Source organism: Pantherophis guttatus, chromosome 18 (genome assembly GCF_059756535.1).
Source record: "Pantherophis guttatus breed Tessera chromosome 18, ASM5975653v1, whole genome shotgun sequence".
Taxonomy (NCBI): Eukaryota; Metazoa; Chordata; class Lepidosauria; order Squamata; family Colubridae; genus Pantherophis; species Pantherophis guttatus.
Window position 1 is genome coordinate 14,185,670 of NC_142080.1, and position 52,217 is coordinate 14,237,886.

Below are 52,217 nucleotides of genomic sequence, written 5' to 3' on the forward strand. Positions count from 1 at the left end.
TTTCCACAATCTCCCTGCCAGGTCTTGTTTCTGCGACGTTCCTTCGTGGTCCTTCGCGATGTAAGAATTATCTTCACGCTTCCTCGCTTTCCCCAAAGACCAGCTGGAAGGCAGGTGCCCAGAGGGTCATGGGTTGCCCCTTCCCCACTTTGGAAGAGCTTTATAGCTGGCTTTAGAAAGTTCAAAGCATCCTTAAGGATCCATTTCACCCTGGGCCCCCCTCTTTTTGAACTATTACCATCTGGCAGACGGTACAGGACAATAAAAACAAGGACAAGTAGGCTGAAAAACAGCTTCTATCCCAGAGCAGTAACTATACAATTCTACGTACAGTGCAATATGAATACAATACGAGGGTTTTTTAATTCAATTGCATACAATGTGAAGGAGGTGTGTTTTTGTTTTATTTTTATAGGGTTTTTAAAAAGTATAATATACAGTGAGGATGGCACTTAATTTCATTCTATGAGGTGCCATGACAATAATGGAAACTATGAAACTATGAAACTATTATTGCTTGGTCTCGGAGATCCTCCTGATGCCTTTGGAGGGGAGTTGACTACTAACAAGACCCGGCTTGATCAGATGGCCACACTGCCGAAAGATTTCTTGCATTGAGTCAGCTGCAGCCTGAGCCACTGAGGCTTCGGAATCGCCTTGCAGATCCTGGAGACCTGAAACGAATCCAGAAAACAAAGGATTTCCGGGATCAACCGTGAGAACCAGCCCTGATCAGCGACAGAGCTTCTGGAGAAAAACTCCTTGTTTCAAGCGAGGGAACTTTGAAACTCACCCAGGAAAACTTCTTTCATTTGTTTGGAAGTCATCACTTCCGGTTGCATGTATTGCGCGCAGCAGCCTGGGCACGTAAAAAGAAAACGTTGGTGGGGTTAACAGAGATGGCTAAATCGACTGATTCAGGAAAAAAACGCGCCATTCATTGGTTTCCACTTGGAAGAGTCGCTTTGGGACTTTACGGGATGGTTCCAGGGATTGGGTCTGTCTAATAATAAGAAGGACGAGGGGTAGCCGTTCTTCCTCTGTTTTTGTCTCCAGGCCTCACTGGAGGCTTTCAAGAAGAGATTAACGAAGAGATTGGACAGCCACTGGTCTGAAATGGAATCGGGTCTCCTGCTTTAGCAGGGGGTTGGACTAGAAGACCTCTAAGGTCCCTTCCAACTCTATTACTTTATGTTCTAGGACTGTGCAAACAACCATCATCTTGGAAAAAAATCTAAGCAGCCTTGAATCCAGTTAATACTAGAATGGGAGGCCAGCTGGAAATATTTCCAGAGAAAAAGCCACGGCTGTGGGTTTGCCTATACAAGAGAGAGGGATACAGGCCAGGTAGTCCTCAACTTCTAACAGTTCATTTAGTGACCATTCAAAGTTACAATGGCACTGAAAAAAGGAACTTACGACTGCTTTTCACACTTAGAAGCGTTGCCACATCAAGATCAAAATCCGGATGCTTGGCAAACCGACTCGTATTTATGACGCTTACAGTGTCTTGGGGGTCAAAGATCACTTTTTGCGATCTTCGGATGAGCCAAATCCGGGAGGAAGCCAGATTCACTTAACAACCATGTGACTAACTTAACAACGGCAGCGATACCCTTAAGAAAGAGGGCAGGAACTGCCTGAGAAACTGTTGCGCGATCGTAGCCGTTCCGGAGAAGCCACACGGTATAAGAGCAGCTTCCAGTCTGATTAAGCGACATGGCTTAATTCTGCATAGATTCTTTTGGTGACAAGGCCGCCCGCCTGTCTTGGGTTTTCCTGCCCTCCTTCCAGAGTTGGCATTGGTGATTACCAATTAAGAGGGCAGCTGCCTCGCGATGGGAAGAGTTCCGGCTCCTCAGGAATCCCAGCATCTGATCCAACATCGCAGGAAGGTTTTGCTTGCATTTATTCATCTGGGGAAAACAAGGCAACAAAGAAGCCAATGAACTATAGAGCTTTTTTTTTTTTTTTTTAACCAAGGGGCCGCTTTCTTGGTCAAAGCCAGCTGGGTGACTTTGGGAGTTCTAGTCCCTCCTTAGTCACGATGGCCAGCTGGGTGACTTTGGTGCAGTCCCTCTCTCTCAGGGCAACCCACCTCACAGGGTTGTTGTGAAGAAAAGAAGAAGTATTAGGGATGCCCACCGTCTTGAACTATTTATCAAAATAAGAAAGGCAGGACAAAATAAAGAAATAAACGGTTAGTTTACTCTAATCTGGAAGAAAACAGGCCAGCTTGGCTCCTACTTACAACCACGTAGCAGATGTTGGAGTACATGCTATGAAGACTGGTATACATTTCATAGTCAAACAAGTTGCTGGGAAAGCCCCCCCAGTTCATAAAGGACACGCAGGAGTCGAGGGTCTTCCTGGAGACCTGGCCGAGGGAGGAAAGAGGGAGATCCTGTCACCTAGTTGGGTCAGGAAAGGTCTTCAAGGAAACAACCAAGTTCAGGGAGCACCAAGGACCCCACAACTTCAGGATTGTCTACAATGTCTTTGCATTCTCCAGAGTGTCCACGTGGTACAACCACGTTGCTCTGAGTGAAGATGGGGGTACAGAGTGGTCTCTGTGAAGGTAGCATGATCAGAGCAGGAGCTCAGCTTAGCCAGCCCTTCAACTCACCTCTTTTGTCCGATCATTTGACAGTTGTATGAGGAGGGGAATAAGGCTGTTCAGGATGTTTTCGGCCATATTACTGTTCCGTAACTCCTTCAGTCCTTTCAGGAGCATGCCAAAAATGGTGATGGAGGTATTCCTCAGTTCGATGTCGTCCTACGAAGGAAGAGAGACAGGTTAGTCCCTCCAATAGCAGAATAGCCATGCAGAAGTTTCTTGAAGTTTGCAGGAGAACACACAAGTTCAGAGCACACCTATTCCCAGTTCAATGTCCATGGAGATGGTCAATCATCCAGGTCATGGTTGCCCCAAAGATGGGGACCCCAACTCCAGTATGCTGGCTGGAGAGTTCTGGGAGTTGAAGTCCTCACCTCTTAAAGTTGCCAAGGTTGAGAAATCCTGATCTAGACCAGAGTTGTTCAATCTTAGCAGCTCCTTCTGGTCTTTCTCCCATCTTTATGGGAGAAAGAGAGAGATAGAGGGAGAGGGCGAATAAAAGGGAGTGTAGGAGGGAGGGAGGGAAGGAGGGAGGAAGGAGGGAGAGAGAGAGAGAGAGAAAGAGAGAGAGAGAGAGGGAGGAAGGGAGTGAGGAGGGAGCGAAAGAGAGGGAGAGAGTGAGTGAGGGAAGAGGGGGAGAGAGGGACGGAGGGAGGGAGGGAGAGAGAGGTGGAAAACCAGTTTGCTATGATTTGGTTGACTTACATCATGAAAATGTTTCAGAAGGAGCGGAATGAGGTTGACTGCCTTCACCGCATGGGTTTTGATATCGAGGTTCCTGAGGAGGAAATGCAGGGTCCTTATAGCTTCTTTTGCCACCGTCTTCTGTTCGTGACAAGCACAGTTTAGCACTGGCATCAAGAGGGGTTCCAAGATGTTCTTCTGGAGGAAGCAGGGAAAGAAACGAGCAATTAAATGGTCACTGGAGTTCTCTGAGTCTCACAGCGATCATGCCAAATGCAAGAGAAGGCCACAGAGCATAGAAGAAGAGGGTTGAAAAGGAACTTGGAGGTCTTCTAGTCCAACCCCCTGCTCAAGCAGGAGACCCTAGACTCTGCTGGACAAATGGTTATCTAAACTCTTCTTGAAAAGCTCCAGTGATGGAGCACCCATAACTTCTGGAGGGAAGTCGTTCCAAGGATGAATTGTTCTCAGGGTCAGGAAATTTCTCCTTTGTTCCAGGTTGTTTCTCTCCTTCATTAGTTCCCATCCGCTGCTTCTCGTTCTGCTTTCAGGGGCTTTGGAGAATAGGTTGACCCCCTCTTCTTTGGGGCAGCCCTTCAAATACTGGAAGACTGCTCTCAGGTCTCCCCTGGTCCTTAACAGAATACCAGAGATGGAAGGGACCTTGGAGGGCTTCTAGTCCAACCCCTGCTCAAGCCAGAACCCCTATACCATTTCAGACAAATGTCCTCCAAGAGGATCTGGCCTCTACTTGCACCTTCAGATCTTCCAGGGTTGCAGCCATCTTTGTAGAAGAGACACCCCTCTAGCTGTCCTCTTTCTGCTGGTTGCCTTCTTCTTCTCCTTCTTCTCTCCTTCCCAGCCTTGTAGACTTCCCAGAGAGCGAGGTCACACCTGCTACTACCTTGGAAGCCACTCCCTTCCTGCCCCCCATCTCTTACCTCAAACGGGTGTTGGATGAGGTTCCCCAGTCCTCTAACGCTGAAAGTCTGTATCAGCGGATATGGCTGGGTCATCCATTCCTTCAGCACCTGGAGGATGTCTTGGATGACAAAGAATTGGCAAATTTCTGGGTGAAACAGCAGCTGAAGAAGAAGAGTGGAGATATGGAGCGTTAGCCAAGCCAAGGAAGAGAACTTCCCTGAGAGCCTCGACTAAAGATGCCACTTTCAGCCATTACGGGGAGAGAAAAAGAAAATAAACACAGTCCTCGGTTAGTGACCGCTGAAAGTCACAACGGCATTGACAAAAGAGATACGTCCATTTTTCAGAATTATGACCATGGTAGCATCCTCATGGTCATGTGATCAAAATTTGGGTACTTGCCGGTCCATATTTGAGTTGAAGATGTGGCCCTTTCGTCAACTTAACTGATCCGTTATGGGTGTACATTGTTATAATTTTAAATTGTTTTAATTGGGTTGTTGATTTTAATTTATTGTGATTTGTATTGGATATTGTTTTTGTAAGCCGCCCTCAGTCCCTCGGGAGAATGGCGGCATATAAATATATATATATATGACGGTCGCAGTGTTTCGAGCTTACGTCATCCCTTTTGTGACTGTCTGATAGGTAGTGTAAATGATAGTTGCAAGAATACAAAAAATAATGCAAAAGGTAAAAGGAATTTGGGGTCATTGAGTCTTCCTTCCTCCCTTTCTCCCATCCTCCCTCCCTCAATCTCCTTCCTTCCTTCCTTCCTTCCTTCCTTCCTTCCTTCCTTCCTTCCTCCCTCCCTCCCTCCCTCCCTCCCTCCCTCCCTCCCTCCCTCCCACAACTTCTGGAGGCAAGCCATTCCACTGATTAACAGAATACCAGGAGACCTTGGAGGTCTTCTAGCCCAACCCCCTGGTGAAGCAGGAGACCTCTACCATGTCAGACAAATGGCTGTCTAGTTTCTTCTTCAAGACCTCCAGTGATGGAGAACCCACAACTTCTAGTTTCTAACCATAAAGTTCTGTTGAACCCTGGGCAACTTTCCTTGAGCTCCAGAAGGTTGGGGTGCATCTCAAGGTCTCCTCACCTCCGAAAAGAAAACCATCCCAATGGTTTTGTGTCTTAAATCGGGGTGGCGCACGTAGGTCTCAGCCTGTCGGAGCATGACCTTCAGCTCATGTTTCGAGTAGTTGAACAAGATCCTAAGAGAATAAATATGGAGAGGTCAGACAAGATCTGCTGGTTAGGGAGAAGAAAATCACCAAGCTAGAGAAATCATGAGCTGAATGATCGATAAATGAATTACTCAATGAATTACTCCATTTAGAGAATTTCTCACCCTCCCTCTCTCTCTCACCCTCCCTCTCTCTCTCTCACCCTCCCTCTCTCTTTCTCCCTCTCCCTCTCCCCTCCCTCTCCTCCCCTCTAATCTTTCCTCTCTCTCACTTTTGCCTTCAGTGTGTCTCTCTCCCTCTTTCTCTCCCTCTTTCTCTCCCTCTCCCCTCTCCCCTCTCCCTCTCCCCTTCCCTCTCTCTCCCCTTCCCCCTATCTCTCTGCCTCCTCTTCTTCCTCCTCTCCCTCTGCCTCCCCTCCCTCTCTCACCCACTGCCCCTCGTAGCCAAGCTCTTTTGACTTTTAATTTCTTACCGGACCAGGTGGAAAATGCCTTCAAACACACTTTCAGGACTCATCAGCATCGCCCAACATTGAACCATATCTAAGTCCTTGAACTCCTCCTGATAGCCGGTGCGCAAGATGAGGTGTTTGACGGCTTTGACTGCGTTGCTAAATGAAACAAAGGCAGAAGACTTGGTGCCAATCATTCAGCTGATCCCCCTGCACTTCCGACCGTTACAGTATCCCTATGGTCATGTGGTCAGAATTCAGACTCTCGGCAACTGACCCATATTTATGACGGTCGCAGTGTCTCAGAGTCACGCGATCCCCTTTTGGGACCTTCTGACAAGCAAAGTCAACGGGGAAGCCAGATTCACTTAACGACCATGGGACTTAACCAGTGCAATGATTCACTTAACCACTCTGGCAAGAAAGGTTGCAAAATGGGACAAAGTTCACTTAACGACTGTTTCCTGAGCTTTGCAGAAATGGAGAAAGGATCCAGATTGGGCCCAGGAGATTCCTTACCCCAGATGGTAGGTCTGTTCTGACCCGCTCTTGCCTGCTCCCAGCAGAAAATAGATGTGCGTCACGAGCGCCAGGAGCAGGCTGGAGAACTTATGCTGGACAATGGTTGCTGCCTCAGGAAGCGAGAGGAGGAAGGAGAGCGCATTGGTGGCCTAGAAACAGGAGGAGAGGAGAGTCAGCTCGGGCTCATCAGGTTACTTAGATTCCTCATCATCATCTATTTCTTCTTTTAACGACACCCTAATCCCTTGCGGGGTGGAGTCTGGGCAACTGAATGGAGCTGAGGCTTTCCTGGCTGGATGCCCTTCTTGTCGCCAATGCAGAGTTTTGTTCGGCAGATACATTCTCATTGTGCCCAGAGAAAGAAAAAAATCCTCATGTCCATGAAAGCTGAGCCAGGAATGTCCATGTCTGAGACACGGAGCAAAAGGTTGCTAGAAGTGGGACTTCTGAAACTCCCATTCTACACCCCCTCCAGACTTTGAGAGGCCAGTGGGGTGTAGATACAGGACAAAAGGGAGACAACGAGTAGCACAAGTGAGACAGAACTGGGGACAAAGAGATCGGTAACCTCACGTTTCTCTGTTTGTCTTCATTCCTAAGTGGGCTCTTGACTCTCCACCTCTTAGGGGTCCTTGGAGGGGCCCTGGGTGCTGTCTGAGCATGTGTTTTTTGGTTGCAGATGTTTCATGACCCAGCTAGGTAACCTCATCAGTGCTGGAAGAGTTAGGCTTAGAGGTAGGGTTAGACTGGTTGGGTCGGGAAACATCTGCAAGAAAACCACCAAGCTCAGTAAGCACCAAGGAACCCACAGTTCAAACCTGGACTACAAATCTATTGGTCTTAATTAATTAAATTTCTCCACCGGCCATCTGAGCAATCTGACACTGGGAAGTTTACAACAACGTAATAAAACAATATAACACATAATAAAAATACAGATTAAGAATATTTAAAATAAGATATGACACAAAGTACTCCATTGGGTGTTTGCCTTTGTTGGTTCCTATCATGTATTTTCTTAAATCAAACTCTTTTTTAGTTATTTCTGTAAGAAATAACGTAAGAAATGAATAAAGGAATCAATTGAATTATGAATGATTGGATGAGTAAAGGAATGAATAAATGAAGGAATGTATGAATAAACGAATAAATCAATGAACGGATACATGAATGAATGGATTAATGAATAGATGAACCGATGGATGGATGGGTGGATAGATGATAGAGCTGGCTGGCTGGCTGGCTGGCTGGATGAATGGGTGGATGAATGGATGGATGGATGAATATCAAAGCTGTTCTGGTGAGGAAGCCCACAGATGCCTCTACTTTCAATGGGGCACTTTGGGGGGAAGGGGGGCTTACGTCAAATTTTGCTCCGATTTCAGCCCCCACCAGTTTGCCCTCTGCCTCCCTCCAGCCAGGGCGTGCCTGCTCCTGATGAGGAGACCCCCGAGGGTGACTCTTCTGCTCAGCCCCTTCCCCCTTTCCTCAGGCCTGGCCCACCTGCAGATCTCAGGAAAGGAGAGCCACCGGTTGAGGGCTTACCGCAATGGGCATGATGGATTTGCTTGTTCTCCTCCCAATAGCTTCGGTGCTGGGATCGTGGTCATCAAGCCTTTTGAGGAGGGGCTTCATGATCTTCAGGTTAGCATAGGGGTCTGCAGCCAGCGCCCTCCACAGTTCCCTGGCACTTCTGTGCAGGTGGAAAAATGGATTGGGGAAAAAAATCAGATTCTTTCCCCATTTTCAAAGAGACGGCCATTCCAGATAGATTAACCCCCCCAACGGAAGAAAGGGTTAGAGAACCGATGGCCAAATGAACTGCTTTAAGGCATGGAAAAAAATATAGCTACAGGTAGTTCTCGACTTGCAACCGTTTGTCTAGTAGCCATTCAAAGGAGGGCCTCTGCGCCACCGGAAGTGCCAGAGAACCCAGAACTGGTCAAGGGGGGGGAGGTTTCTAGGAGCAGTGTGTCTACAGAATTAACCCAAAGGTGCTTTTCACAGAAGGACCGAGTTGGAAGGGACCTTGGAGCAGTGGTGAAATTCAAAAATGTTCCCAACCGGTTCTGTGGGCGTTGGTTGGTGGGCATGTGACCGGGTGGCCGTTTCTTGGTGGTCATATCACCAGGCGGCCGTGGCTTGGTGGTTATGTGTCCGGGTGGGCGTGGCTGCACAACTGATTCACACACAGTGCAGAACCTCACTGAATCACAGAGAGCTCAAAAGCAAACGATCACACTTTACACAAAAGTAACACAAAAGCTACACAACTGACTCACATACAATGCAGAAGCAGCTGGACTTTACACAAAATGGCCCCTGCAACAAACAGGAACCTCACAGACAATCAGGCACAGCTGATTTTCTCACAGCTGACTGGTAGTAAAAAAATGCTGAAATTAGAAATTACAAAAAGGTTCCGACATTGCCCGGCACAGCTGATTGTCGTACATTTTAAAGCGTTTTTTCTTACTACCGGTTCGGGCGAACCAGACCAAACCAGAGGATTTCACCCCTGCCTTGGAGGTCTTGTACTCCAAACCGCTTCTCAGGCAGGAAATCTTATCCCATTTCAGACAAATGGCTGTCCAATCTCTTCTTGAAAACCTCCAGTGATGGTGCACCCACAACTTCTGGAGGCAAGTTGTTCCACTGGTTAATTGTTTGCACTGCTAGGAAAGTTCTGCACATTGTAGGTTGCTTCTCTCTTTGATTCGTCTCCATCCTTTGCTTCTTGTCCTGCCCTCAGGTGGTTTGGAAAATAGGTTGACCCCCTCCTCTTTGTGGCAGCCCCTCAGATATCAGAACACTGCTATCCTGTCCCCCCTCAATCCTTCCTTTCATCGAACTAGAGAGACCCAATTCCTGCAACTCTTCTTCATATGTTTTAGGCTCCGGTTCACTAATCATCTTCGTTGCTCTTCTCTGCACTCTTTCAGAGTCTCTGCATTGTTTCTACAGTGTGGCGACCAAGAAAGTTAAAAAACCAAGGAGGTCCAGCTGCCTTTTGGAAAAGCACCTTTGGGACAATCATGACCTGGATGGTGGAGACAACCAGCCTAGGAAGCTCTCAGAATTCAGATCGACTGCACAGCCAACCAGCGACTGCACTGGCCCTCAACCAACCCAATGCAACCTCCCCCCCAATCAGCACATGACCTGCCCACCCCAAGCTACAGATATTCACCCCTATCGCAAATGGTTGAGAATCTCTGTAGAGTACAAGAAAACAGGAGGCACATCTCCTTGAGGTTCTTCTTACCCATCGCACGCCACCGAGCACTCGAGGAGAATATCCACGACTTTGTTCACCCGTTTGGACGCCAGGTGACACACTGCCTTTAGCGTTTGTTGTTTGGTGGCAGGGTCCAAGATCTTCGGGAGACGTCGGTAGATCTCCTTGAGGATCATGGGCAGCTATGGCAAAAGAGAAATCCAAGGGATGACCAACTTTCTCAACAGCCCTAAGATTACCTGGTGGTCTCCATCCAACCCTAGCCTTCTTAAATCCAGCCGAAGTGTTGTCACCAAGTCAACAAGGTCTCACCCATTCTCATCTTTCTTTTCTACAAAATCTCCTCTATCCCTTTTGCTCCAAACCCTGCCATTTTCTTACCTCCTCCATGTCCATCCCACATTCTTCCAAGAACGAATTGAGCAGGAGTCCCGCAGTGTGTGAAATGTTTTTGTCCAGGTGTGTCAGAGCTGCCAGGGCTTTTAAGATCAGGTCGTTTATTTGAGACGGGCTCAGATGCTCGCCAAAGGCCTATCGGAAAGAAGAAAAGGAGACCATGAAGAGATGCATCAGGGTTTTGACAAGCCAGAGACTTTGACCCGTATCTGGGGACAGCACCCCATGTAGAGAGGCAGGCCGTATTCCATGACATCCACCACGTGATATTAGGATGTGGGTGAAAGAAGCCAACATGGCAGCCGAGATCGCCTGCTCCTAGACATTGTGGGGGATGGATATCCACCCTCCGGCCTTTGGAGCCTGCCGTCCCCACTGTGATATTGACTTTTTTGAGTATCTCCAGGTCAAGAGGAGGAGAAAAAGGAAGGTCAATAAGAAGCCAGGCAAAATGCTGAACGAAAACGTACCGTAGCCATTTTGGAGACGTTATTATAAAATATTGTTGGGCCCGAAAAGGAGAAGTCTTCCCTCAGCCAAGTGACGACCTTCCCCTTCTTGTTTCTAGGTTTCTCATCCATTTCTTTGGCTTTGGAGGGAGGAAAACAAGAGAAGGTCAGATTTTGGCATTCGGAACTTCTGAACATCCTTCGTCTGACGGCCGGTTTAGTCGTTCCAACAGAAGAGAAGATCTGTAGCTCAGGGCTGACCTGAGGGGTCCCTGGTGCTCTCTGGGCTCGGTGGTTTTCTCGTTACCTAGTTGGGTCATGAAACCTTCACAAGAAAACAACAAAGCTCAGAGACACCAGTCCTCCTCCTCCCCCCTCGCTCCCTCTTTCTCTGCCCCCCCTTTCTCTTATCTCACTGATCAGGAACGAAACAGGTACAATGACCTCTTTAGTGGTCCAATTACAGGCAGTCCTCGACTTACGGCCACAATTGAGTCCTAAGCAAGACAGTTATGAAGCGAGTTTTGCCTCAGGTTGCGATTTTTTTTCTTGCCAACCTGGTTAAGTGAATTGCCGCAGCAGTTAAGTTAGCAACCCGGTTGTTAAGTGAATCCGTCTTCCCCATTGACTTTGTTTGGCAGAAGGTCACAAAAGGGATCACATGACCCTGGGACACTGCGACCGTCATAAATCGGAGTCAGTGGCCAAGTGTCCAGATTTTGATCCCGTGAGCATGGGGATGCTGCAACGGTCGTAAGTGTGAAAGACAATCACAAGTCACTTTTTTTCAGTGCCGGTTAAACTTTGAATGGTCACTAAATGAATTGTTGTAAGTCAAGGACTACCTGTAACCCCTTTTCTAGGTTAACACAATAGATGGGACTGTAAATGGAGAGGAAATATAGGGCTACATAAGAGACAAATTACATAAATGAAGGAATGAAGGAATGAACCAACAAACGAATGAACAAACGAATGAATGAATCTAACCGGATTTAACCCAGACTACCTTGGTCTGATGTGCAAATGAAGCATTAGGTTGTGAATTGATTGTGTGCTGCCTGGGGAATTCTGGGCATTGAAATCCACATGGCTTAAAGTTGCCACTGGGTTAAGCTTTTAACTAGCCAAATTTAACCGATCCTTTTCTTTAGGTAAACCATTGATATAAGTGCCTGTCTTTCAACCGATTGTGGACGGCTCCCAATTAAAAATTAGAAAACACGTAAAATGGGGTTGAAACTATAAAATTAACAAATAATGTATTGCAATTATAAACCCTCTTTAGCTCTTTCCTTAACAATGCCCACTCAACCCGTAACTTGGTTAATCTGTTTTCTGGCTTCCTGCAATACATGCAGCCATCCAATGACTAAAAGTTGGCTTTGCAAAACACGCTAAGACCCAATCCATGTGCCAAGACTCACAAGCCCAGGCTGGCTGATGGCAGATGCCTAGCCTAACTCTGTGGTCGGCAAACTGCGGCTCGCGAGCCACATGCGGCTCTTTGGCCCCTTGAGTGTGGCTCTTCCACAAAATACCACCTGCGGGCGCGCACGCACAGTGCGATTGGAACTTCGTGGCCCATGCGCAGAAGTCGGTTTTCGGCCTGGGCGAGTCTATTCTGAAGAAGTGGCGTTAGAAGAAGTGGGGGTGTCTTGCGGGCGAGAGACGGGAGACGGGAGACGCGGCGCAGGTGGGCCATGGGATACGCAGCGTGGGAGAGGCGCACGCGATTCATGCACGAGTTGAGTGAACCAGTCAGTCAGCAATCTCCTTGTGCAGTGGTTAGTGCTAGTCGCATCCGCCAATCACGCGGGGGTGACAAAAGTAACTACTCGGAGCATAAAGTTACCTGTATTTTTCCAACCAGCTGCAAATCCTACAGGTATTTTTGTCATCAATTTAAGAATTGTAATTATTTTGTGTTGGTGGCTTTATTATTATAAAATGAAACATTTTTTTAGGTGCCCTGTTTGACATGGCTACAAAGAAGAAGCAAAGAAAAACGGAAGACGAAAACCATGAATTTAAAGTTGAATGGACCGAGACTTTCGCGTTTGTTCAAAACTTAAATGGCCTTCCGACCTGTCTCATTTGTCAGGAAAAATTGGTGCATAACAAGAAATCAAATTTGGAGAGACACTTTAAAACTAAACACGTGCCATTTAGTAGTAAATATCCTGTCGGTGATGCAAGGAAGAAAGCAGTTGAGGAACTTCAGAAGAGTCAAGAAAAATCAAGTTCTGTATTTGATTACTGGATTCAATCTTCCAACAATGTTAATATTGCAAGTTTTGTGGTTAGTCAAAAGATTGCTAAGAGAGGAAAACCATATACAGACGGCGAATACATAAAAAGTTGTTTTATAAATGCATCCGAAGAGCTATTTCGGGATTTTAAGAACAAAGCCGATATTCTAAAAAAAATTAAAGAGTTACCATTGTCTGCTAAAACAGTGAAAGACAGAACAGTCAAAATGTCTTCTTTTTTTTTTTTCTTTTTTTTTTTCCTTATTCGGGTCTACATAGTTATGCGAACAATCATTTTCAAGCATGAACCTTATCAAGAGTAAATTGAGAAGTTGTCTTATTGATGAGAACCTGGAATCATGCCTAAAATTAAAAACAATATACAAACCTGACTTACTCAAACTTTCCAAGGAGATGCAAGGCTATTGTTCACATTAGTGTTTGTCAGTCATTGTCATGATTTAATTTTATGGATATTGTAAGGTCAATTGTAAGGAATTTAATTTTATCAATAAATAATATCAAAACAACACTTTTAAATATGAGGGAAGCTTTTCTCAACAGGTTTCAGGAATTCAGAAACAGCAAAGCGACGTTAGCCTTTGTTAAAAAGCCTCTTAATGCTACTGTAACAGAATTAAATGTTTCTCCCTTTAATATTGACATTGGCAACTTTGAAATGCAATTGCTGGATTTCAAAAACAAAGAATTGTGGAGCTCGAAATTTGAACGTCTTTGTGCTGATACAGAAATATTGGAGAAAAATAAATGTGAACTTAGTTCACAGCACAAGTGGTCTGCTTTGAAAGACCCAGAGAAGGAAGATATGATGATTTTTAACACCCGGAATAGTATTCCTGACTCATATCATCAACTGAAAAAAATAGCGTTTGCTGTTTTTTCCTTATTCGGGTCTACATAGTTATGCGAACAATCATTTTCAAGCATGAACCTTATCAAGAGTAAATTGAGAAGTTGTCTTATTGATGAGAACCTGGAATCGTGCCTAAAATTAAAAACAACATACAAACCTGACTTACTCAAACTTTCCAAGGAGATGCAAGGCCATTGTTCACATTAGTGTTTGTCAGTCATTGTCATGATTTAATTTTATGGATATTGTAAGGTCAATTGTAAGGAATTTAATTTTATCAATAAATAATATCGTTGTTAAGTATGAGATCAAGTTTTATTCAACGTACCTATAGTTTAACTAAGACTTAAAACTTTAAGTAAAGTTTATTAAGTTAATTTTAGGGAATGTTGTGGAGTGAAAGAAGATGTAGTGTCGAGGAGATGGTTTGGACATATAAAGAGGATGAACGAAAGGAGATAGACGAAAGAAGTATACAGGACGAGTGTGGATGGGAGAGATGGAAGGGGTCGACCTCAGCGAACGTACCTCCATCAGATTGAGGACGTTCTTAGCAAAGGCCAGTTTAGGAGTACCCTAATTAAGTTAATAACAATGTACCTACCTATCTAGTTTAAGTTTAACCGATTTGGCTCTCCAAAGAAATTTCAATCGTTGTACTGTTGATATTTGGCTCTGTTGACTAATGAGTTTGCCGACCACTGGCCTAACGGATCCACTTAACGTGAGAAACTCAGTCTTCAAATGACCCCTGGCCCTGAGAGGTGCCAATACCAACGGCCAATTCCAGGCATCTCTGCCCAGGCAAACGACCGGGGTCTTGGTCACGCCACAAGCTGTGCCACCCAGTGCTCTCCTGGGCAGTGCGCATCCCTGGGCTCCTGGCAGCCCTTGGAGTCCAACTTTCTCACCCATTTTGCTCATGATGAGGTGGTGGAGGTGGTAGGCGGCCTCTGCGGACGTCTGGCCAACTTCTTTGCTGGTGTCGCCAACGTGCAGGCCCAGCAAAGCCACCAGCTGTCCCAGCAAAGAAAAGTCACCTGTGGGCTAATGAAAGGAAGCAAAAAGGAGGGGAAAGATGAGAAGGGGGGCTCATGAAGGTTTCAGCCAACTGAAATCAGAGCATAGGAACCATAGCACCACAGAATCCTAGAATCCTACCTTTTAGAATTCTAGAATCACAGAATCTTAGAAACATAAAATCTTAGAATTTTAGAATTATCCAATATTTGAATCTTAGAAGACTAGAATCATAGTCATAGATTCATAAAATCAGTGAATCCTAGAATCTTTGAATAATAGAATCTTAGAATCATAGAATCTTTGAATTTCTAAATCATACAATCTTTGAATCTCTGAATCTCAGAATCTCTGAATCTTTGAATCCCAGAATCATAGAACCTTAGAATCCCAGAACCTCAATTGCTGGAAGGGACTGTGGAGGTTTTCTCCTCCAACCCCTTCATCAAGCGGGACTCCTTATATCCTCCTGGTCACATCCCAAAGATGCTTTTTCCAAAAGGCAGCAGGACTTTCTTCTTTTTCTTCCTTTCTTTGAAAACATCTCACTGCGCATCCCAAACGGTGACTTACGTCGAAATTGACGTTTTCAGAAACGAACTTCAGGAGGTGTCCGATGCTCTTGATGGCCCTCTCTCTCTCGTGTCTCTTGGGAGATTCAATCCAGGGATTAATGTGCTGCCAGGAAAAACAAAGGAGGAGGAGGAAAGGAAGAATTTGTGATTCACAGTTGGAAGAGCCACAGAAGTTGCCAGGACTGGGGAGAAAATCTAAGGAGCTCAACAAATTTGGTCAATTGAGGTCTATTTTAGACTGAAAACTAGAGTAGCAATTGAAGATTTCTGGAATACAACTAGTCTTACAAGAGTTCATTTAGAGCCGTGGTGGCACAGTGGTTAGAACGCAGTATTGCAGGCTAATTCTGCCAACTGCCAGAAGTTCAGCAGTTCCATCCTGATCGGCTCCAGGTTGACTCAGCTTTCCGTCCTTACCAGGTCGGTCAAATGAGGACCCAGATAGGAGAAGAACCTGGGTCCTCATTTAGAGAGGGCTGTAAACCACGGTGAAGCGGTATGTAAGTCTAAGTGCTATTAGTATTTAGTCACTGTTCAAAGTTACAATGGCACTGAAAAAGGGACTTACGACCATTCTTCACACTTATGACCATTGCAGCATCCCTATGGTCACATGATCAAAATTTGAACACTTGGCCAATGACTCATCTTTATTACGGTTGCAGCATCCCAGCTCGGTCCCTAAATGAATGGCTGTATGTCGAGGACTTCCTGTATAAGTAGTCCTTGACTTACGACCAGAATTTGGGGTGCTTACCAAGGTGGATGTTAGGCGACTTGTGACTGGCTTTATGACCTTTTTTTGCCAGGGTTGAACGAATCCCTTTGGTCCTTAAGTGAATAATGCAGTCATTAGCCGAATCTCGCTTTCCCCGTAGACTTTGGCTTGTCGGAAGCCAGTTGGGCAGTTCGCCAATGGTGGTCAGGTGACACCCCCCCCCAGGATGCTGCAACCATCACAAATACAGGTAGTCCTCGACTTATGACCACAATGAGTCCAAAATTTCTGTTGCTAAAATGAATCCCATCGGCATCGACATAATCTGCATCGGTCAATTGCAGAAGGCAGCTTTACTCGGAACAGCTGCGAGGCTCTATGACAGGGGTGTCAAACTCGATTTCATGGAGGGCCGAATCAAGGTTGTGTTTGACCTCGAGGGGGGCGTGGCCGAGGTGGGAGTGGCCAGCTCAACGTCTCTCGTGTCAGGGGCACCTGTGGACTTCCCTGAGACCCTCCCTCACTCTTATTATCATCTCCTCCCTCCCTCCCTCCCTTCCTCCTTGCCGTGGGACAAGAGAGACACGAATATCGGAGAAATAGTGGAATAGAATCATTAGTGAAAAGATGCCAGAGGAGGACAAAACAAATGTAAATGACAAAAATGAACATCATTTTTTAACTATTGAAATGAGTTAAATTGAATGGTTGAATTGTCCCATGGGACGAGTTGTCCACCCAACAGCCACATTTGCCTATCCCGGGTCCTTGGGAGGGGCTCGACAGCTGGACAGAATCGCCAAATCCAGCCTAAACATCTGGCTGACCAACCCTGAGAAAGAATCACTCTTTACCGTCAAGACATCCTGCAGGGAATCCAAATTGGGAGCCTCGGACAGCAAGGCGGTGAGCATGGTGTTGCAGGTGGTCACCATCTGGTCATAAAAATCCTAGAAGGAGAAAAAGAATATCTAAAGGAAGAAGTGGTGTAAAGGAAGAAAGAGGAAGAAATCCAGGGCTGGGGAACTTATGGCCCTTTTAGGACGACTGGTGGACTGCAACGCCCAACAATCCTGAGCCAGCCACGGACTTCTGGGAGTTGAAGTCCACCCTTCTGCAATCAACGGAGTGGCCCGTCTTGCAGGGCTGGTTTTTCTTCCAGAGTTGGAGGAAATGCTTTCTCGGCTGAACACGAGGAACAAAAGGACATTGGGCTCGATGGATGGATCCAGAGTTTTGGAGGAGATTTTGAATCATGCTTATTTCCAGGTGGATCTCAGATGGCTTGGCTCCATCTGGACTGCTCACCTGAGTTTGAGCTGGTTGTCCTGGGCCGTTCACGTTCAGTTTTGTCACCAGGTAAGCCGGCAAGGAAAACACCTTCTGGATGCTTTTTCTCACCACTTTAGACCTCATCTCGGAGTTCAAGGGGGGCTTCATACGGCTGATGAAAGACGAGAAAAGAGGAGGAGGGTGAGAAGATCATAGACTCATTAGGCTAAAAGGGACCTCGGAGGTCTTCTACTCCAACCCTTGCTTGATGGTCCTTAAACCATCCCAGTCATATGGTTGTCCCCTCTTTTCTTGAAAACCTCGAGGGATGGAGCACCCCCAACTTCTGGAGGCAAACTGTTCCACTGATGGATTGTTCTCAGTGTCAGGAAATTTCTCCTGGATCTCTCTTTGATAAGCTTCCATACATCGCTTCTCATCATGCTCTCAGCTACTTTGGAGGGGAAGTTGACCCCCTCCTCTCTCTGAGAGCCCCTCAAATATCAGAACTCCCCTCATCATCCTGGTTGCTCTTCCCTGCACTCTTTCTAGAGTCTCAACATCTTTTTTATATTGTGGTGACCAAAACAGGATGCAGGATTTCTCTCTCTCTCCCTCCCTCCTTCCTCTGTCTCTCTCTCTCTCTCTCTGTCTCTCTCTCTCTCTCTCTGTCTCTTGGCAGGTACATACCTCATGCAGGTGATGGTGATGATCGCTTGATGGAGATTTTCGATGGACAAGGGTCTCGCGGGCTCATCTTCAATGACTTCCTGAAAAGAGAAGGAAACCCATCTAAGAAAGAACCTGAGATATGGCCACCCTCCAGCTGGCCCTCTTCCCAGCCCTACGCTTTTTCTGGTTGACACAGGAAGTCCCCAGCTTACAACTGGTCACTTAGCCACCATTTAAAGTTTTGAGGGATCTCTTCAGGACTACTTATGACCCAGATGCCAAGTTCCGAGAGGCGCCCCTTCCTCAGCGATCCTGTGACCCCATTTCGGTCACTTGGCCACCAGCTTGCATTGATGGCAGTTTGCAGTGTCCCGTGACCATGATTTAAGTCAGGGGTGGGTAACTGTGGCCTCTTGATGACCTATATAAAATTGGGAAGCCAGATTCCCTTAACAGCCGTGCGATTAACTGAACGAAAATGATTCGGCTAACAACGGTGGCAAGACAGGTCGTACAATGGGCAGAATTCCCTTAACAAATGTCCCACTTAGCAACAAAACCTTTCAGGCTCCATTGATTGGCATTCAATTCGGTTCAAATTCACTTCCAAAAAGAAAGACGCCCAGGAGCACCTGCCTCCCCCCCTCTCCCCACTTACAACGATGTTTGTGACCAGTTCCTGTTTCTGGGGCAAATCGAGGTCTTGCCTCCTGCTGTTGGCAACAGCTTTGGTGATCATGATGATGGACCTCATGAAGGCTTTCTTCAGCCCTTCGTCCTGGAAAACCCCAGTGGGAATGAAAAGAAACCAGAAGGAAGAGGATGTATTTATTTACTGAAACCTTTACGTAGCCGATTGTCTTTGGTTGAACTCTGGGGGCCCCCAATCAAAACATCACTGGACACTCTGGGTTCTAGTCCCACTATAGGATGAAAGGCAGCTGAGAGACTTTGGGCCAATCACCAGGAGATGGTGAGTTCTAGTTCCTCCTTAGGGAAAAAGGCCAACTGTCTTTGGGCCAATCACCAGGAGACTGTGAGTTCAAGTCCCGCCCTAGGCACGAGAGCCAGCTAGGTGAGTTGGGGCCAGTCTCAATCCAAAACACGTCACAGAGTTGTTGTGTGGAAAGGAAGAAAGAGTGTAATGCAGGAGCGCTGCCTTGAGGATAATAAATGCAACAAGACCATAGATTCTCCTCCTCCTCCTCCTCCTCCTCCTCCTCCTCCTCCTCCTCCTCCTCCTCCTCCTCCTCCTCCTCCTCCTCCTCTCCCACAACATGCTAGTTGGGTCATGAAATGTCTTTAAGAAATCAAACAAGCTAAGGACTCCGGATTATAATTGTTCTTGTGATTAAACTCAGCATTAAGAGAAGTAGAGGGTGGAAACCTGCCTACCTTTTTCATGCTGGAATACTGATAGAGTATTTCTGAGACAATGTTGTCCAGGAAAGGCATCATGTCCTCTACTTGCGCTCCCAGGACTGCCTGGCCATAGCAGAGTATTAATGTGGTCCGAATCCATCTCTCGGAGAGAGTCTGTGAGTCCTGTCAGTCCAAAGACGAGGGGGTCAAACTCTTTCCCAAAGCACCAGAAGACAAGACAAGAAGCAATGGATGGAAACTGATGGAGCTTCTTAGTCATCCAGGTCACGGTTGCCCCAAAGGGGCTTTTTCAAAGGCAACTGGACTTTGTTTTTCCTTGAAGAGGTTTCGCTTCTCATCCCAGAAGCTTCTTCAGGTCTGACTTGGGTCAAAAGAGAAGAAGCTTTTTGGATGAGAAGCGAAATGTCTTCAGGAAAAAACCAAGCCCAAGCCTTTGGAAAAAGCACCTTTGGGTCTACTCGAGGTGTTTGTTGGGGCAGCTCCTAATCTTCTCTAGCCTTATAAAATAGTTCTCCAGGAGATGGAGATGGAGAATTTCAGCACCACCTACATCTACGAGATCTATGACCAATCTGAGGAGACCAGACAGCCTGGAGCCTAAGTCCTTCTAAGCACATTGGACTTTCCTTCCCAGAATCCCCCCAGCCTCCTTCTGTACTGAGTTTCAGACCTTGCAACCCCATCCCTGGTCTTACCTCAATGGGGGCTTCTACTGCAAACGGTCCTTTTGTCTGCCTGAACTGGCCAGCCTCCTCCAGGGCCACCAGAATCTCAGGCAGGTGGCAAAAGGATGCCATTCGAATGGATTCCGAGATTCCCTAGGCAAAGCAATGTTTGTGAATTAGGACATTTATTGATTTATAGGTTCGATTTATATGCCGCCCTTCTCCGGAGACTCAGGGCGGCTTACAATGCGTTAAGCAATAGCCTTCATACTTTTGTATAGACCTGCTTAGTAGGTCTTTCCCCCCCCCCAAAGCGGTGTTCTTTTTTATACAAAGTCAGCTTATTGCCCCCACAATCAGGGTCCTCATTTTACCTACCTCGGAAGGATGGAAGGTTGAGTCAACCTTGAGCCTGGTGAGATTTGAACTCACAGTAATTGCCGGCAGCTGGCAGCTAAGTGCTACTTAACAGCATTTTAGTCCGCTGCACCACCAAGGCTCTTATTTGCACCTAACCCTTTGTCTTTACCTTCCGCTTTCTCCTCCCCTTCTCCACCTCCTGCTCCTCCTCCTCTCTGCAAACCCCAGGCCCTTCTAGCACTGATGAAATTACCTAGCTGGGTAATGAAATGTCTGCAACAAAACAACCAAGCACAGAGAGCACCAAGGACCCCACAGTCCTCCTCCTCCTCCTCCTCTCTGTAACCCCCATTCTCTTCTAGCACTGATGATGTTACCTAGCTGGGTCATGAAACATCTACAGGAAAACAACCAAGTTAAGAGAGCACCAAGGACCCCACAATTCTCCTCCTCCTCCTCCTCCTCCCTTCACCTCTATTCTGCAAAACCTGTTCTCTTCTGGCACTGATGAGGTGACCTAGTTGGGTCACTAAACGTCTGCAAGAAAACATCCAAGCTCAGAGAGCCCCAAGGACCCCACAAAGATGGAGGTCTCAGCCCCCGCAGGCATCCCACTGCCACTCACCTCTCGGTCTGTTTCTTCCTGGAGTGAAAAACTTAGAAGGCTTTGGAGCTGTTCCGTCACCAGGTCCTTCTGTGTTGAGTTTCGCAGTTTAACGCCATAATATTTGTAGAGGCTAATCTGAAGGTGGGAAAAAGAGTCCGTGAGTCCTAGGGAGCTCCACCAAACGGCCAGGAAAAGGAAATATAGGAGAAATTAGGATCAGAAAAGGACTCCGTGTGGTCAAGCACACGGAAACTGGTCCTGGGTGACCTGATTGGGGAGATGGGCAGCATACGAATCTAATAAGTCAATAATTGCCATTTTGACTTTCTTCTTCTTCTTGAAAAGCTACTTTAACCCCCCTCCCCCATCCCCATAGGTGCCCTTTGCTGATTCTCTGTTTGGCCGTCCTGAGATCCTTTATGGTTTCTGTGGAGATCTGGCAGCTTCATCTTTTTACATGCATTAGCTCTCCGTGGTGGATTGGGACAACTTGCCATGGCCCTCTTGGCTTGGCCAACTAACCATGGCCAACTAGCCATGGCCTACTTGCCGTGGCCAACTCACCAGGGAACAAGAGTTACACTAATAGCAGGGTTCCAATACCTCAAGGGTTGCCAAAAAGAGGAGGGGGTCAGCCTATTCTCCAAAGCACCCGAAGGCAAGACAAGAAACAATGGATGGAAACTCATCAAGGAGAGAACCAATCTAGAACCAAGGAGAAACTTCCAAACAGTGAGAACAATTAACCAGTGGAACAGTTTGCCTCCAGAAGTTGTGGGTGTTGCATCACTGGAAGCTTTTAAGAAGAGATTGGACAACCGTTTGCCTGAAATGGGAAAGGGTTTCCTCCTTCAGTAGGGGGTTGGACTAGAAGACCTCCAAGGCCCTCTTCCAAGTCTGTAGTTCTATTATTCATTGTCTGTCTAATATCGAGGAAATGGTGGAACAGAAGCGTCAAAGAAAGGAGGCCTCAAAGGAGGGACAAATGAAACATAAACGACAAATGTTAAAATGATTTTTAACATTATTGGAGAGAACGGAATGGTTGAATTAACCCGCGGTGAGTCTGCTGTGGCTCGTGGGCAGCCACGGTGAGTTGGCCATGGCAAGCTGTCCTCTTCTGATGTTGCATCTAAGATAACTGCGGCCCTAAAAGTGTAAAACCTCCGCATATTTACCTTGTCTTTAGACAAGACCTGGGACGTGCTTTGCTTCTGGTCGATGGGCGGCAATGCGCTTGTTTTCCTCCTGGGCAGTTTGTGGTCTGAAGGAATCTGCTTTGCCAACAACAACAAGAACAACAAAAAAGAAGTTGTGAGAAAGTGAAGGAGCAGAGGAAGGAACAGCTTTCTGTGTGTTTCCAAGGGGAGGATTGGTTTCCCTTCTGCGTCCGGATGCATATTATAAGTAATTTGACTTTTCTAGCTGGGACAGACACGAAGCACGTAACAAGGAACATCCGGATTGTATCAGCTGGAGCAGAGGCAGCTTTTGAGATGAACGGTTGGAAAATCTCTGCCACAAATTGTGAGAACTTGATTTATCACCATTTATTGTTGTGGCCCTCCAGCAGCCGAATCAGAGGAGGAGGAGGAGGAGGAGGAGGAGGAGGAGGAGGAGGAGGAGGAGGAGGAGGAGGAGGAGGCGGCGTGGGAGTCAGGGCCAGCATCAAGGCAACCTGAGAGCTCCGAGGGGGAAGAGGGAATGGGGCTGGCAGAGAGAGAGACAGAGGAGGAGCCTGGGCCATCCGTCAGCCCTCAGATGGTGAGTCAACAGACCGCAGGTCTGGAGGTGGATGAGGAAGAGGAGGAACATCTGGGTCCAGTGCCTGACGCGCGGATACACAGAAGGCAGAGGAGAGGAGAGCAGTGGAAATCTATGGGCCGGTCCTTGGGACAGACGAGCCACCACTGCTAGCGAAGCCCCTCCCTAGCTCTGGGGATAAAAGGCAGGGGGCGGAGATGAATAGATGTGGCAGACAACGATTCTTCTCCCTGCCGGATGGACTTGTTAGCCTGTGGTGGGAGAGAAACTTTTTGTCGGGGCTGCTGGCTCTCCTCATAAAGGAATCTTTGAGTTCACTTCAGAGGGTTTGTCGTGTTTGGGTCAGAACATTTATTTACTGACTGTTCGAAGTTATAAAGGATAGTTTACAACTGAAAAAAATGGACTGTTTCTCACACTCAGGACCATTTCGCATTTCCGTGGCATGCAGAGAGCTTCCGGTCCCTGTTGTTGCTGCCCAGCATTCAGTGCCAGACAGTGCAACAGGGCGGATGGTTGTCTTGTAGGTCTCAGATTTAAGATGGGTGGCCATTCGTCTGTCCAGTAACACACTGGTGAGTTCTCGCCAACGTATCCAGGCTGCATTCTCCTTTGCTCTCCCCTCGCCATTGATGTCACCATTGACATTGGAGGTGGGATCCCAGATACCAAAAAATGTCCACCTGCTTTAGGTTTTCTCCATTGATTTGAAGCATTCCAGGGGTGGTGACAGTCCCTAAGTATCCTGTCTTGATGTTGAGGTGGAGTCCAAAATGGTTGAGGCAATCATTCCATGGTCGTTCCATGATCCTTCCAGCAAGGACCCCCTAGTTCAGCAAATTCTCCATAACTACATTTGTCTACTTTTGGGATAAATGATCTCCACCGAGGCAGCCCTGGCTTCTGGACCCTCTCCACGATGGACCTCAGGGCCCACCGCGACACAAACCCAGCTGCTTACCTGGAAAGGACGAAGATGGTCCAAGATGGTCTCTAATATTTCTCTCTCGTCCATGAGATCCAAGATTTGTTTGACGGGTCTGCCTTTTAATGGCTTCCTGCTCTCCCATAAATTTTTGAAAGACTCGTCAGAGAGTTCTGAGAAGAAGAGACAGACAGAGATTGATGGGCAATTCGACAGGACAAGCCTTCTCAAAGCAGAGAGAGACAAGGAGTGCGTAGTGGATCACCAGGCTGAGCCTGAGGGAGGGGTCAAACGTGTCATAAGTCTCGAGGCCCTGATCTTCCTGTCCTTAGACAACCATCTTATATATGGAATTGGAATTTTTTATTGCTTTGAAATTTCATGATGTTGTAATCTTATAATTTAGATCTAGCCTTTGAAAAAGGCTAAGAGGGAGGGGTCTTTCCTCACCTCTGAGGGTAAGATGTTCCCTAATACAGTGGCAGCAGTAGAGAAGACCCTCTTCCTAGGCCCCACAGTCGAAACTCTTTGACTGATGGAGTCTGCACCATAACGTCCCTACCTGATGAAGGACGATTGCAGGATTTGGATTTGGGTAGTTAGGAAAAGGAAGGAAGGGTGTACTAGTGACATGAGAGCAGTCTTCCAGTATTTGAGGGGCTGGCACACAGAGGAGGGGGCCAACTTATTTTCCAAAGCACTAGAAGGTAGGAAGAGAAACTTATTGCTTAATGCAATTGGTCTCTGGAGAAGGAAGACCTCTAAGGTCCCTTCTGGCTCTGTCCTGATGGATTGATTGATGGAGGGATGGATGGATTGATTGTGTGGGGTGGGCTGATGTGATAGGACAAGGCTGGTTCCATAGGTAGCCCAGCCCTGTAGCATCTATACCTGGATATGAGGGAAGGATGGTGTCTTGAGAGCTTTTTCTCCCCGGAGCCCTTTCCCTCTCGGGCCTCCTTGGCAAGGAAGGGGGCTCTTTGAGGCCAGGCTTCATTTCCCCCTGAGAAGCCCTCAGAGGGGTCCTGCGCACCAATTCTGGCAGCACCAGTGCTGGAGGCTGCACCTTCTTGCTCATGTCCACTGGAGCTGGGGAACCCTTTACAAGAAGGGGCAAGACCTGCGTGGTTCTTTGAGTGGCCGAAGAAGTGGACGGGTGGGAGCCAGAGAAGTGACTGTTCCACTGCCATGGGTCATTATTCGTAATTTGTGGATGGGACTCCTTGCTGTCCTCCTTCTTCAAGAAGGGCAACTTTTTTAGCATGTGGTCCATCCTCTCGTGAAGAGGGAGTTCTTGAACTGGATGGAGATCCTGTCAATAAAGGAGAAGTTTTGTAACTCCAGGTTGAAAGGAGGGGTCCTTGGTGCTCCTATCTATCTATCTATCTATCTATCTATCTATCTATCTATCTATCTATCATCTATCTATCTATCTATCTATCTATCTATCTATCTATCATCTATCATCTATCATCTATCATCTATCATCTATCATCTATCTATCTATCTATCTATCTATCTATCTATCTATCTATCTATCATCTATCATCTATCATCTATCATCTATCATCTATCATCTATCATCTATCATCTATCTATCTATCTATCTATCTATCTATCTATCTATCATCTATCATCTATCATCTATCATCTATCATCTATCATCTATCATCTATCTATCTATCTATCTATCTATCTATCTATCTATCATCTATCATCTATCATCTATCATCTATCATCTATCATCTATCTATCTATCTATCTATCTATCTATCTATCTATCATCTATCATCTATCATCTATCATCTATCATCTATCATCTATCATCTATCTATCTATCTATCTATCTATCTATCTATCTATCTATCTATCTATCTATCTAGTTGTCTATCTATCTATCTCTATTTATCACATGTTCTTCCTGGGTCAAGAAGCTCAGACTGCCCAAGGAGCTGCTGATCTACAGAGGAATTTGGGAGTCTCTCCTTTGTACCTCTACAACTGTCTGGTTTGGCACAGCAACCAAACTAAAAGTCCCCTAAAGAGAGAAGACGGCAAGGAAATTACAGGCAGCAGAGAGAAAGCAGAGTTGCTTAACTCGTTCTTTGCATGCAAAAAGAAACTATAGCCCAACCTACCAACAACGTAACTGTGAAAGACAGACTAGAAATAAAAGTTGAAAGGCTTCAGCGAGGTATTTGACAAAGTAGAACACTCCCCTCCGCTCTGCTCTGCTCTACTCTGCTCAACACAACTCATCTGAACTCAACTATCCTCTACTCTCCTCAACTCTCCACAGCTCCCCTCTCATCCCTTCTGCCTTTATATCTCTGCCCCAGGGGCTGTGACATCACCGCATTATGTTCTCATGGGGGACAGCTGGTGTCATGACCCAAGGGGCCTCTTACTCCCCAAGATAATAGGGATGGGATATGGAGGGTCCCCTGGATAACCCCCTTGATAACATTAGCGACATTATGGGGAGCAAAGCTAGGGGTCACTATGGAATGACCCACTGTGATGGTGTCCCTCAATGTGCTAGATCTCAAAAGAACCTAACCAAGATTAAGGCTGATCAACTTTGTTCTTTGATTGGCTAAGTCTGCCACTGAGCATAGGACTAAAACATTCCAAATTAGTAAGGGAGTAAGGCAAGGTTGCCCCCTATCCCCATTATTGTTTATTTTGGCCTTAGAAGTTCTTTTACGGAAAATTAGAATTAATGAGGAAATAAAAGGACTGAAGATCAGGAAGGAAATTTACAAGACGCAAGCATTTGCAGACGATGTAGCCTTAATCCTTGAAGACCCCATAGAATCAGGACCAAAAGTGCTAGAGGAATTAAGTAAATATGGAGAGGTGGCAGGCTTCACATTGAACAAAACCAAAACCAAAGTATTGATTAAGAATACAACTGAGAGCCAGAAAAACAAGTATTAGGACTACAGGTTGCCAAAAAAATTAAATACCTAGGAATTTGGATTACATCAAGATGTTCGACCTTAAAAGACGACAATTATACTCCCCTAATTAGGAAGATGAAACAAGACCTTGACAGATGGAAGAAAATAAGATGATCACTTTTGGGCAAGATAGCCACAATTAAGATGAATATTCTCCCCAGAATACTATTTTTATTCCAAAACATACCGGTAAATTTAGAGAAAAAGTTTTTTTTAGAATTAGACAAAATCATCAGAGAATTTATATGGGAGGGGAAAAAACCGAGGTTTTCTATTAAAATTTTAAGGGGCAAAAGAGATATAGGTGGATTTGGACTCCCCGATTGGGAAATATATTACAGGGCAGCTAAGCTAGTCTGGATAAGAGATTGGATCACCCTGGAAAATGAGAGGATTCTTACCCTAGAAGGCCACGATTTGCAAAAAGGGTGGCATGCCCACATTTGGGATGTAGAGAAGAAAAGGAAGACATATTTCCATAGACATAAAATTAGAGACTCATTGATACAAACATGGACCCCGATTAGGCAAAGATATTACAAAAAAATTCCAAGTTGGCTCTCAACGATGGAGGCCCTGATCCACCCCAATAGATGGGGGATGGAGAAAATGGGCTGGTACAAAGATATCTTAGACGAAGGAGGGAATCTTAAATCAAATGATACTTTACGAGAGCAAGGAATAACTTTAGATTGGTGGACCTATTCACAAATAAAATCTAGATATCAGAAAGACAAAGAACAATACGGTTTAGAACTTGGATCAAATGGATTGGATAAAGTCCTGATGGGAACAAATAAAAAGATTCTGGCCAAACTATACAACTATTTATTAGGTGATGACAAGTCCGAAGATATCACAAAGAATCAAATAAATGCATGGGAGAAAAATATAGGGCGTGATATAAATTTTGGGGAATGGGAGGAGGCATGGAATAGGAATCTTAAATTGACTACAGCGGCGACATACAAGGAAAACCATTATAAAATGCTACATAGATGGTATTTAGTCCCGGCCAGACTAGCAAAGATATACCCTAATATACATCCTAATTGTTGGAAATGTGGCCACGGTCAAGGCACCTTCTTTCACATGTGGTGGACATGCCCGGAAGCGAAAGGATATTGGAACAAGATCAGGAGATGGTTATATGAAATAATTGGCGAAAATATTGAATTAACACCAGAGATATTTCTCCTGGGAATAGTAAAGAAGCCATATGGAAAGGAAAAGATACATTTAATGATCCACATAATTACAGCCGCCAGATTGGCATACGCACAGTACTGGAAAGAGAAAACCCAACCACCAGAAGAGCTCACAATTAGGAAAATATTGGAGTGCGCAGAGATGACTAAATTAACTCATGAATTAAACGATGATGAGAAGTCAGTTTATTATATTGTGTGGGAAAGGTGGTACAAGTGGATGCATGATAAAATGAAAGAAAGACCTAAAGGTGTGTTAAATAACGGTAAAAAGTGATTTGAAATATCACCAAGTATTATTTATGTATATAGTTAAAACACTGCACATCTGATACTAACTGTAAATGTCAGTACACTTATGTTTTTTTTCTTTTTTGTAAAAAATCTCAATAAAGTTTCTCAAAAAAACCACAAAAAACATTAGCGACATTATGGGGAGCAAAGCTAGGGGTCACTATGGAATGACTCAGTGTGATGGTGTCCCTCAACGTGCTAGATCTCAAAAGAACCTAACCAAGATTAAGGCTGATCAACTTTGTTCTTTGATTGGCTAAGTCTGCTACCGAGCTTGGTTTTTTAATTTTTCTTATTATGAGATATGAGATATAGGAGATATGATATACTGGTGTAGGGTTTCCTGCATGGGCAGGGGGTTGGATTAGGAGACCTCCAAGGTTCCTTCCAACTCTCTAATTCTATTCTATTCTATTCTATTCTATTCTATTCTATTCTATTCTATTCTATTCTATTCTATTCTATTCTATTCTATTCTATTCTATTCTATTCTATTCTTATGGAGTCCTTGGCTTACAACCGTTCTTTTAGTGCTGGTTCAAATTACAACAGCACTGAACAAAGTATTTTTCACACTTATGACCATTCTGGCATCTCCACGGTCATATGATCAGAATTTGGACCTTTGGCAAGTGACTCACATTTATGACAGTCGCCGTGTCCCAGGAGTCACGTGATCCCCTTTTGCAGCCTTCTGACAAGCAAAGCCAAGGGGGAAACCGGATTCACTTAACAACCATGTTACTAATTTAGGATTTGCAGTGATTCACTTAACAACTGGCAACAAAAATGTTGGGCTCAGTTGTGGTCGTAAATCGAGGACTACTTGTATATATGATTTTTTGGGGGGGTCCAGTTTCTGCACTGCCCATCATCGCTGAAGTGTTGTAGTAGTTTTGGTAAAACTCTCCAACGATACAAAAGCTGCAGTTGAAAGCAAAGTTTTTTTTAAAAAAAAGCCAAACAGGTTTGTTTTTTTAAAAAAGGCAAAAGGGACAATTGCAGAGTTGAAAGGAGAGGAAGCTCCTTCTTCCCCAACCCCCCCATGGCTTGCAGGGCCCCCCTGGGCCCCCAGACAGCTGGCAGAGTTGAGTCTTCATGCTCTTGGGGAAGGTCAGGAGGTTGGGGGCCTGCCTCGTCTCTGGGGCTGGGCTACCTAGACGTACAGCCACAATTCAGCTCAAGAGGCTTGGCAACTGGCATGTACTTATGACAGTTGCAATGTCCTGGGGTCCCATGACCCCTTTTCTGACTTTCTGACCAGCAAAGATGATGGGGATGTGAGGGATCTCACAAAGATCGATGGTTCGTTGAGGCCACTTCCAAGAAAAGGCAGCACACAAGGATGCAATCACATTGAATCTTTATTTAGAAGTAAAGTAGAGTAAAATGAGTTCCCTGGCATGGAGGCATCCATGCCTGGATTGAGCCCCTGGTTCAGTCCTGTAGGAAGTTAGAACAAGAGCCAAAGAGCAGCCCCTGTGCAGGGATTCTTAGAGGGGCCCCTGGCCTCTCCCTTACCAAAGTGTGAGGGGGCCGGAGGGCCATTAACTCTCCCCAATGGGGCTGCAGGGGCCGGAGCCCTTTGGCCCACCAGTGGGATCAAAGGTGCCTCTTTGCTCCCATCTGGTGGCCTTTTAAGAAACTGCCATGGCTGGCACAAAACACCTAACAATTCCCCTTCTTGCCAGCCAATGACAGGTGCCAGTGAGTATGAGTGAGGGGGTGAGCAGGCGTCATAGACATGCAGATGCATCGTTTACAGGAGCAAACACAAACGCTTACACAGAAGGTTGTGTCGGTCAATGGGCACAGGTTTTGTGAACAGATCAGCTAACTGGTCGGTTGTATTACAATGTTTGATGTGTACAAACCCCATTCTGGCAAGCTACCTGACATTCTTGTAGCGGATGTCTATGTGGCGTGACCTAGAGCCCACCGTGTACGCCCCCGAGATTCCAATTGCGGCCGTGTTATCTTCTTGAATTTGGATGGGCAGAGTAGGAGGTGCCCAGATGCTCGTTACCAGAGCATTGAACCAAATCAAGTCGTTTGTTGTGCCCGATAGGCTGGCATATTCTGCCTCGGCCGTGGAGCAAGAATCAAATTTTTGCTGCCTAACATGCCAATGGATAGGACAGCCATTTAGCAGTATGAGGAAACCAGAGGTGCTCCGTCTACTCTTGGTGTCACCAGCCCAGTCTGCGTCCGAGTAAGCGGAGAGCTGGGCCGGCTTCCCCTTCTCTGGTTCCAGCATAAAGAGGGCATCGGCCGTGCCCCTGAGGTACCTAAGTACCCTCTTGACAGCATTCCAGTGGAATTCCTTTGGGTTTTCCACATGCCTGGACAATAGATTTACAGCTAAAGCGATGTCAGGCCTGCTCCAATTGCTAATGTATAGCAAGGAGCCAATCACAGATCTATAAAATTTATTATTTGTGAACTCAGGGCTGTCCTTGTCATTATGGCCATAGTAGTCACTTTGCATGGGGCTATGCGTTGAGTTAGACTCCGCCATTTTGCATTTGGCCAACAACTCCTCAATTTTTTTTGGGGGGGGGGGATAATGCAAATCCCTTTTTAGTGGCCAAGATATGTACACCCAGATACCTGTCAACCCGCCCCAAGGACTTCAGGGTAAACTTTTCCCCCAGAGCCTTGGCAAATTCGTCACACCTTTCCCTTCTGGCTCTGTCCTGATGGATTGATTGATGGATGGATGGATGGATTGTGTGGGGTGGGCTGATGTGATAGGACAAGGCTGGTTCCATAGGTAGCCCAGCCCTGTAGCATCTATACCTGGATATGAGGGAAGGATGGTGTCTTGAGAGCGTTTTCTCCCTGGAGCCCTTTCCCTCTCGGGCCTCCTTGGCAAGGGAGGGGGCTCTTTCAGGCCAGGCTTCATCTCCCCCTGAGAAGCCTTCAGAGGGGTCCTGGCAGATGTCCTGCGCACCAAATCAGTATTGTTTCATTCACTGCAACAAAAAATTACATCAACAGAAAATTATAGCAGAGATTGATATTTTTATTTACATGCTCTGGATTTGCATTATTATTATAGCTTGGTCTGACATTGGGTTTTTAGTCCTATTAATTGAGCTGTCCTGTATCCCCACACCCACCCCCACCTCCAAATAAGAGACATTGTTTATAAAATGACAAAAAATGAACCCATGTTTTATAAAGGCAAAGAAATAATTACGGTAAAGCAAGTACCTAAGAGAATAAGAGAACTAAGAAAAGAATATTGGTTCCTAGCCACATTATTAAATAAACGGCATATACCATTTAGATGGATAATACCGGAAGGAATGGTGGTGTCGTGGCAAGGGAAAAAAATAAAAGTGGATTCACAGCACAGAGCACAGAACCTGCATGACCAAATGATGGGCATAGAAGGAGCAAATAGTAACAGGGAGGAACCGGAACGGAGGACTTAAAGGACACAAAAACAAGAAGAGCGAGAAAAACTACTAGAGGAAGGAGATAAAGAGGAAGAAGGGGAACCTCAAGAGGAAGAAGGAGTGAAAAGAAGAGCTAAGAGAAAGGACAGGAAGTAATAGGAAATATCGCATAGTAGAACCACAAAGGAATGGAACAAAATTTTAAAATCTTATCATTAAATGTAAATGCTCTCAATTCTCTGGCTAAACGACATCAAATTTTTAGAAAAGTGATAAAACAAAAAATGGATATTGTGTGCCTTCAAGAGGTACACATAAGAAAACAAGATGAAAAATACTTATTACGTAAAAAATTAGGGGAATCATTTGTAACACTAGCGGAAGAAAAGAAAAGAGGAATAGTGGTGTACATTAAAGAAGGAATAGAGTGTAAATTGAGATATGCAGATTCAGTAGGAAGAATATTGATGATAGAAGTAAAATTTAAATATAAAAGTATGTTATTGGTGGTTATCTATGCGCCGAACAGTGGACAATTAGAATTTTACAAAAAAAAGTACATCAAAAGATAATAGAAGAAAAAATAGGGAATATATGTTTGATCGGCGATTTCAACGCAATTGTAGATGTAAAAAGGATTATAGCAGTGATCAGAGTAATAAAAAAAAGAAAAATGTACTGCCTAGAACTTTTATGGATTTAGTACAAGAAGTGAATTTAATAGATGGTTGCAGATTTTATAATTCCGAGGTAAAGAAATTCACATATTATTCTAACCCCCATAAGTCCTGGTCCAGAATAGACATGGTTTGGGTAACCAAGATACTTATGCAAGAAATAGAAACAAATGTAAAATTTATGCAAGCACAAAATTTAAGAGAAAATTTTTATATAATGTTTTACAGATGGCATTTAGATCCTAAAAAGTTGGCTTGTATGTATCCGAATTTGCAATCTAAGTGTTGGAGATGTGATTGTGATTATCATATATGGTGGACTTGTAAAAAAGTTAAAGCATTTTGGATTAAAATATGGTGGATTATCCAAAATATTCTTAAAAAGAAGATAAAGTTTACCCCACAATTGTTTTTCTTGGGTATAATTGTACGGTTATAGAGACTAAATGGATTTTAAATTTAATAACTGCAGCTAGACTTTTGGTGGCGCAATACTGGAAGAAGGAAGAATTGCCTACTATTGAAGAGTGGACATTAAAAGTGGCAAATTTGGCAGAAATGGCGAAAATTTCAGCATATTTGAAAGATCACTCACAAGAAAAATATATATTGGAATGGAGAAGATGGATTGATTATATTCAAAACAAATATCGGACTAAAAAGTATCAAATAGCTTATGAATGAATGGAAAAGTTAAGAGTATGTATATTTAGTTAAGTAAAAGGTGAGTTAAAGTGTCGAGGGGGGGATAGGAATCTGTAGTTAGTTAGCTTAGCTTAGCATATGACTGTTAATTGTTTTACCTGTATTTTGTTCTGGGAAGTCCGGGGGGGTAGAGGGGGGAGGGAAAGGAGCGGGGGAGGGGAAATATTTGGAAAAAAAATTCTTGTTTGTAAAACTTTTCAATAAAAGAAAACAATTAAAACCCATCCACACCATTCATGGCCAGATCTCGCCAAATCGCAACAAAAATGTGGTGGAAGAGTCCTTTGACGTGAGTGTTTCTAGTAGGTATCCCAATCATGTCAGGAAGTTCCTGGCCTCCTTCCTTTGCCCAGGATGATGTTGTTAGGCTTGCCAAAAGTAGGTCGTTAGGAAAGAAAGACCCTCCACTCCGTTTTATTTATTTATTTATTTATTTTATTAAATTTCTATACCGCCCTTCTCCCGAAGGACTCAGGGCGGTGAACAGCCAGAAGATAAAACACAGAGATACAAAATTTAAAATAGATTAAAACGAATTAAATAATTTGGCTGAATTTTAAAATACCCCATAATTAAACAGATTAAAATTTGTATTTAAAATTTAAATTTAAAAGAGGAGAAGATTTAGGCCAGGCCAGCTTGATGAAATAAAAATGTTTTAAGCGCATGACGGAAGGTGTGCAGATCCGGGATCCTCCTGGACACTTGGTTGAAGTGTCACTTGGTTGAAGTGATAGGTTTTTAAAAGAGGAATTAGTGGTTGCAGCAAAAGCCGGCTAGAACTAAAGCTCCTGGTCAAAAATTTGCAAATTTCTCCCCTTCTCACCATCCCATCCACCCACCCCGACCGGTCCGTCTTCAACCAATGGTGTGCCGAGGAGGTGTTTGGGGAACCGCTCAGATGTTTGGTGCCTCTTGGTGGAGTTTGCATTCTTTTCTCAGGCTTTGTGGACTTGAAGACTGGAACAGGCTGGTTCTCACACCTGTGGTTTCTTTGAAGCCTGTTACACGCCCTCCCTGTAGGCCAACTCTACCCTGTCCGTGACAATTGCCTCCATCCTCTCCCCTAACAATTGGTGGCAGGACGCCAGTGAAGTGCCAAGTTGAAGATTGCAGTTCTGACATTCTGCCCCCTTTTTCAGAGATGTTAGTCCTGCAAAAATGCTTAAAACGTTTTTCTTTCATCAAGCTGGCCTGGCCTAAATCTTCTCCCCTTTTAAATATAAATTTTAAATACAAATTTTAATCTGTTTAAATTATGGGGTATTTTAAATTCAGCCAAATTATTTAATTCGTTTTTAATCTATTTTAAATTTTTGTATCTCTGTGTTTTATCTTCTGGCTGTTCACCGCTCTGAGTCCTTCAGGAGAAGGGCGGTATAGAAATTTAATAAAATAAATAAATAAGGAAACACAAATGGGAGGGGAGATAAAGACAAATACGAATGGAGAGTTAACTGATGTTCAATGAGGTTTCAGGGCTTTGAAGACTGGCATAGGCTGGTTCTGTTATGTATAAATGCCCACCATTCACCATCCCAGGTATGATAAGGGTTAACTCTACATCCACCTAGATCCTCCCCTGACCCCTCCTTACCTTAGCTCCGCCTCCCAGGTACTTAAGTCATGGTCCAGGAGTCCAGGGGCCACTTCCAGCTAAATACCTGTAATAGAAACATTGATCAATAAAGAGAATTGGTTCACTGCATCCTGTGTTTGGATTCATTGGGTAAGATCCTAGAAATCAGTCACAGGTTGGTAGCAGAGGACGGTTTACCCGCAACTCACAGAGATGGCAGAATCAAGAACCCAGACAGAGGCAGAGAAAAGAATGGCCACCAGAGCCTACATCAAACAGATGAAAGAACTGCAGGCTCTCGAAGGTGCCACAGCAAGGACCACCACAACTGAAGGTGATGGAGACTACAACCCGAGTCCACAACTCAGGGACGAAGGGCCAAGAGAAGAAACCTACTACTGCGAAAGGGCAGAGCCACCAAGCAATGAAGAATTCCGATCCACCATCCTGGGGATGATGGAAGCGACTGCCAGCAAAGAGGAGCTCATCGCGAAACTCCAAAGCCTACTCGAAAGCAATGGAGCAGCGATGAGCACCCAGCAACAGAGAGAAGAAATCCTCAGCCCGGCAAGAGGAAGGTATCCCGAAGCTGAAGCTCCGGACGTAGAGGATTTCATTTCCGCGCCATGCTCTCGGTGGCCATCTTGGAATGGCCAACAGCCAATGGGAAGCTGAGATTCAAATAGAATGGCGGGAAACAGCGAGAACCCCAACTTCGCTGGGGAAGACCCCCAAAACAGCACCCAAGCAAGATCACAAGCCTGCGGGGGCTCACCCATCGAGCCCGAAGCAGACGAAACGATCGAAAACCTGGCTGCAGCACTCGGCTCAGCACTCAAGTCCCCAGGAGCCAGGAAGAAACAAACCGACGCTCAGCACCCCCAAAAGAGCAGCAGGGTAGCCACCGGAACTCTTGCAGCATGCCAGCAGACACCACGTGGGACAACGCACCCCAAAAACTACACCCAAGACCCGGCCACTTGCAGGACTGAATACCTGCAGGATTCGCACTCGCCACCCGCCGCACCAACTTCCCTAGGCCGCGGAATGAGGAGAAGAAACAATGACTCACCAACCACGCGGCCTCCACCAGGCTTCCTGGCCCATCCGGAGGTCCTCCAACGTCGCCCAAGATCCACCGCCTGTCAGCCTCAGTTTTGCCTGCTTCAGCTGCCATAAGAAACCGCACTACCAATTACAGACTTGCTAAAAAGGAAAGGGGAAGTAGAGCCCAAACCCTCGAAACCACTAGAATGGACTATGGACTGTCAAGCCGCTTTTGAAAAATTGAAACAGCTGTTTGCGGCTGAACCAATGCTCAAACACCCCGACATGGAACAACCTTTTGTAGTACAAGCTGACGCCAGTGACGTAGCTGTAGGAGCAATACTCTTGCAAAAGAATGAGAACGGGATATTACAACCCTGTGCTTACACGTCCCGTAAACTATCAGAAACGGAAAGGAGATGGGCCATATGGGAGAAAGAGGCGTTTGCAGTTAGATGGGCGCTGTTAACATGGAGACAATTTTTAGAAGGGGCGAAACACCCTTTCGAAGTGTGGACTGATCACAAGAATTTAGAGGCATTAAAAACACCACGCAAACTATCACCAAAACAGGCTCGTTGGGCCCAACATTTCAATCGTTTCAATTTCACCCTACGTTATCTTCCTGGTGGAAAGAACTTCATGGCGGACGCACTTTCCAGATTGCCGCAGTATAACAGCATCAAGAAGGAGGTGGTTCAACCTATGATCCCCTCGACACAATTGGCAACACCTGTCACTACCAGAGCGCAGGGAAAACCCGAACCAGAACTCTTGGGGGATTTACTCGAAAAATTGCGAGAAGCGCTAAAAACTGACGAGTGGTTTAAGAACCACTCGAATGAATGCACACTTTGTGACGGACTAGCTTGGGTTGGATCGAAATTGTATGTTCCGACCACATTAAGAACAACCGTATTGAAATATGCTCATGATGCCAAGGCCGTGGGACACTTTGCGTTTGTCAAGACTCTACATCTTGTTAAGAGACAATTTTGGTGGCCTGCACTTAAAAAGGACATAGAGGCATATGTGGCTAGCTGTCCAGTATGTGCCTCGGCTAAAAGACCTCCAGGAAAACCCCCTGGATTACTGCAAGGTGTGGCCAGACCGAATGCCCCATGGAAGGAAATATCTATGGGTTTTATTGTGGACTTACCAGAGAGTGAAGGCTGCACTGTCATTTGGGTAGTAACTGATTTGTTTTCCAAACAAGTACATTTCATCCGTTGCTCAAAGATCCCTTCAGCAAAAACCCTTGCAAAACTGTTTATTCGGCAGATTTACCGGCTACATGGATCTCCAAGGGGTGTGCAATTTACTTCCAGTTTCTGGACAGAGTTTTTGAAGTTGATAGGCTCCGCCCAGGGACTGAGTTCCAGTCACCACCCTCAGACAAATGGGGTCTATGAAAGAACCAATGGGGTTCTAGAACAATACCTGAGGTGTTACGTAAATTACCAGCAAGACAATTGGGTAGACTTGTTGCCATTTGCAGAGGTGGCATATAATAATTCCGTACACAGTAGCACCGGATTCACTCCTTTTAAGGTCGCTTCGGGCCAGGATTTCGTACCCATTCCCGAGCTACCACAAGATGATCCCCAGAATCCCTCTTTGATGGATTGGATTGAACAATTAAAGAGCACATGGGCAGTGACTCGGAAGGCATTAGATGAGGCACACCGGGCCCATAAGGCGCAAGCCGATAAGAAAAGGTCCCCAGCTCACATTTATAAAGTGGGTGATAAAGTTTATTTATCTACTAAATATTTACAGACTACCCAGAAGTCGAAAAAACTGGCCCTAAGTATGTAGGACCATTTCGTGTGATTAGACTGATTAATCCAGTAACAGTTGAATTGGAAGTGCCAAAAACGTTGAGACGTATACATCCTGTATTTCATGTTAGTTTATTAAAACCTGAACACTCGTCTCCCCTGAGGGCTGATCAAAGCACCCCTCCAATTCCCATTCTCATAGAGGGGGAGCAACATTTTGAAGTTAAGGAAATCTTGGACTCTAGGAAACACCATGGTAAAGTCCAATATCTGATAACCTGGAAACATTTCCCTTTGTCTCCGGCTGAATGGGTGAATAAACGGGATGTCCGAGCTCCCAAGAAAATACAGCAATTCTATACCAAATACCCAGATAAACCATAATTATTGTATATATTCTGTTTCTCTCTTTTTTCCCTTTCTCTTATTTAGGAATAACTTCTCTTCTGCAAGAGGGGCCGAATGTCAGCCTCAGCTTTGCCTGCTTCAGCTGCCATAAGAAACGGGGGGAGGGACTAGTAAAGGGGGCGAAGGGGGGGAAGGTGCAGGAGGTGTTTTTTCCATTGTAGGACGTGTCTTCCCAAGAAACGAAAGTGAATCTCCAAAGGGGCCGGCTGACCAACTGCCCTACATTCCTGATGAATGACGTTGCCAGACGTGATGCCACCTGACCTTTGGGAGACCTTTGGATTGGATGATGGTCAATGGACATGGGGGGGGGAGAAGCTTAGTAGATGCTATTTCGCGCATTTTGCTCACTTCCAGCTTTACCTGGGTTGCGATCATTTCATATTCAGTAAAAATACTAAGCTCTTTAAAATGATTGAGTTTGGGTTTTTCTTTCCTGGATATTGAAGGAAGCATACCTGACACCGCCGCTACCGTGCCGCTGAATCCGGGAGATCCTCGACTTACGACAGCCGCCGCCACCGTCTCCAGGGATCCTCGACCTGCGACCGCCTCACCTCCTCGCCTTCTTCCAGCCTTCGCCCAAGATGCAGGGGCCCAGCCATGGCATCCGACGCCCAGGGAGGGCTATGGGCCCGCCAGGAGCGAGCCCAGCCCCCCACCAGCAGGCCTAGGCCTAGGCCTGAGAGCAGCAATAAGGAGCTCCTCACCAGACGACCTCCTGCGCGAAATGAGCCTCGCGCATGCCCAGTCGCCACCTACAGGAAGTACAAGGAACATAGAGATAAGTACAAGGAACATAGAGATAAGTACAAGGAACATAGAGATAAGTCAGTTCAGACTGGCAACAAGCATTCCCCCAGCATATTGTGAGTTCACTCACATAAAGAACCATGGACAGCAACAGACTGTAAGTAATATAACTTTCACTGCTGACAATTACAAATTGAAATTAGATGGGGCCAATCTTTTGGAGTGGTACCACCAACTACAGATTGCTTTTCTGAAAGAAAATATGTTGTACTTATTTGATGACCCACCCAAGAAGCCATGGACTTTTGAGATTGACTGTTTGCACCACAGGGCTTACTATCTGCTAATGTCTAGCTTGTCACCCAGCATTTACCCCAGTCTTGGCCACCACTTAACCGTGGCAGAGATACTATAAAAAATACTTAATTTATTTTACAGTAAGAGTGCAGCCACTACAACCAAAATATCCAGGGAATTTTACTCAGCCAGGCATAAGGCAGGGACACCCATGGGGGAACATATACTCAAGCTAAACACCACCAGGGCAGAACTCATACAAAGGGGGGAAACCATTTCTGATAATATCATGAAAAGCATCATCATAAACTCCCTAAACCCCAGTTGGGAGAACTTTATCATGCAACTGGATAGTCTCAACATAGAGCACCTCTCTTTAGAGACGTTATCCAACAGGCTGATTGCGGAGGACAGCCTGAGAAGGGAACGCTCATCAAGCCTCAGGGAAAGCAGACCAACAAAAAGGGTAGACTTCCAGACCAGGGACCAAGATAAGCCAGAATGTTTTAACTGTGGGTCTAGGAATCACTATAGGAGAGATTGCCCAGAAACCAGAGGGACAGGGACCACAGCTACCATAGGGAAAGGCAAGGCCGCAAACCAGGTTACTCAGACAGGCGCTCCCCAGAAAGCAGGTTCAGGCACAGGGACTCACCCAACCCCAGGGACAGGAGAGGATATAGGGATAGCTCCAGGGATAGTCAGACTGGGTCACTATACGAACTTAGAGACCACCAACACCCAAACACCCAGGCAAAAGGAAGGAACACATGGTTCATTCACTCAGGAGCCACCAATCACACCACCAACAATAGGAACATACTGGAGGCATTCACACCTAAGGAATACCACATCAATGTAGCCAACCAGAACAAGGTATTGGTGAAAGGAGAAGGGAGCGCACACATAGATGGAATAGGGAAGATAGAGGGGGTACTATTCATCCCAGAAATACCCCACAATATATTAGCAACACTCAAACTAAGTAAAGACTTGGGCATTGAGACAACCTTCAGGGAAGGGAAAGCATATATGACCAAAGGAAAGAGAAGCATAGGAAAGATCATCATAGAAGGGGGACTATCCTACTTAGTGCCCCAAGAGCACTCAAACACTAACTCAGAAAGTAACGAGAAAGGGACAAGCATGCCCACAGAAAATAGAGGGGGTGAAGGAGAACACACCGCAGGAGGCAAACCCACCACAAACACAACACACAAAGGGAAACCACATATTGGCAAACCCATTCATGATGGGTGCGCCCACTTACTACACAGAAAACTAGGCCACGCTAGTTTTCCAATGGTACAAAAGATGAATGAATCGGCCTACCCGATAGTAATACATGAGGACAACAAAGCAGCCATAGACATATCCATGGCAGAAGCAGTAGGCCAAAGGTCCAGACATATAGACATTAAGCACAAACATGTCAGAAAATTAACAAACATTGGTTTTATTAAGGCTGTACATTGTAAGACCGCCGAGCAAGCCGCAGACATCCTGACCAAACCTCTACCCAGCAAACAACATGCCTACCTTACGACTAAATTAGGGGTACGGGTACAGAATACGCAAGCAGGTCCTGTCAGAAATAAATGCCTTACTCATGCCAGGGGTCAATAGGGACACAGTAGTGCAGGGGTTAACTACAATACTCACTTGGTCAGTACCACCCACTGACCACTCCTTACCTGAATCTCTGCCCACAAGTATAAAAAGTAGACACACTCTTCCCCGACTTCCACTTCCAGATGCAGTATGTGATGTAATGATGAACCTGTAAATAAAAGAGACTTATTCAAATGATTGACTCGTGCCAGTTATTGGGCCTGATCCATGGATTCTGTAACAATATGGTAGCAGAGGATGGTTTTATGGCCCAATAACTCCCGATCACGCAATGAGGACACATCGCTGCCAACGAGATGGCAACGACACCGAAGCAACGAGAGGGCAACCCAGCGGGATCGCCAGGGAAGGCAGAAACCTCGATCGACCCCAAGGCCACCGCAACAGAAGAAAAGGGGGAGGTCAAGAAAGGAAAAATAGCAGACCATGATGACCGGGAGGAAGAAAGACTACGACTCGACGTCCTATGATTACTAAAGGAGCGAGCCAGCGACAAGAACCTTCTCGCGGACCTGCGAAGCTTCATAATGGACCGCGATGTGGCGAGGAGCGAGGAAGACTAGGATCCGGAGCTCGAAAAGCTGAACTCGGTGAGTGGATCGCCCCAAAAAGACCCCACAGCAGTCACCGAGCCGCGAAGCCCCGCTCAAAATTTGAAACGGCAGCCATCTTTGACCACGTGGTCAGACAAGATGGCCGACTCCCGTCCAATCGGTAGCCAGAATTCAAAATGGCCAGCGCGCGAAAAATACCCGACCCTAAGCGGCGAAGAAAGTGACCGGGGTGAGGGGACAGAATCCGATTCGGACTCCAGATGCACCCCGACCGAGTGGCAAGTCGATAAGGCCATGAAGACCCTTGCCGCCGCCTTCAGCCCAGGCCTCAAAATTGCAAAAGGGGAACCGGAGGGGCCCAAGCAAAAAGGAAAGAGAGGAGAGGGGCACCGGAACACCCACCCGAGGACTACCGATGCCCACGCCAGCGCGCCAACCCCCCTACGCACCCCAAGGACACCGCGCCTCCGATCGCCCAGGCCACGCACCCCAGAACGCAGGGATTGGGGCAGCTACCTGCATTCGTCGCCGGGACTCCAACGCCATCAGGATCTTCACTTTGACGAAGCCGCTGCAAGACGACACCTTCCGGAGCACACCTGGACCCCCAAGACCGAAGCCGAGGCCTACCTGAGAGATAGAGACCTCTACGCCGGAGCTGCAATGAACAGGTCCTTCCACGATGACGGCAGAGCTGAAATGGACTTCGCGCATGCGCTGTTTCACCTAGAGGAAGAAAAAAGAAAAAAATTACAGAGAGGGACTTTTAAACTGCCGGCAAGCGTTCCCATGCCGTACTGCTGTTGTAGGCACATAAAGAACCATGGACAGCAGCCTGCAGTAAGTAATTTTACAAATAATGCTGGGAACTTACCAAGTGACTTTCCAAAGTTGAGGATGGATTGGGGCAATATCCTAGAGTGGTCACAGCAGCTTCAGGTGGTGTTCCTAAAAGAAAACATGTCACATTTTATTAATGACCCCCCCAGAGAGACCATGGACTTTAGAGTTGGACTGTATTGCACCATAGGGCATTTTACCTTTTAATTTCTAGCATATCTCCCACAATTTACCATAACATTGGTCACAATCTCACTGTGTCAGAAATCATACAAAAAATGTTTGGGTTATTTTACAGTGAAAGTGTGGCAACCACTACCCAGATTTCCAAAGATTTCTTCTCTGCCAGAGTCAAACCGGGGACCCCCATAAGCGAGCACCTGGTGTCCCTAAACGCTACCAGGGCAGAACTACACCTTAGGGGGGAAGTCATATCAGATCAGATCATGAAGAGTGTAATAATTAACTCTTTAGATCACTCATGGGACAGCTTCTTAGCACACTTAGATACTGTTAGTCTAGGCCTCCTGTCCGTTGAGAAGCTGTCTAACAAACTGATCGCTGAAGACAATCTGAAAAGGAGCCGCTCTGGTCCCTCCAGAGAACATAAACATGAAAAGAAAGTAGCCTTCCAAGACAGGCAGCATGGCGTAACAGAGTGCTATAGCTGCGGGTCAAGGGGACATCTCAAGAGAGACTGCCCCAAGAACCACAGAGAGAGAAGCAGACCGGAATATAGGTTCAGACAGACAGAGAGACACACTTCTGAAGAGAGGTACAGACGCAGGGACTCACCCAATCCCAGAGACAGGAGGGGGAACAGGGATAGTTCACGTGACAGCAGAACAGGATCATTATATGGGATAGGGGAGCGCACCCACATAACATGTCAGGATGGGGAGGCCAATTCGTGGCTTCTGGACTCTGGGCTCTCCAACCACACGACCTATAACCAAAAACTGCTCTCCTCATTCACAGAGGAGAATTTTTCAATCAAGGTTGCAAACCAAAGCGAGGTTAAGGTAACAGGCAGGGGGGTAGTTACGCTACCAGGCATAGGGAAAATAGAGGGGGTATTACTGGTCCCGGAGATACCCCACAACATATTGGCTGCATTAAAACTCAGTGAAGAATCAGGGATCAAGGTAACCTTTGCAGAAGGGAAGGCTCACGTCAGCAAGGGTAAAGAGGGAGTAGGTAGAGTGACAATCAAGCAAGGGCTACCATACATAACATTCCATGAGAATAACACACCCAGCATATACACCAACTCAGAATACACGAAGGACACTAACCAGGACAAAGCTGAGGAAGAACAGGTGAATGAGAGAGAGACAGAGAGTGAGGAGAACATGACACATGAAACACACTCCACCAAACACACCCAGGGAAGGCCATCGATAGGCAAACTCATGCACGACGACTGTGTTCACTTACTACACCGGAGACTAGGGCACGCCAGTTTCCCCGTAATCCAAAAAATGGCCAACTGTACCGAGGGCGTCAAAATAAAGAGTTGTGAAAATTACCTCGAGTGCTCGGTGTGCTAATGTTCTAAGCTAAAGGTCAAACCCAGACCTAAGAAATCCTCACGCGCCACCAAACAAGTATTCAATTTAGTCCATATGGATCTGGTGGGGCCCCTAAGGCCATCCATCAAATACAAGAAAAGATACTTTCTCACCATCGTAGACGATTATAGTCGTTATGGCTTCGTCTATACTCTAAAACAAAAGGATGAGGCCTTCCAAAAATTCAAAGAGTTCTACAAAAGGGTAGAGACTCAAAACAACACACAAATCAAACAAATCATGACAGACAGAGGATCTGAGTTCCTGTCAAAGGATTTCTCTCATTGGCTCAGATCCAAAGGCGTGCTTCACTTTACGTCGTCCCCGTTCTCGGCCTTTCAGAACGGTGTCGTAGAACGACGGAATTCCACGCTACAGACTATGATCAGGTGCGCTTTAGAGGACGTGGGAATTGGTCAACATTTTTGGTCTGAGGCCTTAGTTTACTCAAACTACACACTCAACAGAACCTGGTCCAGTGTAATAGACAAAACGCCATACGAACTCATGTACAACAAAAAACCACAGATAGCACACCTACATGTATTCGGCGTAACTGCTGATGTCCATATACCCAAACAGCTGCGCAGGAAGGGGGACAAAGTATCCAGGAGACTGAGATTTATGGGGTACGAGCCAGGTACCAAGGGGTTCAGATTTGTGGACAATAACGACAGATTCGTGATCTCTAGGACAGCGGTATTCCATGAACAAGCTAACTGGTCCAGGATACACCTCAACGAGGTATCCACCAGGCAGGAGACTAGGCCAGACGAGCAAGTGCAAGATAAACACGAAACGGCAGATAGACAGGAAAGGAAGGAACACAAACCCAAGCTCCAAGGCATCAAGGTTGAGGAATGGAAAGGGAATCACCCCAAGATAAGTGTAGACTCACTAACACAAAAGGAAGCCAGGTACTTACATGACACCGAACAAACGACAGATAGGCCAGTCAGATCAACCAGGAACCAATTACCAAGAAGGTTAAATGACTATGTGATGCACATACACACGAACCATATCACACCTAACTCATATGAAGAGGTATTGAGACTACCACAAGAGGAGAGGTCGAAATGGGAATCAGCCATGGCCAAGGAAATGGACAGTCTGAGAGAGCTAGAAGTTTACATTCCAGCCGAGGTTCCAGAGGGCAAAAATACGATAGGTACCAGGTGGATCTTCAAAATCAAGAACCTGGAGGGTGGCCAAAACCTGTACAAGGCTAGGCTGGTTGCCCAGGGATTTGCCCAGAGGTTCCCAGAAGACTACACTGACACTTACTCACCAACTGTAAGGACTGAAAGTGTCAAGAGTGCCCTGGTCATCGCTTCCCTGCTAGGACTAGAGGTACATCAGTTCAATGTATAGACAGCTTACCTGCATGCCAACCTAGATAAGGAAATATACGTTAGGGCACCACAAAGTAAAGAGACCAACAGGGGGGGACACCTGGCTACTTCACAAAAACCTATATGGACTGAAACAATCCGGCAAACGCTGGTATGAGTGCCTGGTTGAGGTCCTGAAGTCAATGGGATTTACAGCAACCATAGCCGACAACTGTTTTTTCACTAGGAGAGAGGGGGATTCACCAGAATACATCCTAGTCTACGTGGACGACATACTTTACATCAGTAAACACGAAGGGAACCGCAACGCCTTCGCCAGTAAACTAAGTGAACACTTCACATTAAAATACCTAGGGAAAATAAACAGATACCTAGGCGTGCAGGTCAACGAAACACCTAAGGGCTTTCAACTGTCCCAGAAAGAAAAGATAGAAGAAATACTACACAAATGCAACATGGCAGATGCCAAGGGGTGTGAATCACCCATGCAGCCGGACTTCCTAAAATATACACATGGTGAATCACCCGAGTTTGAAGACAACACACTGTACAGGTCAGTCATAGGCTCTCTTTTATATATCGCCAACTGGACCAGGCCAGATATTGCATTATCAGTTAATCTATTGTCCAGGCACATAGGCAAACCCACCATGTACCACTGGGACGCTGTAAAGAGGGTACTGAGGTACCTGAAGCAAAGTGCCGACGCATGTCTAGTCCTAGAACCAGAGCCGTCCAATGAGCCCGTCCTCTCCTGCTATGCTGATGCTGACTGGGCCGGTGACACCAAAAGCTGGAAAAGCACATCAGGATACGTATTCTACTTGAACAATAGTCCGGTGCATTGGTACACGGGTAAGCAAAACTTAGTGGCCACTTCAACCACAGAGGCGGAGTACATATGCCTATCCAAGGCCGCAAACAACCTCATCTGGTTTGACGACCTACTCGCCAGTGTGTGGTGCAAACCTGCGTATCCGATAAACATCTACGAAGACAACAAGGCCGCTATAGAAATCTCCATGGCCGACGCGGTAGGGCAGAGATCCAGGCATATTGACATAAAGTACAAGCATGTGAGACAGCTCTCTAAAATCGGATTTGTAAAGGCCATACATTGCGACACAGAAGAACAGACTGCAGACATACTCACGAAACCACTACAGGGCAGGCAACACTCACACCTGGTATCCAAACTCAATATCCGCCCTTGGGCACCATTTAAACAGTCAGATCCACAGCCACAGGTCAGGCATTTAGAGGGGGATTTGTCAGAAATAAATGCCTTACTCATGCCAGGGGTCAACAGGGACACAGTAGTGCAGGGGTTAACTACAATACTCACTTGGTCAGTACCACCCACTGACCACTCCTTACCTGAATCTCCGCCCACAAGTATAAAAAGTAGACACACTCTTCCCCGACTTCCACTTCCAGATGCAGTATGTGACGTAATGATGAACCTGTAAATAAAAGAGACTTATTCAAATGATTGACTCGTGCCAGTTATTGGGCCTGATCCATGGATTCTGTAACAGGTCCAACTGTTGGGCATTTAGAGGGGGATTTGTTATGGATAAATGCCCACCATTCACCATCCCAGGTATGATAAGGGTTAACTCTACATCCACCTAGATCCTCCCCTGACCCCTCCTTCCCTTAGCTCCGCCTCCCAGGTACTTAAGACATGGTCCAGGCGTCCAGGGGCCACTTCCAGCTAAATACCTGTAATAGAAACGTTGATCAATAAAGAGCATTGGTTCACTGCATCCTGTGTTTGGAGTCATTGGGTAAGATCCTAGAAATCAGTCTCAGGGAGGGGAGAGGAAGAGAAAGAAGGAGGGAGGGAGACACAGAAGGCGAAAGTGAGGGAGAGGAAAGGTTAGAGGGGAAGAAAGGGAGGGAAGGGAAGAGTGAAAAAGAGAGAGGGAGGGTGAGAGAGAGTGGGAGGCGAGAGGGAGGTTGAGGAATTCTCTAAATGGAGTAATTCATTGAGTAATTGAATTCACATCATGATTTCTCTAGCTTGGTGATTTTCTTCTCCCTAACCAGCAGATCTCGTCTGAGCTCTCCATATTTGCTCTTTTGGGAACTTATTCAGCTTCTCTAAACTGGAGCTGAAGGTGATGTTCAGAGAGGCCAACACCTACCTGCCCCGTCCCGATCTAAGAGAGAAGACCATTGGGAAGGTTTTCTTCTCAGAGGTGAGGAGACCTTGGGATGCACCCCAATATTCTGGACAGCCATTGGTCTGAGGTTGTAGAGCAGGGGTCCTCCAACGTTTTAAAGAGGGGGCCGATTCATTTTTTTTGCCTTTCTCCTTCCTAAGCCCCCGTTTAAATTGTTTTTAAAGACTTTTAATTTGAAGGAGTTCTTTACAAGCCCAGAGCTGCTTTTCCAGGCTGCACCGGCGAGATCACCCCTCAGCTGGCCCTCAGCTGGCCTTGCAGCTGGCTCACTGGGAGATAAGGCAGTTAGGGGCGGGGCAAGGGGCGGGGCTTAATCACACCACTCCGCGGGCCGTATTCTTTGCCCGTGGGCCGTAGTTTGAGGGTGCCTGTTGTAGAGGGTCTGCTGCTTGAGCAGGGGGTCTCCAAGGTCTTCTGCTAGTCTGTTAATCGGTGGAAGGGCTTCCCTCCAGAAGTTGTTGGTGGGGAAGGTGGGAGGGAGGGAAAAGAAGGGAGGGAGGGAGGGAGGGAGGGAAAAGAAGGGAGGGAGGGAGGGAGGAAGGAAGGAAGGAAGACTCAATGACCACAATTTCCTTTTACTCTTTGCATTATAGGCAGTTTTGTATTCTTACAACTATCATTTACATTACCTTTTGCCATACTGTAGTCCTCGACATATGACTGTCATAGAACCTCCAGTGGTCACTAAGTGACTTCAGCAGTCCTTAAGCCAATGCCGTGGTCGAATACTTAGGATAAACCAGATCTTTCAGTGATTTCCGTCTAAAAGTTGTCCTCGATATACGACCACAACTGAGCCCCAAATTTCTGTTGCTAAGCGAAAGTTCTTAAGCAAGTTTTGCCTCATTGTTTGACCTTCCTTGCCACAGTTGTTAAGTGAATCGCTGCAGTGCAGTTCTTACGGTGGTCAATCTGATGAATTAGTGAATCTGGTTTCCCCATTGACTTGGCCTATCAGACGGTCACAAAAGGGATCACGTAACCTCGAAACACTGCGACCGTCATAAATATGGACCGGCAAGTACCCAAATTTCGATCACATGACCATGAGGATGCCACAATGGTCTGAAAGTCTGAAGAATGGGCATGTCCCTTTTGTCAGTGCCGTTGTGACTTTCAGTGGTCACTAACCGAGGACTGTATTTTCTTTTTCTCTCCCCGTAAGGGCTGAAAGTGGCATCTTTAGTCGAGGCTCTCGGGGCAGTTCCCTTCCTTGGCTTGGCTAATGCTCCGTATCTCCACTCTTCTTCCTCAGCTGCTGTATCACCCGGAGGTTGGAGACTTCTTTATGACGCCAGACGTTCTCGAGGTTCTCCTGGAATGGATGATTCAGCCGTATCCTCTTATCCAGATCTTTAGCGTGAGAGGACTGGGATATGTTCTTCAGCACCCCTTGGAGGTAAGAGATGGGGGGCAGGAAGTGAGTGGCTTCCAAGGTAGTAGCAGGTGTGGCCTCACTCTCTGGGAAGTCTTCAAGGCTGGGGAGGACAGAAGAAGGAGAAGAAGACAATCATCAGGAACAGGATGGACTCAGCTAGAGTGGTGTCTCTTCTACAAAGATGGGTGCACCCCTGGAAGATCTGAAGGATCAAGTAGATCCTCTTGGAGAAGATCTCAAAGCAGAACAAGAGGAAACAGATGGGAACTGATGAAGGAGAGAAACAACCTGGAACTAAGGAGAAATTTCCTGACTGTGAGAACAATTCATCCTTGGAACAACTTGCCTCCAGAAGTTGTGGCTGCTCCATCACTGGAGCTTTTCAAGAAGAGACCAGGCAGCCATTTGTCCAGCAGAGTCTAGGGTCTTCTGCTTGAGCAGGGGGTTGGACTGGAAGACCTCCAAGTTCCTTTTCAACCCTCTTCTTCTATGCTCTGTGGGCTTCTCTTGTGTTTGTCATGATCGCTGCGAGACTCAGAGAACTCCAGTGACCGTGTTTGATTGCTCGTTCCTTTCCCTGCTTCCTCCAGAAGAACATCTCAGGGCCAGTTTTCATGCCGGTCATCAACTGCGCTTGTCACCCAGAGAAGAGTGTAGCGAAGGAAACTCTCCGGACCCTTCATTTCCTCCTTAGGCATCTTGCTGCGGACATCCATGCATTGAGGCGGTCCATCTAATTCCTCTCCTGTTGAAATATTTTCCTGACGAAAGTCAACCAAATCACGACAAACTGGTTTCCCCTCCTCTTTTTTAATTATTTCTGTAAGAAATAAGAAATGAATGAAGGAATCAATAAATACATGAGTGAATGGATGAATAAAGGAACGAATAAACAAAGGAATAGATGGATAAATGAATAAATAAATGAATGGATTAATGAATAGATGAACCGATGGATGGATGAATGACTGGATGGATAGATGGAAGGATGGAAGGATGGATGGATGAATATCAAAGCTGTTCTGGCGAGGAAGCCCACAGATGCCTCTACTTTCAGTGGTGCATTTTGGGGGGTGGGGGCTTATGCCAAATTTTGCTCCAATTTTTTTTTTTTTAATTTCTATACCGCCCTTCTCCTGAAGGACTCAGAGCGGTGAACAGCCACAAGATAAAACACATAAATACAAAAAATTTAAAACGAATTAAAAACGAATTAAATAATTTCAGCCCCCACCAGTTTGCCCACTGCCTCCCACCAACCAGGGCATGCCTGCTCTTGATGAGGAGACCCCCCGAGGCTGACTCTTCTGCTCAGCCCCTTCCCCCTTCCCTCAGGCCTGGCCCACCTCTAGATTTAAGGAAAGCAGAGCCGCGGGCTGAGGGATTACTGCAATGGGCATGGTAGACTTGCTGTTTCTTCTCCCGATGGCTTTGGTGCTGGGGTCTTGATCCTGAAGCCTTTTGAGGAGGGGCTTCATGATCTTCAGGTTAGCATAGGGGTCTGCGGCCAGCGCCTTCCATAACTCTCTGGTGCTTCTGTGCAGGTGGAAAAATGGATTGGGGGAAAAATCAGATTCTTTCCCCATTTTCGAAGAGACGGCCAATCCAGATAGATTAAATCCCCCCCACCAACGGAAGAAAGGATTAGAAAACAGATGGCCAAATGAACCGTTTTAATACAAACAGGGTGTGTCTAACTGATGAGGACTTATAAGTCCGAGATAGATCTATCATAGTCTCCTTAGTCTCCCAATGAGCAGCAGAGTGTTTGCTGGCTGCCAGAAAAAAAAAAGCCTAGAAACTAGTGGATTGTGATTTCACTGAATTAGGGTTCCATAAAAATCTTGGTTTATGTAGGAAGAACCTGGCTAAAGAGAAATACACATAAAGCCTATGAAAAGGAAAGGAAAAAAAACAAAAACAAATACTGTACCTTTACAGGGAGGATACATGGGATGAGGGTGTGGCTAACTGAGGAGGACTTATAAGTCCGAGATAGATCTATCATAGTCTCCTTAGTCTCCCAATGGGCAGCAGAGTGTTTGCTGGCTGCCAGAAAAAAAAAGCCCAGCATCAGACGCTTGGCCACTGGTTCAGATTTATGACCGTTGCTGTGTCCCAAAGTCAAGCGATCACAGTTTGCGACCTTCTGACAAGGAAAGTCAGTGGGGAAACCAGATTCACTTAACAACCATGTTTCTAACTTGAGAGCTGCAGTGATTCACTTAACAGATGTGACAAGAAAAGTCCTAAAATATCTTTAAAAGGTCATTCCCATATCCTCTTCCCCCTCCCTCTCCCCTCCTTCCCTCCTTCCCTCTTTCCCTCCCTTCCTTCCTTCCTTCCTTCCTTCCTTCCTTCCTTCCTTCCTTCCTTCCTTCCTTCCTTCTTTCCTCAACTACTGTTTCTAACTCAACAACTGCAGTGGTTCACTTAACAACCATGGCAAGAAAGTTCGTAAAATGGGGGGAAATCCACTTAACAACTGTCTTGCTTCAGAACAGCAATGTTGGGCTCACTTGTGTCGTAAGTCGAGGACCGCCCATATATTCCTCTGGGTTGGTATCTCCCTGTGAAGGAGCCAGGGTTGCCAACTGATCTGATGGCAGGAAGCTTACGTTGCTCCTGGGCCTTTGCTGCTTCTTCTCTGCAGCAATGAAAGCCTTCCGAAGCACGGAAACCCTGGTCCACTCCCGAAGTTTGCTTTCCAAGGAAGCCCAGGCAGGTAAAACGTTGGCCGTTCCCCTGCCACATCTGCTGAGGAGTTGGCAAGCCACACCGCACCCTCCGTGGCTGAGAGTTCAGTGGGCCGTCCCTCACGGAGGGCCTCTGCGCCACCGGAAGTGCCAGGGACCCCAAAACTGGTCAAGGGGGGGGGAGGTTTCCAGGAGCAGCGTGTCTCCAAAATTAACCCAAAGGTGCTTTTCCCAGAATGACCCAGTTGGAAGTTGGAGCAGTGGGGAAATTCAAAAATTTTCCCTACCGGTTCTGTGGGCGTGGCTTGGTGGGCAGTTGACCGGGTGGGCGTGGCTTGGTGGTTATGTGACTGGGTGGGCGTGGCTGCACAACTGACTCACACGCAATGCAAAAGCTGCTTGACTTCACACAAAATGGCCCCTGCAACAAACAGGAACCTCACAGAATCACAGAGAGCTCAAAAAGAAATTATTACACTTTGCACAAAAATAACACAAAAGCTGCACAACTGACTCACACGCAATGCAAAAGCGGCTGAACTTCACACAAAATGGCCCCTGCAACAAGCAGGAACCTCATAGACAATGAAGCACAGCTGATTTCTCACAGCTGATTGGTAGTAAAAAAATGCTAAAAAAAAGTTTTTAAAAAGCCTGGTTCAGCTGATTGTCGTACTTTTTAAAGCATTTTTAAACTATCGGTTTGGGCAAAAGGTAGCAATTATTACTATCGGTTCGGGCTCACCTGCCCAAACTGGTAGCATTTCACCCCTGCCTTGGAGGCCTTCTACTCCAAACCACTTCTTTTTTTTTATTAAAAAGTTTTTTTTAATTTTACACATATTTTCCCTTCCCTCCTCCCCCCTCCTGCCCAACCCTCCCACCCCCATCCCCCCGACTTCCCAGAGCAAATACAGGCTATAGCATTTAACAAACATATAAAAAAAACATAAGCTAACTATCTATAGATTTATCTCCCTTTTACACTTTAACTCCCCTTGTTTGTATCTGAATATAACTATTTAAACCGATTATTGTTTGAAAATAATCAATCCAACTTCATTCTTGTCCGTTCCTCAATAATACGCAAGTCTTCTTTCTTCCAGCATTGCACAATCAGCACCCAATTACAATTAACCATCACATCTCCAACCCTTACATATATTAACCCATTGACAAAATATTTTAACCAATCTTAAATAAACTATATTGTAAAAACCTTATTTGTACTTTTTACCCCATAAACTCATATTAATTCTTCCTGGGAACATGCCTTACTTAATAACTTTGCATAAACTTATTCATCTTATTCTCTACAAATACACTGCTTA

The 52,217-nt window shown here is 46.0% G+C and overlaps 2 protein-coding genes across 11 annotated transcripts; both read right to left on the minus strand.

Annotated features, from left to right (window-relative positions):
- Nucleotides 1-382: 382 nt before the first annotated feature.
- LOC148111628 (maestro heat-like repeat family member 5) lies at nucleotides 383-38,381 on the minus strand. 6 transcript variants are annotated; one of them, XM_087881286.1, is made up of 30 exons: nucleotides 38,080-38,379; nucleotides 35,458-35,555; nucleotides 34,404-34,470; nucleotides 30,820-30,995; nucleotides 24,589-24,867; nucleotides 23,592-23,728; nucleotides 22,045-22,140; nucleotides 20,885-21,001; nucleotides 19,930-20,052; nucleotides 19,247-19,396; nucleotides 18,510-18,629; nucleotides 17,870-17,949; nucleotides 17,216-17,351; nucleotides 16,762-16,857; nucleotides 15,188-15,292; nucleotides 14,506-14,641; nucleotides 10,490-10,608; nucleotides 10,005-10,154; nucleotides 9,651-9,805; nucleotides 7,931-8,078; nucleotides 6,383-6,534; nucleotides 5,885-6,022; nucleotides 5,325-5,439; nucleotides 4,243-4,386; nucleotides 3,323-3,499; nucleotides 2,627-2,776; nucleotides 2,252-2,377; nucleotides 1,814-1,916; nucleotides 794-859; nucleotides 383-674 (listed from the first exon to the last, which is right to left on the minus strand). In XM_087881286.1, exons 5-30 carry the CDS (start codon nucleotides 24,743-24,745, stop codon nucleotides 511-513), a joined length of 3,360 nt encoding a protein of 1,119 aa, XP_087737412.1. In that variant the 5' UTR covers nucleotides 24,746-24,867; nucleotides 30,820-30,995; nucleotides 34,404-34,470; nucleotides 35,458-35,555; nucleotides 38,080-38,379; the 3' UTR covers nucleotides 383-510. The 6 variants fall into 6 exon arrangements, with proteins under 6 accessions (XP_087737412.1, XP_087737409.1, XP_087737408.1 ...); XM_087881283.1 differs by having other exon boundaries at nucleotides 24,447-24,867; XM_087881282.1 differs by lacking the exon at nucleotides 35,458-35,555 and having other exon boundaries at nucleotides 24,447-24,867; nucleotides 38,080-38,381.
- A 1,897-nt stretch (nucleotides 38,382-40,278) lies between these two features.
- LOC148111629 (uncharacterized) lies at nucleotides 40,279-50,239 on the minus strand. Of its 5 annotated transcripts, XM_087881289.1 has the most exons (8): nucleotides 49,537-49,726; nucleotides 48,537-49,010; nucleotides 47,442-48,290; nucleotides 46,001-46,086; nucleotides 44,560-44,663; nucleotides 41,732-41,805; nucleotides 41,374-41,583; nucleotides 40,279-40,451 (listed from the first exon to the last, which is right to left on the minus strand). In XM_087881289.1, exons 5-8 carry the CDS (start codon nucleotides 44,597-44,599, stop codon nucleotides 40,362-40,364), a joined length of 414 nt encoding a protein of 137 aa, XP_087737415.1. In that variant the 5' UTR covers nucleotides 44,600-44,663; nucleotides 46,001-46,086; nucleotides 47,442-48,290; nucleotides 48,537-49,010; nucleotides 49,537-49,726; the 3' UTR covers nucleotides 40,279-40,361. The 5 variants fall into 5 exon arrangements, with proteins under 5 accessions (XP_087737415.1, XP_087737417.1, XP_087737414.1 ...); XM_087881291.1 differs by lacking the exon at nucleotides 44,560-44,663 and adding an exon at nucleotides 50,124-50,239 and having other exon boundaries at nucleotides 41,488-41,583; nucleotides 47,442-49,010; XM_087881288.1 differs by lacking the exon at nucleotides 44,560-44,663.
- Between the last annotated feature and the right edge of the window lie 1,978 nt (nucleotides 50,240-52,217).

Coding starts and splice junctions, on each gene's coding strand:
- LOC148111628 (XM_087881282.1), bottom strand. CDS start 24,828: ATGGACCACATGCTAAAAAAGTTGCCCTTCTTGAAGAAGGAGGACAGC. Junction 17,950..18,509: donor AACTGGTCACAAACATCGTT/GTAAGTGGGGAG, acceptor TTCTCTTTTCAG/GAAGTCATTGAAGATGAGCC. Junction 10,155..10,489: donor ACGTCTCCAAAATGGCTACG/GTACGTTTTCGT, acceptor TCTTTCCGATAG/GCCTTTGGCGAGCATCTGAG.
- LOC148111629 (XM_087881288.1), bottom strand. CDS start 47,479: ATGACAGTCATATGTCGAGGACTACAGTATGGCAAAAG. Junction 46,087..47,441: donor GGACTACAGTATGGCAAAAG/GTAATGTAAATG, acceptor TTTTATTTACAG/GTTCATCATTACGTCACATA. Junction 40,452..41,373: donor AGTCCCGGCGACGAATGCAG/GTAGCTGCCCCA, acceptor TTTTATTTACAG/GTTCATCATTACATCACATA.